This window comes from Clinocottus analis, unplaced genomic scaffold, assembly GCF_023055335.1.
Source record: "Clinocottus analis isolate CAN_PGR_092001 unplaced genomic scaffold, fCliAna1.0.p SCAF_4, whole genome shotgun sequence".
Lineage (NCBI taxonomy): Eukaryota > Metazoa > Chordata > Actinopteri > Perciformes > Cottidae > Clinocottus > Clinocottus analis.
The window spans coordinates 5475359-5534222 of record NW_027176153.1 but is presented as its reverse complement, the minus strand read 5'-3'; the positions used below and the strand labels follow the sequence as shown (position 1 = coordinate 5534222).

Below are 58864 nucleotides of genomic sequence, written 5' to 3'. Positions count from 1 at the left end.
TTTATAATTCATCCAGTTTATTGTGTAAACTGATCATGAATATTGTTGAGATTTGATTCAATTCAACTTCATGGGGTCTCGTTGAATTGGACAATTTGAGGCCCAATTAGATTGAAGGAAATTAAATGCTTAGTTTTTATAACTGCATATATTCTTTCCTATTTACTATGGCCTGAGTAGTAGAGTCAGATGCCTAGATGACAATAGATACATAGGGCTATTTTGAATGTGTGTCCTTGAATACAAATAGTAGTCCTCTACCAGTGGGGACGGTGAGACAGAGACTGTGGTAATAAATCTTTGTTGGAAGGCTAACACTATGCAGGATGACAGATAGCACCTGCCAATGTGCAGCAGCTGTAGAGTAAGCACAAAGGTCAAGTCTCTGATTTTGACTATGGTCTATATGGGAGGATTGTATTAATTTGACTAATCCATTGTCAAAAGGTTTTGACAAAAATCGCATCAAACTGCTTTACAGGTTATCACACTGATTTAGGTCAAGCATTGATACATAGAGAGATAACTTCAGTCAAAAGCTAAAGTCTTCTTTTATCAAAGACCAACACAGATTTATCTTACTGAGATATGCGTCTGTAAGACAAATTAAATGACGGTAGAGGCATCCTTCAAATTAAATTATAGCAGAGGCACAGACTGGGAAGAGAGGAACTAGCTCAGGGGTGGCCAATCAGTCAAAGACTAAGAGACACATTTTTTTACTGTGTTACCACAAAGAATCACATCATACACATGGGCAACATGAACATCACCCCATCCCTTCCACACACACACACACACACAGACCTCTGCTCAGCCAGATTTATTGGTTGGTCACGCACCAACATGATAATGACAGAAATTGACTCCTACAGTACTAAGACCACAGGCCAGTCATTTTCAACAATGAACATTGTGTGCACTGTCTCACACACATAAACTCTCAATTCACAAACAAAAATATAATAATTTACACTAGCGTTTTTCTTTTACTATGAATGTTGCTTAGTGGGACTTCTGGCATTCCTTTCCTTGAACAATCCTCTTCAAATCTGGCTTTTATTCCATGGTTGCCACTCGAAGCAATTCTTTCACATGGGTGTCGGTCAGAACAGATCGATGCTTTGATTTCACGTGTTTCAGGGTTGAAAACACAGACTCGCAGACGTATGTTGAGCCGCAATCAGAACTAAATGGTCCTTTACCTTAAAGCAGGTTTCAGTTGGTCTTCCTCACAAAGATGTCCACCTCCAACTCAGCCGCGGCCTCATCTGTGACTAGCGGGGCTTTCAACCAGTCCGTCTCCGCATTGGCCTTTTCAGTTGTTGATCGTGGAACCGGGTCACGAAGCTTTTGTGCAGGTTTTTAGTCAGTGTTGCATATCTGGCTCTTTGCTTTGCATATTTAGGGCGGCGCTGGTGACTTGCTCATTGGCTTTTAGCAGAGTTTGTTGACAAACGCAAACACACTTTGCACCAAGTCAGGCAGCATTTTTAACTTACACTGCAGGGTCAATTTCAGTCTGTCCAAGTGACACAGCATGTCAACCAAAAAGGTCAGATCCATAATCCACTTGAGGTTCAAGAGCTTGGGATAGTCCTTGTCCTTCCCTTCCATGAACAGTTTCACGGCATCTAAAAGCTCAAAGAAGCGAGAGAGTACCCGGCCTTTTGAAAACCGCCTCACAGTGCAGTGCAGCGGCATGTTACCTGGAAGCCTTTGGTCCAGCTCAGCGATGAGATTCTTGAATTGCCTGTGGTTAAGCGCATATAGTTGACAATTTCCATCACAGGCTTCATGACGTTTAAATTCAATGATTTAGACACAAGTTGCTCCCTGTGGATGATGCAGTGGAAATTCCAAAACTCTGGAAATGTTTGGTCAGCTTTGCACAGCCCCACAAGCCCGATCACAGATCCGATCATGGCTGGCCCTCCATCTCCATCATGGCTATTGCAGTTAATTTCGGTATGGGCAGAGCTCTTGTAAACAATGCAACTATAGGTCATAAGGTGAACTCCTTTATCATTTCATCCCGCTCCACAGTCGCACATCTACGCGATCTTTAGCTCATAAAAAAGAACGAGTTGTGCTAAGCTACCAAAAAAAAGTTTGGCGCTGAAATTCCAGTCGATTATTGATGCGGCAATGTTTTATGCCTAACTAGTTTCTTTAGCGCGCAACAGGATATTTGTCGCGAGTGGCGGTGAAAAGGTGCTCAGTGTTGCCAGGATGGAAATTGAAAAGTATCGTACCAAAGCCTTCAAATGGTCGTATTTGGAGGATAATTATTGTGCATCTGTCAACCCTAAGATTGGTCGACCAATGTCTTCTCTCTACAGTCAGAGCACGCGCAAAAGGTGGAACTAGTGATGGGTCGTTCGTGAACAATTCGTTCAAAATGAACGAATCCTTACAAGGACTCAAGAGTAATGATTTTTGTTCATGTTCTCGTGGCCGCGCATCGGGACTTGCATAATCCTTACAAGGACTCAAGAGTAATGATTTTTGTTCATGTTCTCGTGGCCGCGCATCGGGACTTGCATAGGCTCAGCCAAGGAAACAGGATGATTCGTTGAATGCAGGTCACGTGAAAAAGGATTCAAAGACTCACATAAAGAACGGGTCGGGAAATGAACAGATCCAAAGACCCGTATGTGGCAGATGAACGAAAGCGGAAGTGAACACGAAGACACGGTCAGGAGTCCTGACCGTGTCTTTGGATCAATGATTTGTTCCTCTGCCAACCGTGTCTTTGGATCAATGATTTGTTCTTCTGCCGGAGACTCATATCCGGCAGAAGAACGAATCATTGATCCAAAGACAGTCACGATTCGTTCATCTGATGAACAAATCAGCATAGGCTCAGCACTGGTAGCCAGTTAAACAGTAATGATTCGTTCATTACGACTGGGTCTTCGGTACAGATCATTTTTCACGTGACATACATAAGCTCAGAAGAGGAAACGTTCAGTTCAGCGTAATTGTTTGCTGTGATAATTACATGGAAGTGTGATAATAAATGACCCTTTTCAAATAATCCAAACTGTCACGATGCATTATTTTATTGCAGGAATGTTATGACTCCCCCCCCCCCCCCTTCCCTGGATTCATTTCTTAGGACTCGAAAAGAGGACATGTCCAGGAAAAAGAGGAGGTCTGGTCACCCTATGTTATCATAGAGTGAGCTGTAGTGGCGCTGCAGATTTGAAGCTTTGAAATGCGCTAATGACGCCTCACATATAATGCAGAATGGCTTGCCATAATGTTCAACAAAAAAATATAAACTGTCCCACTCTGTTAAAAACGTCCTGTGTTCATCTTCATATTTTCATTTTGCTGTGCATTTTTTCCCTGCCATTTTGAGAGCGAACTGGACACAAATTGTTTACTCAAATGATCTTGCCCCTACTTTGTCCCCTCTGAAATTGCAGGTTGTATCAGTATTAGTGACTCAGCGAGCTGCTATGCAGTGAGCTATGTTATGCTGGCCCGCTTGAAACCTCCCTTGGGGCCAGTATTTGGACGCACCCCAGGTCATGTTGACTCCTGCCAAGCACCTGAACTCTTCACCAGAGGAACTACGTAGTTTGTATTGCAGCTGCATCCGCTGTTCTTAGATAGGCCTGGATTCTGCCTAAAATCTGTACTGTTTACTGAGGAACATTAAGAAAGTGTGTGCTTATGTGTGTTTACATGAGACGTACAACTACTCATTGGATTTGATATTAACTCATGTGGATAAAACACTCATATATATATATATATATATATATATATATATATATATATATATATATATATATGAGCCCCGCTCATCACCAGACAACTTACCATCCTTGACCAGAGTCAAACGATACTTCTTCAGCTCTATCTTTGCAATCTCTGACTCTTGTTAAGTCTCTTCATATCTATCTGTGTTTTAACTTCCAGTTCATGTTTACTTTTATCATGCTCCATCTGCAACAGAAAAATCTTCTGCTGCTCAAACGACAGCTCATGAGTTTAAAAAGGGACAGCAGTAGGAATGGAAAAGAACTGTTGTTTATCCGCAGACATAATTCCTATATTGAACAATTTTGATTTTACAGCTTTTTGAATGTTCTCCTTTATGCGTCTATCCCCTTCAACCACCACTGAATAATGCTTTGCAATCTGGAGCAACTGCTCTTTTGTGCATGTGTCACCACTGTAAGATGTTGGTTTGTGTCAACAGTGTCTGCATTTATGACAAAAAGGACAACATGTAACCATCAACTTCTGTGGACAGCGCATGCTCTGCCTTTGCAAGAATCCTGCATTACTCTGAGGACTACTAAACTAATACAGTGAACAGTGATCGTATAGTGATTTTTAACATGTGAATGAAATAAATGAAAGAGAACAGAAAATCTCTCTCTCTCTCTTAAACACATGAGGTGAAATACAAAATAAAACATTCCCACAGCAATAGAACTTAATGTACAAACCTGTATTTATGACAAAAAGGACAACATGTAACGGTTAGCTTCTGTGGACAGTGCGTGCTCTGCCTGAACAGACGGTATCGCATTAGCTAGCTGCTAGCGACATTCATACTGGCAATAAAAAACAAGGCAAGTACAATAACTTTACAAACAAATGAAGCCAGTCCAACTCTCACATACTTTTACAACTAATTACAACAAACTTTTCCACGGACACGTTACCTTTGCAAAAATCCTGCATTACTCTGAGGATTTCCCACAGTCCTTTGCATTATATATTAAGCACAGGTACACATTTTGAACAGCATGTGGCATAGGTTTTCCATTTCAGCAGGCATTAACATGCACCTTATTCAACTATGTTACATACACCCCCCTTAAATCCTGCTAAATTGGGGCACAGAATGAAAAAAAACATAAAAGACACCAAAAAACATAAAAGCCCCCCACCACAAAAGTGGTGAGGGGCTTGGAGCTGTTCTGAAGCAGACCATCAAGGGAGACGAAAGAGTCATCGTCTTTGTGTCAAGGGTTCTCCAGGGGGCCGGATTGAGGTATTCTACCTCGGAGCAGGGGTGCCTGGCGGTTGTCTGGGCGGTGGAACATTTGATGTGTTAACCTGGCTTGGGCATTCAACTGTCCCAAGGCTACATCACGATTGACCAGATGGACTCTGCGCCTGCAGGTATTCTCATTCCAGGTTCACTATAAAAAGGGTTGCTGCAACATCGTTCCGGATGCGCTCCACAACTTCCAATGTCCTTCAATAACTGTTCTTCATTTATTCACGTTTCTATACATCCTTTGGTTCTGATGTTTTGTTTGATTAATCAGTGATCCTATCAAACCGCTTCAACGGTTTGATAGGATCTCCTTTCTGCTAATGTGACCAAGCTTATTGGTCGACTTCGTCCATGACAGACCAGGCAGAGTAGCTGGCATTTTTGACTCGGGGCTGTTAATGGGTCCTAAACCTAGATTGAATTAAAAAATAAAATAAAATTCATGTGGATGTTGGTAATGATAGCCTTAGTGTTGCATTTATCTCATTATTAGATTCAATTGGCTTTTGTCAGAGAGTACAGGAACCAACTCACTGTTTTAATCACACCCTCGACCTTGTTCTCACGTATGGTATTGATATAGAACACTTAATAGTGCCTCCACAAATTTCTTTTATCCGACCATTGCCTTCTAACTTTTAAGTTTATACTACAAGATTATACGGCGTTAGGCAAGAGTTTTTATACTAGATGTTTAACTGACAGTGCTGTTGTTAGATTTAAGGAAGTGATTCCTTCTGTGTTTGATTCATTACCATGTCTCAATATAACAGAGGACTCCTGTGTTAACTTTAGTCCGTCCCAGATTGATCATCCTGTTGATGATGCTATTGGCTCATTAAGAGTGACTCTGGACTCGGTAGCGGCTCTGAAAAAGAGGACTATTAAGCAAAGGAGACTAGCTACATGGTATAACCCTAAGACCCGCATATTTTCATTTAGCATCGCGGAAGCTCGAGCGCATATGGCGTTTTAACGGTCTGGTGGAGTACCAGTTAGTTTGGCGGGATAGTTTGAGAATATATAAGAAGGCCCTCCGTAATGCCAGAGGAGCCTATTACTCAAAACTAATAAAAATAAGAATAACCCTAGGTTTCTCTTTAGCACTGTGGCCAGGTTGGTTGAGAGTCATAGCTCTGTGGATCAATGTATTCCTACAGAGCTTAGTAGTAATGATTTTATGAATTTTTTCAATGATAAGATTCTGAATATTAGAGGCAGGATTGTGATGTGTGTTTGAATAGATTTTTTACCATTATCCTCCACCAATTGTCTTCAATGGTTTCTACCTCTAGATCTGTCTCCTGTCTCCTGGGCCCTGTTCCGACAAAACTGCTTAAAGAAGTTTTGTCTTTAAGTAGCACCTCCCTATTAGATATTATTAATGGGGGTTTACTAACGGGTTATGTACCAGTCTTTTAAAGTGGCTGTAATTAAACCTCTCCATAGGAAGCCCACCCTCGATTTAGAGGTGTTAGCTAACTATAGACCTATTTCTAACCTTCCCTTTCTCTCTAAGATACTGGAGAAGGTAGTCACAAATCTGTTGTGTGACTTTTTACATTCTAATAGTTTATTTGAGAAGTTTCAGTCGGGATTTAGAAGGCACCATAGCACAGAGACGGCACTAGTGACAATTACTAATGACCTTTTAGTTGCATCAGATAGGGGAGTCGTCTCTGTACTTGTCCTTTTAGACCAGGGGTCACCAACCTTTTTGGAACCGAGAGCTACTTCGAGGTACAAAATAATCCAAAGGGCTACTTGTTTGATACAAACTTCCTGAACAACAAAGTTGCACAGATCACCTTTTAATTATACTATATGTGAACTGTCTGATCACATATCTATGTTAATTATTCCTCACAATAATTATTAACAATTTCCACAACAGTGACGGGAGAAAAAAAAGTTTTAGCACTTTGTTAGAAAACTGAAAATAGAGTTGTATCCGAGCAAAAAATAACTAATATTTAGTTACTACCAAATAGCTTATTGTGGAAAACATTAAGCTATTTTTTTTGCAAAACAAAACAGAATAAGTGCAGATGTGTGAGCATCAGGTTGCATCAGTATCAGTGGCTCAGTGAGCTGCGTTCCTCTCCACATCTTTTTATAAACGGGGTTGTAGATTTGATACGTACTCTCAATTCATGCTTAATGAGCAGTGGTCTGTTTTCTGATGAAAGACGCAACAGCAGAAAAACCTCACGGAGATCTCATAAAGATCGGCTTTTGGCAAAATGCCAAGAATCGGCGAGTCGCGCATGCGCAGTAGTCTGATAATGGCGTACGGTGAACTTTTAAAATCAGCATGTCCTCTCGCGCCCAGAGACTCTCGATATAGTCAGAAACGTTGTTTATGGCGCTTCAGACTGCAGCCTGTTTGTCTTGACACGCACATACATGCACTGTTAGGCTTTAAAACTGATAGCTGTTAGCTTAAAATACTGTTAGCTGAAAGCAGCAAATCCCATTGAAAAGCATGCAACACATTTTTCGCCGCTCTCTCTCTGTCTGTCCACTGTGTGCGCGCCCGTGTGTGTGTGTGTATGTGTGTGTGTGTGTGTGTGTGTGCTCACCTGTGTGCGCGCCGTATCCGTGCTCTGTGCATTTTTTTTTTCACAACACGTCTCGCGGGCGACTCGCGTGGTCTCTGCGGGCGACAGGGTGCCCGCGGGCACCGTGTTGGCGACCTCTGTTTTAGACCTTAGTGCTGCATTTGACACCATTGACCATGACATTCTATTACAGAGATTAGACCAGTTGATTGGTATTAGAGGTATAACATTAAGTTGGTTCAAGTCAGATGAAACCCACCAAGTTGCTAAACTTCAGGCGTGTCTTAAAGACATAAAGATCTGGATGACCTGTAACTTTCTGCTGCTGAACTCTGATAAGACCGAAGTTATTTTACTCGGCCCAGAACACCTCAAAAATCAATTATCTAATGACATAGACACTGCATTTTTTGGTAGCAGAATTTCTGGCATGTTGATTTATTAATATGTAGATCAATTCTTATGATGATTTTATTTGTTTAATGACAGTTTCTCCTATTTTTTGACTTTAAGTTACTTTGAGTTTTATTTTGATTAAAAAGTTTACATATTTACAAATAGCTTCTGTGAACACCGTTTCCTGACTGTGTCTGCGTCCGGGTCCATTCATCTTCTCTTCACACCTATGACAACTGTAGCTTTATTGATTCTGCAATATGTTTGCTTTAATATGTAGCTTAAATTCGGCCTAGTATTGAATTATTAACCACCACATTAATTACACATAGCAAGTTTTAACAGCACTTTTCATTGAATGCAGAATAAAACAAGATCTAACTTAAGCATCATAGAACCTTACAAAAATGTTTTTCCAAATAAACTCTGCCATCTAGTGGCAGTCCTATGAAAGCTTGACACTTCTTTGATTACTCAATACAAATTCGTTATTATAGCCCAATTTCAGAGATCAGAGATTAGAAATTTACCTAAGAGGGCCTTACAATCTGTACACATACAACATCCTCTGACTTTTAACCCTCACATTGGTTCAGAAAAAACTCGTAAGAAACCTTTGGAAGAGCAACAGAGGAGGATCCATTCATCAGGGTGGACAGAAGTACAATAGATGTAATGTGTACAGAACTCGCCACACCACAAACTCGCCACGCCTGCGCAGAATCGCCGCAGACTCGCCACCTGGTGGCTGAAGCTGGCCACAAGGAGGAGCTCGGCCTTGCTGCCAGTTTGGTCAGTGCGAGCGTTAGATACGTCTCAGGAATAAGCAGCCCATTCACGTTTGGCGAGAGTGAATTGTTTGTTGACAAATATTGTTGGTGTAGAAGCATCGTGTTTATCTACAGTTGCTTGTCCGGTGAGTTTTTTTATATTGTTTACTAATCACACCTTGGTGGACGCACAGCTGGAAATTAACGGTGTTTCTGTGGAAAATAACACACATATTTGTGACGTTTATACCTTTTCAAAAATGTTTCCTCTCATAGGGCAGGTAGATTTCTTTCTTGAGATATTATGACTTTATTCTCATAATATTACGTTTTTTTTTTCCAAAAATATTTAAACTATTTCCGACTTGCATGAGCTGGTTTGTAATAGGTTTATAAATTAATTAAAATCCATTCAATGTATCATTGAGGTGAACAGGTGCCACATGAACAAAGAGGTTAAAGACTAAGAGGAGGGAAGAGTAGACCATGCCTAAAGATGTTATACATTAAATGAAATAATGTGATCTGAAAGGTGAATAAATATTTTAAAGCAATACAGAATGCATTACTAAATTCTTTTACATTATATTTTGAATTGTGTTTTCCTTTCCATAAATACTTTTTCATAATAAATTGATGTAGAAAAATTCTAATTCACAGGATCAACCAACATAGTTGGTAAGTTACCATATACCAGATTTTCGTTTGGCACAACACATTGCCGAGCCTTTTTTTGGTGAATTGGTGTTATGTGCTCATATTTACGGACTCTCGTCAGGACCCTGGCAGCGCTGTTTTGAATGAATTGCAGTTTTTGGATTTGCATTTTTTGGGAGCAGAATTCCTGGCATGTTCATTAATTAATTTCGAGATAAATTCTTATGTCTTTATTTGTATAATGAGAGTTTTTGGAGGCAGCGCAGCCGTTTTGACGCGGTGTTTCTCTGGTGGTGTATTCTTACTTTTCTTTAGCTAATTATTGTGTCCTAAAAACACCACATTACCTATTAAAATTGTTTTGAATGTTTGAACAATTCATGTCTTGAAACAGACATAAGTTTACATTTTCACAATTATTTTGTTGTAGAAATGTTGTGAAAATGTTCCCATAATACAACTAAATTGTTAAACAACACCACCGTGCAATCATGAGTCATTGCCATAGATTGTAATTCCTAATAATGATATTATTCATGTGAAACTATTTAAATTGATGTTTTTTACAGAGCACCTGCAGAAGACAAAAACTAATTGCTGGTTGGTGGTTAACTCTAAATTTTCCCTTGTGTAGGAAGGTTGTGAGGGTCCAAGGAGAGAGGATGTTGTGATTTGTCTAATAGGGCTGTATAAAGAAAATGTAATTTAAATTATCTCATTTTGATGTTGTTAACGGTAATGGGACACACAAAAGCCAATTCATTACGACAAATGTTTTTATTAAGAAGTTATAGGAAATTAAAAGAAAGATGTATTACAGAGTTGTTGTTTTTTGTTAACATACAATACATACTAAGAAAAAGAAAAAAAGAAAAAAAAAAGAAACCATAGAAGAAAAATCTCTTGCATTATTAAACATACCTTCCTGATTGTAATTATCAACATACACTTCCATGTCCATTTAAAAAAAGTGCAGAACTCAGCCTATTGCTTAATATTGAACAAACATAGTTATGTGTGACCGATGGCTTGCAACAAGCTGACATACCCTGTAGGCAAGGCTCTTATCACTATGTAGCCAAGGCACTTATCACTAGTCCACATAAACACTAAGAAGTGGACACATTTTAGCTACAGTTTATTGATTTTGGTGCCTGTTTAGACACTAAGTGGTGCTCTGTTGGCGTGTATTTTGTTTCATCAACAGGTGAGACAACTGTAATGATTCAGGAAGGTTGTCTGGAGTTACAAATCCATGAGTTTAAAGGTTTATTAAGCAGCAAAACACTGTGCATCAGTTTATTTTTTTAAAAAAAAGCTGTCCTCTGTGTCAGCACTGTGGGGGTTCCACAGAGTGGACATTAGGGTGAAAGTGTCCCGATGTTGGGGACAGAGTGGTGAGTAACAGACATTGAAAAAAAGTGAAATACTCATAAGTATTGAAAGACTGCGCTAATGGCAATCCGGTGAAAGTTGTTCCTGAAGTTATCTAGGATTTACTTATCTTGTATTGTTAATGTTTAAGACTGTTACTGAGCTACCAAGCTAAATGAATGGACATGTCTAGGCAGATGATTTCATATGCAGTGGTGATTTTTCATAATCTACCCAGATCATTGTACGTACTCGGAACTAACACTGTCTACCAGACATGAAACAATCAAACACACAGATTTACAAAATTACAGCATTGGTGGAGCACAGAGTGACAGGTCCTGGAAGTAGAGAGAAGTGATCACTTAAAGGCTGACTGCAGTTCTTTGAAAGCAGTGCGTCTCTGTTTCTGCTCCTCGACCTGCTTCTTCTTGGCTTCCTGCTCCTGACGGATCTCTGCCTCAAAACGGTTGGACTCATTGATGGCCTGGACCTGTCCAACAGTAAAACACAGTTTTAGTGGAAGGAATCCAAATGATAAACAGTTCATTACAATAAACATATATTAAAGAGATAACTGATACATTATGAAAAACAAAGAAATTATGACAATTTGTCTGTTATTAAAATGTCTCTATTTAAGGCATAAAGTTGTGCAAGGATGTGTAAATTGTTGTCCTGGAGATGTAAGAATCTGTTTTTGTAGCGTCCTGCAGTAGGAATGGAGGAACAATGTAATTCAATTTAATTCAGTTTATTTTGTATAGACCAAAATCACAAATACAAAATTTGCCTCTAAGGGCTTTACAATCTGTACACATAACATCCCTGTCCCGGGACATCACAGCGGATCAGGAAAAACTCCCCCAAATAAAGAGAGTAAAAACCCTTTCACAGGGAAAAAAGTGAAGAAACCTGAGGGAGAGCAACAGAGGGGATCCCTCTCCCCGGATGGACAAAAGCAATAGATCTCATGTGACCAGAATGAGCAATGTAACGGAGTTACAGCACATTACATGAATATGAAAATCATTCATATAATGAGCAGTAGGCATGGACCACAATCCAAATAGCCACAATCCATGTCAGCGGAAGAGGTAGACAGGAGGGGCATCAGTAGGGACTGCGCCACCGAGACGGGACTTGCTCCAGACACAGCTATGATCCATGGCAGGGGTTGGGGGGACGGGGCAGGGCCAGCTCCAGACAGCCATGGTCCATCGTCGCATACAGGACCGGTTCCAGACAGCCACGATCTATGGCAGGGGGTAGGACCAACTCCAGACAGTTTGACAAACTTGAGGCGAGGATGCACAGAGGTTCCCAGAAAGGAGTAGAGTTAGTAATGTGCATTGAAGAGACAGTAATTCATCCAGAAGGAGAGAAAAAAGAGGGGAAAGGAGAAGATAGATGACAGAAATAATATATGAGGAGAGAAGGTGCTCAGTGTATCCAGTGGCGGCTGGCCAATAAGCCACCACAAAAGAATATATATATATATATATATATATATATATATATATATATATATATATATATATATATATATATATATATATATGATTACTGTTATCTGCTTACCAGTATGACATCAAGTACAGAATAACAGAGCAGCACTGTAAAGCACTGTAGCTCTCAATGCTTCCCTTACCGGCCACACACTCCAAGGCTAAAATCTTCTACTTCAAGGAAGTGAGCGTTGCCCCAGTTACCTCAGCCCATGTGAAGAAGTTCACCCGCACTGACCCAGTGATGTCTGAGGTTCTGGACATTGTCACTCATGGGAAAGAATGAGAGCTGTCAGACAGCCTAAAGCAGTGACTGCCAACCTGTCGATCGCGATTGGTCGCTCTCCAAAATAAAATGAAAATAAATTCAAAAACACAATTGGCCTCATTCTTGAACATTTTCTGAAGTGTCTTCTGGAATGTTTTTTTACAGACTTCTAAAGACCAAAGACAGAAAAGATCGCCTGAGAAATGAACGCCTAAAAATGGGTTTTTACACAGCCGAAGCGTTCTCAACTGTGCTCCCCCGAATGAGAATTTCTCGTGCACCTGGATTTGCACAAAGAAACGCCCCGCTAGCTCCTTATAAGGGCTTGCATCTGATGAGGCGTGTGTACATTCAACCAACTCCACAACCAGCGCGAAAGCAACTTCAAACTGATTAAAATCATGTCAAAACGGAAAGCGAGCACCGGTTGAGACCTAACTTCATCGATGCAGATCCTTTTTCAGAACGCAGATGTGGCCAGTCTATTCGACCATGTTTTCTTTAAGTCAGTGTTTATCAAACTGGGACGGTATTTATTACAGGTGGGACGCAAGGGGAAATGCTGATTAGTTGCAATGCTGAAAGCATGCAGCATTGCAACTAATAAAGATTCGAAGAACAATAGTTACACACGCACAGGACTTCTCTCTCCCTCTCTCTGTCCCTCTCTCCCTCTCTCTCTCTCTCTCTCAGTCTGTTCATATATATATTCCACTATTTTCATATATATTCAGCTGTTTTCATATATATTCAGCTGTTTTGTTATTTTTCAATATATTCAGCCTTTTTGAGCTCTATTCAACTATATTTCAATATTTTCGTATATATTCAGCTGTTTTGATATATATATATTCAGCTGTTTAATATACATTCAGCTGTTTTGATATATATTCAGCTGTTTTGTTATTTTCAAATATATTTAGCTTTTTTAAGCTTTATTCAACTATATTTCACTATGTTCAGCTAAATTTAGCAATTTCTTTATACTTCAGCTTTTTGCATTCCAACGCATTTTACACAGGAAATGCAATTTCTAGTTAGTTGGAATGATGAAAGCATTCCAACTATTGTTCTTCGAATCTTTATTAAACTGTTTTTTCTATTTCTTCCGTACGTATTTTGGCCCGTTTCAACTGCTTCATATTTTCAGCCACAGAAACCGTTCAACTATTAAAATATTCACCTTGTTAAGGACACGTGTGCTATATCTTTTCATATCATTAACTATTTACCATTATGAATTATTAAGCTTTTTATGAAAATTAAAATGAATGGGATCCAACGGGGAAAATCTTCAAATCTTCTTCAACTTTAACAGCTTACAGCTTCTGCATACATTCAGCAAAAAACACCATTTAACTTTTCAAATGTTGACACAACTTTTAGCAATCTTTCTATAATTTCAGATTTTTGAAATATTTTAAACTGTTTAAACTGTCTGCGTTTTAGTTTTATGTTTTTTTCCGCCTTTTCTCTCTTTAACATTAGTGTGTATTGCGGAGCTCAGAGTGCGTGATGTCATACTCAGAGGGCAGAGCACGTCAGATCTTGTCGATTTAAAAAAAAAAAATTGACGTAAACTCCGTACCGTGTACTCTTTGGGCATAATTTATAGCTCAAAACGTTGGAAATCTTGTCTTCTGTCATAAACTGCGGTCGATAGGAATCCAACAGATTCAGACGTCTTGAAATCGGACTGAATGCGAGAGAAAGTCCACCTCGCTCTGCCATCCACCGCCATGTTAAATCTCCCTCCAAAGCCACGTCTCCCCTGAAGCTCGTACCTGATTTGTAAATCGCCCGTATAGACACATGTTTTATCGTACAGACTCACCAGTCACAGTATCTGTTAATCAAGTCTTCCTAATGCTCCATATGCGATATCTAAGCAATAGGAGCTTTTAAAGTATCTTTTTTGAGGGATTTTTTGGATAGGTGTTCCTCCATTTAACACTATGTAACTGAAAACCTTTGAAGTCATCACTATGGCAACCTTTGATCTAGCAACCCACAGGTGTTCTCATTAGGGCAGTTTAACAGACACACAGACACTTATACACGCACAGGACTTCTCTCTCTCTCTCTCCCTCCCTCTGTCTGTTCATATATATATATATTCCACTATTTTCATATATATTCAGCTGTTTTCATATATATTCAGCTGTTTTGTTATTTTTCAATATATTCAGCTTTTTTGTGCTCTATTCAACTATATTTCAATATTTTCGTATATATTCAGCTCTTTTGCTATATATTCAGCTGTTTTATATACATTCAGCTGTTTTCATATATATTTAGCTGTTTTGTTATTTTCAAATATATTTAGCTTTTTTAAGCTTTATTCAACTATATTTCACTATGTTCAGCTAAATTTAGCAATTTCGTTCAAATATTTCAGCTTTATGCTTCAGCTTTTTGCATTCCAACGCATTTTCCACAGGAAATGCAATTTCTAGTTAGTTGGAATGCTTCAAGCATTCCAACTATTGTTCTTCGAATCTTTAAAAAACTTATTATTAGTTGGAATGCTTCGAGCAACTTCCTTTTCAAATTTCAGACTTTTCAAATTTTTAAATTATTAAACTTTTGATGATTTTTTTAAAAATGGGACCGAATGGGGAAATCTTCAAATTATCTTCAACTTCAAACGTTTACAGGTTCTTCATACGTTCAGCTAGAGACACAATTTCAAATTTCAAATGTTGACAAAACGTTCAGCTATTATTCTACGCTTTTACATTTTTCATATTAACAAAGATTAAAAAAAAAATAATCTGGGGAGGGTTGCCCGTGGCATTCTGATTGATATTTTTTCAAATATTCAAATTATTAAACTTTTTATAAAAATAAAAATGAATGGTTTCCAATGAAAAACGTTTTAAAATCCGCTGAAACTTCTTCAACTCCAAAAGCCTAAGGCTCTGCCATGCTTTTAGCTAGAGACACCATTCCAAGTTTAAAATGTTGCCAAAACTTCCAGCTATTACCGATTGACTTTTCTTATTGATATATTTTATACTGTCATAATTGTCAGCGTTTTAGTTTTATGTTTTTTTGCCGCCTTTTCTCTCTTTTACATGAGTGTGTGTTGCGCAGCTCAGTGCACGTGATGTCATACTTAGAGGGCAGACCCACGTCAGATCTTGAAGATTTTTTTTTAAAAATTTGCCGTAAACTCCGTACCGTGTACTCTTTGGGCATAATTTATAGCTCAAAACGTTGGAAATCTTGTCTTCTGTCATAAACTGCGATGGATAGGAATCCAACAGATTCAGACGTCTCGTAATCGGACTGAATGTGAGAGCAAGTCCACCTCGCTCTGCCATCCGCTTCAATGTTAAATCTCCCTCCAAAGCCACGTCTCCCCTGAAGCTCGTACCTGATTTGTAAATCGCCCGTACAGACACATGTTTTATCGTACAGACTCACCAGTCACAGTATCTGTTCATCAAGTCTTCCTAATGCTCCATATGCGATATCGAAGCAATCGGGGCTTTTTAAGTATGTTTTTTGGGTGATTTTTGGATAGGTGTTTGCCAGCATTCACTCCATATAATCATCGGCAGTTAGTAATTGTAACTGCCGATGTTTGAATTCATCACCATGGCAACACTTGGAATGAGGGCAGTTTAACAGACACACAGACACTTACACACGCACACACACACACAGGACTTCTCTCTCTGTCTCTCTCGCTTTATCTGTTCATAGATATATTCCACTATTTTCATATATATATATTCAGCTGTTTTGTTATTTTCAAATATATTCAGCTTTTGTAAGCTTTATTCAACAATATTTCACTATGTTCAGTATTTAGATGATGCAGTTTTCCTTTCAACTTTTCTAATTATACATTTAAACAAGGATTTTCAACAGTTCAGTTTAATGCTTTTGGGCTTCAACACTTTTCATCAGGTAGTTTTCTTTACATGTTCATATATATTCCACTATTTTCATATATATTCAGTTGTTTTGTTATTTTCAAATATGTTCTGCTTTTTTAAGCTCTATTCAACAATATTTCACTATGTTCAGTATTTAGATGATGCAGTTTTCCTTTCAACTTTTCCAATTATACATTTAAACAAGAAGGATTTTCAACAGTTCAGTTTAATGCTTTTGGGCTTCAACACTTTTCATCAGGTAGTTTTCTTTACATGTTCATATATATTCCACTATTTTCATATATATTCAGTTGTTTTGTTATTTTCAAATATATTCAGCTTTTTTAAAGCTTTTTTAAGCTTTATTCAACAATATTTCACTATGTTCAGTATTTAGATGATGCAGTTTTCCTTTCAACTTTTCCAATTATACATTTAAACAAGAAGGATTTTCAACAGTTCAGTTTAATGCTTTTGGGCTTCAACACTTTTCATCAGGTAGTTTTCTTTACATGTTCATATATATTCCACTATTTTCATATATATTCAGTTGTTTTGTTATTTTCAAATATATTCAGCTTTTTTAAGCTTTATTCAACAATATTTCACTATGTTCAGTATTTAGATGATGCAGTTTTCCTTTCAACTTTTCCAATTATACATTTAAACAAGAAGGATTTTCATATACATTCAGCTGTTTTCATATATATTCAGCTTTAAGCTTTTTTAAAGCTTTATTCAACTATATTTCACTATTTTCAGCTACATTCAGCAATTTCTTTCAAATATTTCAGCTTTATGCTTCAGCTTTTTTGCATTCCAACGCATTTTCCACAGGAAATGCAATTTCTAGTTAGTTGGAATGCTGAAAGCATGGCATGCAAGCATGCTGAAAGCATTCCAACTATTGTTCTTCGAATCTTTATTAAAATGTTTTTTCTATTTCTTCCGTACGTATTTTGGCCCGTTTCAACTGCTTCATATTTTCAGCCACAGAAACCGTTCAACTATTAAAATATTCACCTTGTTAAGGACACGTGTGCTATATCTTTTCATATCTTTAACTATTTAACTTTATGAATTATTAAGCTTTTTATGAAAATTAAAATGAATGGGATCCAACGGGGAAAATCTTCAAATCTTCTTCAACTTCAACAAACTTTAACAGCTTACAGCTTCTGCATACATTCAGCAAAAAACACCATTTAACTTTTCAAATGTTGACACAACCTTCAGCAATCTTTCTATAATTTCAGGTTTTTAAAATATTTTAAACTGTTTAAACTGTCTGCGTTTTAGTTTTATGTTTTTTTTGCCGCCTTTTCTCTCTTTAACATTAGTGTGTATTGCGGAGCTCAGAGTAAGTGATGTCATACTCAGAGGGCAGAGCACGTCAGATCTTGACGATTTTTAAAAAAAAATTTGCCGTAAACTCCGTACTGTGTACTCTTTGGGCATAATTTATAGCTCAAAACGTTGGAAATCTTGTCTTCTGTCATAAACTGTGGTCGATAGGAATCCAAAAGATTCAGACGTCTTGAAATCGGACTGAGTGAGAGAGCAAGTCCACCTCGGTCTGCCATCCGCCGCCATGTTAAATCTCCCTCCAAAGCCACGTCTCCCCTGAAGCTCGTACCTGATTTGTAAATCGCCCGTACAGACACATGGCCCGTTTCAACTGCTTCATATTTTCAGCCACAGAAACAAGATTCGGTCTGCTGGGTGTGCTGTAGTGATAGGACGCTGCAACGCTGTGCGTCAGCACAGCGTTGCGCACACAAGAGTGAAACCCCGTATTGGTGCGTGTATCACAAAAAAATCACGTGACTGATACAGGAACGGTATCGCTTGGATGTGAAGGCGCCAAATTGTGTTTATAAGGAAGCAAACTGTGTCAACATGTTGTGGGTTTGTTGGATGGAGTTTTGTTGTTGGAGTTGGAGTTTGGATTTTTGCTTGATCGCACCTTGTTACACTGTCTTCATGGATCGTTCCAAGAAATTTTGCCCTGTCTGGAATAATTTTGATCTTGTGACACCTAATAAGGTAAGCTTTTTCTCTTCGACATTGTTTACTGTTATTTTCTTAATCAATATATATTTGTAGTCTTTTCTGGTTAGAGGTTTGAATGTTTAATGATGAATTAACTTTTTATTGTATTGTAGGTGAAGTGTCGGCTCTGCTCCACAGAGCTGTCTTACATCAACAAGAGCACCTCATCAATGCTGAGGCATTATAGAGCTCGGCATGGCAACGATGAATTGGCAGATACTCGTGTGAGTAACCCAGGTATGTTGAAATTCTCCCAGAAAGTGTGATTTCGAAAAAAAATAAGTTTATTACACACAAAATATTTTGAGTGACTGTCATATAGTTTGTAAAAACAAAACAAAACACAAAACAGTCCTTTAATAAGCTTTAAACAAAAATTTTCGTTTTGGCTTGCAGTTCCTGACAAGGAAGCATTGGATGTGGCTGTGGTCAACATGATCATTAAGGACTGTCAGCCACTCAGTCTTGTTGAAAATGAGGGCTTCAGGGAGCTAATGAAGCTTGTTGCACCCTCATATGTTCTACCAAGCAGGAAGGTATGCTTAAGAAATGTATGATTAAATTAACTATTGAGTGATATACAATTCATGATCATGATATACATTTGTGATATTTGTATTACAGTATTTTTATGGTTATTTGTAGGCCATGAATTACTTGGTGAGCAAGAAATATGAGGACAAGGAGAAAACAAAAAAGGACCTCCAGAGCGCCGTTGCTGTTAGTTTGACAGCTGATATGTGGACGTCCATCAACATGGAGGCATATGGCTGTTACTTGCCATTATGTGGACAAAGACAGCCATGAACTCTGTTCATCAGTCTTGGGAGTGCAGCATTTTCCTCAAAAACACACTGCAGAAAACATGGCCACTGTTAAAAGGACCCTCATGGAGGAGTGGGGCATTGCAGACAAGGTCAGGTGTCTTGTCACTGATGCGGCACCAAACATGATTTCATGTGCTCGAATGCTGCAAATACGGCAAACCATTTGTATTGCTCATTCCATGAATTTAATTGTGAGAAAGGCATATGATCAAATCCCAACATTCACAGAAATTTGCAGCAAAACACGACACATTGTGACATTTTCGATCAAGCACCACGGCGAAAGAGAAGCTCAGTCAAATGCAGCAACAGCTACCAATCCATAAATTAATAAATGAAGTGCCGACACGATGGAACAGCACCTACCAAATGCTTGAAAGAATGACTGAGCAGAAGGAGGCAGTCTGGGTGTCACTGGCCTCTTTAAAACCTGATATTACTCCACTGACTCCTGAAGAATTTGAAGTGATTGAAGAGTTGCTCAGGGTCCTTGTTCCTTTTTACCAGGCCACAAGAGAACTCTGAGGAAAAAAGAGTCTCAGGGTCAAAGGTCATTCCATTGATGAGAATGTTCCACATTGACCTCCAGCATCAAGCAACAACAGTTACAAAAACAGCTGCTCAACAGCTGGCTGAAAATTTAAGAAAGCGGCTACTTGAAGTGATCTGCAACATGGAATCGCTCAGTGTGATGACACTGGCAACGCTGTTGGATCCAAGGTTTAAAACAGTTGCCTTTGTTAGTCCACAAAAAGCAGGTGACGCTGTAAAAAGACTGAAGTTGGAGTGTGCTGCTGAAATGAGGATCCATGAGTCTGACCCAGCAGGAGAAGAGCCGAGCTCTTCACATGCATCAGAACCTAGTTCAGGTATGAAAACACGTTTCTTTGTGCTTTTTTGCATATTTGTGGCATTTTGTCATGTGGTAATAACCCAAAGACTTTTTTCTAAAATATTTTTTAGGGCACAATCTCTGGAAACCTCTCGATATGGAGGTTGAGGAGAGCAAGAGGACCTCTAATAGCACCGCTGACTATCATTGAAGTGCAACGCTACCTGGCTGAAAACATACCGAGAACAGAAGACCCATTACAATACTGGAAGAAGAACCAGAAAATATATCCAAACCTTCATCAACTTGCACTGACAATGTTGTGTTCACCCTCTTCATCTGTACTCTGTGAAAGAGTTTTTTTCAAGGCGGGGGAACTAGTGTGTAAGAGGAGAAATCGCCTTGGAGCAAACACCCTACAAAAACTGTTGTTCCTCAATAAAAATGCATAAATGAATCTATATGTAATTTTTTTTATTTTTTATGCTTTAACACTTAAGTTAACAAACTTCCACACGTAAGATAAAAAGTTGAACTCTGAATTTTAATACAAATTTGCTATATTTTACAAACCAACTCAGTTTAGCATTTACATCAACAAGGTTTGAAGCCTATTTTAAACTCTTCTCATGGACATCTCAACTTGACTTACAAATTGAGCGAATGAAGTTATACAATAATGAGATTATATCTTAAATAAAATAAAGGACTGGTGATTAAATGTTTCGCAGGCTCATGTTGGATTTGCAGCATTTTACCTTGTCCATCTTCTCATTTCATTTACCTGCAATGATTTCAGAACACCTGAAGGGGTCACTATTGAGTGACCAACACAGTTTCAATACAGTGCCGACACAGTTTGTGTAGTGTGTCAATACACTCCTTGAGGTAGCATCGTACCATCACTAGTGTGCTGCCACCGCGACCAGACCCCGGATAAGCGGCGGAAAATGGATGGATGGAAGGAACCTTTGTTTAGGTAAAGTGCTGTCCATAAGTTATCCATTGATACATTGAGTGGTTACTTCTGGAATTCTCATCTCTTGTTTTCTAAGTTCTGAGTGTGTACATCTGTGAGTGTCTCTGTTTGTCTGTGAGTGTGCATGTGTATCTGAGTGTGCATGTCTGTGAGTGTGTGTGTCTGTGAGTGTGCGTGTGTTTACATCTGTGAGTATGTTAGTGTGCATGTGTGTAGGGCTGCAACAACGAATGGATAAAATCGATGAAAATCGATTATCAAAAAAGTTGGCAACGAATTTCATTATCGATTCGTTGTGTCGCGCGATTATTACGCCACTCAATAAGTCGCGGAGATGTTTGAGTATTGAACAAAATAGTTGAGTGGAGCGCCGCAGACTGAAGGTCCAGGAGCTTCTGCAGTGCGCTGTACCTTTTCGTATGTCGCTGTATAGTCGCGTTGCGTGTACAATAACTTAGCAGCTAGGCTAACCGTTGTCGTTGGCTCGCTCGCTAGTCGTTCATTTCCCGTGTTTGAGCCGCGCTGTTGGGTTAGATAACGTCTTTGTTTTAAAATACCGCGGAGGCTTCAAGAGAAGCAACGCGTAAATATCTCCTCTGAGGTGCAGAACACAGACCTGCGTTCAACAGTCTGATATAATGTGGCTTCATGCAGAGGAAGTGTTGCTGGAATTTGTAGTTCCATATCTAATGAACAACCTTTGTTTAGGTAAAGTGCAGCACGTAAGTTATCCGTTGATACATTGAGTGGTTAATTCTGGAATTCTCATCTCTTTTTCTCTGAGTTCTGAGTGTGTACGTCTGTGAGTGTGCGTGTGTGTCTCTGGGTGTGCATGTCTGTGAGTGTATGTCTGTGCATGTGTGTAAGTGTGCATGTCTGTGAGTGTGTGTCTGCATGTGTGTGAGTCTGTATGTGTGTGAGTGTGCATGTCTGTGAGTGTGTGTGTGTCTGCATGTGCGTGAGTGTGCATGTCTGTGAGTGTATGTGTGAGTGTGTGTGTGCATGTGTGTGAGTGTGTGCGTCTGAGTGCGCATGTCTGTGAGTGTAGAGAACAACTTCTGACAAATCCTGTTAAGTTTTCTCATTTGTATTTCTTTATTTTTTATGAATTCTTTGTTAGTAATGAATTAATAATAATGAATTTGCACAGTTAGTTCTGTTTTTGTAATAAAAGGTTGCAAATTAATGCTTTAAAATCATTTATTTTTTATCCGATTAATCGGAAAAATAATCGACCGATTAATTGATTATTAAAATAATCGTTAGTTGCAGCCTTACATGTGTGTACGTCTGTGAGTGTTTGGGTCTGTGAGTGTGCATGTCTGTGAGTGTAAAGAACAAGTTCTGACATTTAAACAAATCCTGTTAAGTTTTCTGATTTGTATTTCTTTATTTTTTGAATTTTTTTTTCTTTTTTAAGATTTTTTGCACTGTGAATTTGCACTGTCAATTCTGTTTTGTAATAAAAGGTTGCAAATTAATGCTTTCAAATTATTATTTTTTTATCCAATTAATCGAAAAAATAATCGACCGATTAATCGATTATTAAAATAATCGTTAGTTGCATCCCTAATTGCTAGCTTGCAAAAGTCGGTAGCATACAGTAGCTAGCTCGCTATACAGCTTGGTTGTGCTAGCTAGCCTTGAAGTTACCACTGTTAGCTTAGCTAACCAACATCTTACTAATGTCTTTAGTACAGGAAGGTGGACTGACAGAAAATGTTATAGCAGGTTTTTTCTCAGTTTTTATTAGATATGTAACCTGTTAAGCTATTCTGAAATCAGATTTTAGATACCACTAACCGTTTTCTCACAAAAAGCCTTTTTCTGGCTGTTTTTAAAAAGGGACTCCGTCATGTAGCCTACAGCAAAATCAGTAACAGTAAAAAGTGCGCGTTCTTTCGTCCACCCTATCTTTCGCTAGCTAGTTAGTCGAGCTTTGGTATAAGTTATTCTGTATGTGATAACCTAATATATACAGAACAAGCCATTAGAAATTTAATTGGCCATTTAGAAAAGTATTTGTCATTATGAAGTGTAAAATAGATGTAGTTTTACCAGTTAGCAGTGCTTCATGTGAGCGGAGTTTCTCAACTCTAAAGCTTGTCAAGAATCACTTACGTTCTACCATGGCTGAGAATAGATTGTCAAGTCTAGCTATACTTAGTATAGAGTTAGCACATGCTAAGTGTCTTGATCTGGATGAGTTTGTGAGATGATTTGCTGTCGAACATGGCAATTGCCATATTGTTCTTTTTTAGCTACATGACCTGCTGTTTAGAATTAAATATACATTGTTTGTGAAAGTAAATAAAACTGAATTGTTTTGCTGCTGAATATGTAAATATATGTAATAAGTATTAAAAAAAGACAAACATTTGCTTTGGCTTTTTATAACAATGTTTAGACTCTTGGCAAGACATTGCTGATGTCTGTTTTCACTATCTGCATTGTAAAAATAAATACAAATAGACACCAGGCGTGTGTGTGTGTGTGTGTGTGTGTGTGTGTGTGTGTGTGTGTGTGTGTGTGTGTGTGTGTGTGTGTAATATGCCACCCTTAAATTTTAACTTGCCACCCCATATAAAATTTTCTAGAATTGCCACTGTTACCTTGGCTTCAAAGAAGGTCTTGGCTCCTTTAACCCCCTCTGTGGAGACATCAATTTCAGAGAGGCGAGCAAGAACACTAAGGCCACTGTCTTCTGCCAACTCTCCTGCTGCTGCCTTCCTAAAGATGAGTAGGAACTGTGAAGGACATGAAGAAAAAAAGATACATGGATGTAGACAGAAGGAATAACACATTCTCTTAATCTAATTTGGTTTTCTTGTTTCACCTCTCTGAAGCTCAACTTGTTGTCCAGGTCCTCATCCACTTCCTTGATCATGTTTTTCAAGCCAAGGTGTGTCTGTGGAGCTCCGAGCTTCTCCATCATCAGCTTTAGCTCCATCAGGTCAATATAATTGTCTTTCCCAGCATCAAACCTAGACAGAATATAGTTGAAAACTGGTTTGTTACAAGTCGACCATGGAGTTGAACGAAAATCCACACCTTTCATCATGCATGCATCATGCATGCTGTGCCACTTTCAAACCTTGCAGATAGTTTTGGTTGTATTGATCCAGATTTTAAGGTGTCTGACATATGCAGCATTTGTCTGCTGCCAAGTATCACGACTGCGAAATATCATTTCTTGCTTTCTCTCTCTGATTATTTAGATGATGCAGTGTTTCATCACGGAATGTGGCTCGTCCATCCCATCTCTCTCCTAAACAGCCATGTTAAAATCCTGGCCAAAGCTTGCCCGACGCTTAAAAATCACAATGAGTGATGTAATCTCTGCTGACGAAACCGGTTGCATTTTGCAACACTTATTTACCAATATCTGTCAGCTTTTAAACATTATACACTCCCATGTGTCCAGTAGGGTACCAGAAGTGGTAATCTAGCTGGATGCAGAGAAAGCTTTTAACAAGGTTGAATGGGAATACTTGGTTACATGTTTGGAGAAATTTGGCTATGGCCCTAATTTAATCTCATGGATCAAACTACTATACATTTCACCCAAAGCCTCTGTAGTTACAAATGGTAAGAAATCACAGCACTTCACACTGTCAAGAGCAACCAGTCTGATTATTTGTTGTCCCATCAGCCCGCTGCTATTTGCTTTGGCTATAGAGCCCTTATCTATCACACTCAAGTCGTTAAAAATAGGTGGAATTATTAGGGGAGAGGATGAGTCCAAACTGTCTTTATATGCTGATGATTTATTACTGTACGTATCAGACCCTGTTCTAAGTGTACCTCACATTACCCACACTTTGTTAAGATTTGTAAAATTTTCTGGCAATAAACTGAATTTTAGTAAAAGTGAATGCTACCCTGTTAATAACTTAGCGCTTCAAATTCAGGATAACGTATTGCTATTCAAAAAGTCAAGAAATGGTTTTAAATATCTGGGCATGAACATCACAAGAGATATGCAGAACCTTTACAAAGAAAACTTTTCTTCTCTAGTCGAATAAGTTAAATAGGATCTTAAAAATTGGAAAACAATTCACTTATCCTTAACAGGGAAAGTTAATTGCATAAAAATGAATATGCTCCCAAAACATCTTTACCCATTTCAATGCCTTCGAACTCTAACTTCCTAAATCCTATTTTAAATGTAATGACAAAGCTTTCACCTCATTTATCTGGAATAGCAAAATACGCATGGAGTTCCTACAAAGGCCTAAACTACAGGGAGGGCTTGCTCTTCATCTTGAGGTGCGGGGGCGTTAAGTGTATAGCATGCCGCATATGAATGTCTGAGAATGCATACAAATGTCACAAATGAAATGACAAATGACTATATGAACATCTGCTAATTGAACTTTAACAAAATTGCAAAGTGCAAATGTAAAACAAATCTTTGTTGTGGCATTTAGTCCAGTGCTTCTTTAACATGTTTTTTTTTCCATATGTTGAAGCAATAAGTGATAACAAATAAAAAAATTCTAAATAATAAAGATTTTATATTGCCACATATTAAAATTAGAAAAATGAAGACACTTTTCAGTCATGCACTCAACTTCGGAAGTATCACGGCCGAGGCGAAAACATTGGTATTCTTTTTTTTAGTTGGTCCTTGAACTTACATTGTTTCGCCATGGCTGCAGATGTCATGTGCTGTTGTAAACAATGCAACTGGTAGAGGTGGAAAGTTGCTCAGTGTTGCCAGATTGGAAATGGCGAAGTATCGTACCAAAGGCTCGAAATGGTCGTATTTGGAGGATAATTATCTTGCATCTGGCAACACTTAGATCGGTCGACCAATAGCACTTCTCTCTACAGTCAGCGCTTGCGCAAAAAGGTGGAACATAAGGGAGATACAATTTACAAAACTTGTAAGGGCGTCATAACTAGTTTGTGAAAGACCCAGAGAAACACAAATAATCAACAAGGCAAAATTCTGGCTGTTTTTGAAATCCCTGCCGGACACATTTTTTATGTCTCGAAAAGAGGACATGTCTGTGAAAAAGAGGACGTCTGGTCACCCTACTATATGCAATACCCACGTCTTCCACCCAGCTTGATTGGATGCTTCATTTTCTCTCTGGCGAAGAAAAGGCATCGTCAGATTTAAAGATATGTACATAAAACGGGATATTTGCCAGCTTTGAGGATTTATCACACATTTAATCTTCCTCGGTCCAGTTAAGATATTTCCAAGTCCGCCACTTCCTGAAGTGTCAAGACCCCAACTTTCCAAACATCTCTTCAGTGTCAGGATTAGATGTTATGCTCAAACTTCCATCCGACTCAAAGCGGCTAATTTCAAGAGTACATGACTGTATATCATCTTTTAAAAACATGGCCTTGGCGAAGATGAAGGCAGACTGGGAAGGTGAGCTAGGGGGAGACATAGAAGAAGACATGTGGAACTGTGCTCTACAAAGAGTGAGTGACAGCTCTTCTTGTGCAAAACCCGGCATCATCCAATATAAAGTTCTGCATCAAGCTCATTTTTCAAAAGCAAGATTAGCTAAAAATATACCCCAACTCGGATGTTAGTTGCAGCAGATGCCAGCACACCCCGGCCAACTAATATGTTCTGGTCATGCCCTGCTCTGACATCTTACTGGTCTACGATCTTTAAAACACTTTCTGAGGCTCTTAACATTGATCTCAAACCCAACGCAGCTTCAGCTAAATTTGATGTCACAGACAACACTGTACAATAACAAAAAAACATAACATCATGGTGTTTATGACACTTCTTGCTCGTAGAAGAATATTGTTGCACTGGAAATCAACAAACCCACCCAAGACATCTATTTGGTTTGGTGACCTGATGCAATTCATTCATCTTGAGAAAATAAAATATTTACTGAGAGAGTCAAGGAACAAATTATTTACCACCTGGAATCCGTTTGGACGTACCTGGGTAAACTCAAAACTATGCCTTATACCTCCTCGCAGTATCCCTTGGTATAGTCCCTAAATCCTTAGGCGCACAATAATTTGGGCACTCTGGTTTCTGCCTATTGGCCAAACCTATTATCAATTTGTTTGTTGATATGTTTGTGTGTGATGACTGTTTGCTGTGTAGAGTTTAGTGTACAGCTTCAGGGGGCGTGTAGTGGAGGGGGGGAGGGGAGGGACAACAACACCGACATTGACACAAGCACCAAAAAGCATTACCTTTTCTGTAAATAACCTCATTCTGTGACTGCATCTGTGCTTTTTTAAATAATAAACAGAATAAAGAACAATAACTTTAAATTTAACCAAATTGCCCTGTCAGACCACAAAAAAAGAAAACAAAATTGCAATCACTTAAAACAATACAAATAAAGTTCTATCTGTACAAAAAATAAATGATATGTAGTTACTACTAAATAGGTCATTTTGGAAAACTAAAAGCAAATTGCAGAACAAAACAAAACGATACTGCAGATGTGTAAGCATCAGGTTGTATCAGTGTTAGTGTTGCAGTGAGCTGCTTTCCTCTACACATATTTTTAAAAAGCGGTTGTTGACTCGATACGGCCGCTCTCAGATCACTCTCCATGTTGAAGTGAGATCTCTTTCCGGTTTAGAGAGACGGAACAGCAGAAAAGACGACTTCATAAAGACTGGCTTTTGGCAAAACGCCAAAAATCGCCGAGTCGCACATGCGCAACGTAATTTGTTAACCGTAAACATTTACCTGAAAGTAAAGGCATTCATCCATGTACTTATTAATTACTTAGTCCGTGTACTTTGTAATGTGTAAAGCCAGCAGCTCATTGTTGGAACAAGACACGAGCACTTTGGATCGTTTCGCTTGAAGCAGGAGAGCTGCTCATGTTCAGGGAGCTGCTCCGATGCTTCTTGCAGTAGGGCTACTCTTGCTATCTTCTACCTGGGAGCGTTTAAAACGCAGACATAGTTGTCTGCTTTCAAGCCACATATTTTCTATGCTCTCTGCCCGCTGCTGTGCGCTCAGCACTCACCTGTGTGCGCACACGTGTCTCTGCGCCTCGGTACGGAACAACGCCGTGCGCGATACAGAGAGCAGCACAGAGAAGAAGTGTTTACGCGCAACCACGAAGAGACGGAAATGACGAGCTGTCATGTAGATCCCGTCAATAAAATACGACCGTTTAGTTTGTTTAATAACAGAACAAGGTGTAGAGCTGTTCTATAGGAAGGAGAACCTTAAATGACGTATTGTGATCTGGCAATATAGAGAAAATTACAGGTGGGTGGGGGTTTATTTCAAGGGGGCGCCCCGCCTCCCTATAATAATGGTAGGGGAAACACTGGAGTTAAGCATGTGTGTCTACGTGCAGATGTACCGGAAATATGTGCGTTTAGGTGCGTGTATATATGTGTAGACGTCTGGCTCGGCGAAATGAGGTGACCTCTTTATTTATTGTTATGTATTTATTTTCCTGTATTCTAGGTGGGTGTACCAGTGGGTGGGGTGGGTATGTTGTATAAGTCGAGATAAAAATAGGAAACAATGGAAGTCCATCCATCCATTTTCTGCCGCTTATCCGGGGTCGGGTCGCAGTGGCAGCACACCCAGCAGACCGACCCAGGCTTCCCTCTCATCTGCAACATTTTCCAGCTCGTTCTGGGGGACCCCGAGACGTTCCCAGGCCAGCCGGGAGATATAATCCCTCCAGCGTGTCCTGGGTCTTCCCCGGGGCCTCTTCCCAGTTGGACGTGCCCGGAAAACCTCTAATGGGAGGTGTCCAGGAGGCATCCGGATTAGATGCCCGAACCACCTCAGCTGACTCCTTTCGATACGAAGGAGTAGCGGCTACCTGCGCCTCCGGGTTGTGGGGAGTAACGCTCTGACTGTTGTTTGTGCTTATGCACCGAACAGCAGCTCAGAGTATCCGGCCTTCTTGGAGTCGGTTGGAGGGGTCCTGGAGAGGGCGCCTCCTGCCGACTCTATAGTTCTCCTGGGAGACTTCAACGGTCACGTGGGTAATGACAGTGAAACTTGGCGGGGGGTGATTGGGAGGAACGGCTTGCCTGATCTGAACCAGAACGGTGTTCTGTTGTTGGACTTCTGTGCTAGCCACGGTTTGGCCATCACAAACACCATGTTCGAGCATAAGGTGGTTCATAAGTGTACTTGGTACCAGAACACCTTAGGCCAAAGATCAATGATCGACTTTGTAATCGTATCATCTGATCTGCGGCCGTATGTCTTGGACACTCGGGTTAAGAGAGGAGCAGAGCTGTCAACTGATCACCACCTGGTGGTGAGTTGGATCAGATTGCGGGGGAGACGGCAGGAAAGACCTGGCAAGCCCAAACGTGTTGTTAGGGTGAACTGGAAACGTCTGGCTGAGGATCCTGTCCGGAAGGTCTTCAACTCACACCTCCGGAAGAACTTTTCATGCATCCCGAGGGAGGTTGGGGACATGGAATCCGAGTGGACCTTGTTCAAAGCCTCTATTGTGGAAGCGGCCACCAGGAGTTGTGGTCGGAAGGTCGTCGGTGCCTGTCGCGCCGGTAACCCGAGAACCCGGTGGTGGACACCGGGGGTGAGGGATGCTGTCAAGCTGAAGAAGGAGGCCTTTCGGGCCTGGTTGGCCCTGGGGTCTCCTGAAGCAGCTGACGGGTACAGGTAGGCTAAGAGGGCTGCAGCTGCGGCAGTTGCGGATGCTAAAACTCGGGCATGGGAAGAGTTCGGGGAGGCCATGGAGAAGGACTTTCGGTTGGCCTGAAAGAGGTTCTGGCAAACCATCCGGTGGATCATAAAAGGGAAAGCAGGGCCTACCCCAGGCTGTTCTCAGCGAGGGAGGGGAACTGCTGACTCGGACTGGGGACATCATCGGACGGTGGAAAGAGTACTTTGAGGAACTCCTAAACCCGGCCAACATGTCCCCTGGGGAGGGGGCAGAGCCTGAAGACCTTGGGGTGGGTGCACCCATATCCCTGGCAGAGGTCACTAAGGTAGTAAAAGAGCTCCTTGGTGGCAAGGCGCCGGGGGTGGATGAAATCCGCCCTGAGATGCTGAAAGCGCTGGACATTGCTGGGCTGTCTTGGCTGACACGCCTTCTCAGTGTCGCATGAGGGTCGGGAACAGTGCCCATGGACTGGCAGACCGGGGTGGTGGTTCCCATCTTCAAGAAGGGGGACCGGAGAGTGTGCTCGAACTATCGTGGCATCACACTGCTCAGCCTCCCGGGAAAAGCTTATGACAGGGTGCTGGAAAGGAGGCTCCGACCGCTTGTCGAACCTTGGATTCAAGAGGACCAGTGCGGATTCCGTCCCAGTCATGGAACAGTGGACCAGCTCTTTACACTTGCGGGACTACTGGAGGGGTCTTGGGAGTTTGCCCAACCAGTCTACATGTGCTTTTTGGACTTGGAGAAAGCTTTCGACCGGGTCCCTCGGGTGGTTTTGTGGAGGGTGCTGCAGGAGTATGGGGTGGCGGATCCGTAGGCACGGGCTATCCGGTCTCTGTACGCCTGCAGTAGGAGTTGTGTCCGTATCCTCAGTATTAAGTCAGACACGTTCCCGGTGGGTGTTGGCCTCCGCCAGGGCTGCCCTTTACCACCGGTCCTGTTCGTGACTTTAATGGACAGGATTTCTAGGCGCAGCCGGGGGGCGGAGAAAATCCGGTTCGGGGGCCTCGGGATCACCTCTCTGCTGTTTGCAGATGATGTGGTCCTGTTTGCTTCCTCGGACAGTGACCTCCAGCATTCGCTGGGGCGTTTTGCAGCCGAGTGTGAAGCGGCAGGGATGAGAGTCAGCGTCTCCAAATCCGAGGCCATGGTTCTCTGCTGGAAACCGGTGGATTGCTCCCTCCAGGTGGGGACAACGTGCCTGCCCCAAGCGAAGGAGTTCAAGTACCTCAGGGTCTTGTTCACAAGTGAGGGTAAGGTGGAGCGAGAGATCGACAGGCGGATCGGTGCGGCTGCAGCAGTAAAACAGGCGCTGTACCGGTCTGTCTTAGTGAAGAGGGAGCTGAGTCGGAAGGCGAAGCTCTCCATTTACTGGTCGGTCTACGTTCCAACCCTCACCTATGGTCACGAACTCTGGGTCGTGACCGAAAGAACGAGGTCGCGGATACAAGCGGCCGAAATGAGCTTCCTCCGTAGGGTGGCCGGGCTCAGCCTTAGAGATAGGGTAAGGAGCTCGGACATCAGGAGGGAGCTTGGAGTCGAGCCGCTGCTCCTTCGTATCGAAAGAAGTCAGCTGAACAATGGAAGTGTCAGCTGTAATGCATGTTTGCTATGTGTCTATCAACATTTCCAAATTAAAATTAAAAAAGGATATAATTTTTAATTACTAAAAAATTATAAAATAGGTATAACTTTGTGATTCTGTTTAGGCCAGCAGAGAAGGCCTAGCGGTCCCTGACATCCTGCCACTGATGTTGATACAACATTTAAATAAACTAAGTACCTACTCCCCAGACTAAAAGCTTTCAAATATGTAGTATAAATGTATAATGTATGAAATTAAAACATACCTGAGTGAATGTACTTGATTGCAAGGTTTTTCTCAGTAAATAATAACTATTGACAACTATGGAATTGCAAACCTTATTCCAATTTCAGCAACTGCTGTTGTTCTGACTCACATACTGAATAGTGGAAACAGCCTGAACAAAAAAATGTATCTGTAAGACATGGCACTTTTTAAACTTTATTTTACCTTACTCATTGCTCTTCAACTGTAACTTGGTTGAAGTGTTCTGTCAGGAAATGCAACTGCATTTCCCGACATAACATCACCACAATTACATCAGACTGGATGCACATTTTTTTCAACCCAACATTGTAGAAACAGAGCAGCTAATATTGGAAAGGGACCACAGAGTGCCGTCTGAATATTTTGCACACACAGAGAGGAACGAAAGAGCAAAGACACACACTGAGCTGAAATTACTCATGTTAGGTCACTGCCTCCATGCAAAACAATACATTTAGTGTCTATATACTGTTTTCTCTAAAAGAGTCATGATTGAAGAAAAGAAAACACAACATACCAGATGTGTCTTATGTGGGACCCACATTAACATTGGACCCTATAAAAGGAAATGAACAGGGAAGCCCCCACATATTCTAAATTGTTTATTATTTTTATTGATTGTTAATTGTATTGTTTGTTCACCTGGCATGTTTTTTTGTATCTGCAGTGCATGTTTGAATGATTTGGTTAATGTTTTGGTTACGAAGATTAAGTTTAGTGGTCCTTTGAGGAAAAGCGAGGGAAAAAGGAACGCTCATGCTAGGCAGTAGTGGACTAGAATAACCTGCGGTATGCAGTGCGGGGCTGATCAGAGTGCCTTTTTGTGTTTTCGTGTGGGTGGAAGTAATTAAATGATATGAAAGTAGCGACACATGGACATAACTGTTAGTAAGGCAAATATGAATGTTTGTCGGTTTGTAAGTTGAATGTCAAGACGTGTCTAAAAAAGAATGAATCACTTAGCTTAGCAAGCTAACGACCGTAGTAACTACCGTAGTAACCATAGTAACCATCTGTAGAATGTGTGAATGTGTAGAATGGCGCCAATGTGAATAAAGTTGATGAAAAGTGATCGTATAAACTGATATGTAGATATGTATGTAAGAAGATACACTGGAAAAAATTATTTGGACCTCTTTTTGATAATACTTGATTTAATCAAGGTTATTTTACTGATTTGAATGTGTTATTGAATCCTTCTTGTTTGTTTTAATTAATCTTAACACATACTTCCATGGTTTAATAAAAGTTAATTTTATTAATTTAAAGGTAAAAAAATACGTACATTTTAATTTCCACATCTGCGCATGTGCGTCCACAAGCCCCCGTCCCTTTTTTTTTTCTTGGAGGCGCAAATTATTTTCCACTCGGAAAGATTTTCTACTGTCTCATGGCTGGATAGCCGAGGCTCTCCGTTTTCAGTTAGTACATATTTTAAATTAATTGCTGTATTGTATTTTTTAGTTTAACAGGATTTAGTTACCACCAAGAAAAGTAGTTAGCTAATGTTATGGCTGTCTGCTGTGTCTTAGCTAACGCTAGCTTAATTGTTGACCAAACCACTAGCTTTAAGTCTGACATTAGTAGAATCATTTAAGTGAAAATAATTATCTAACTGGATGCTGCCATCAAGATAAATGCATGATACATCAAATGCTTCTAGTTTGACTTTCTCATGAGTTTGTGGCCACTAAAAGATGAACCTAACCAATGTAAATTGACTGGCTAGCTGTAGGCTAACTAATGGTAATGTATTTAGCTAACGTTAATAGCTTGAAGTTTCACCTTCCTCAGCTTCTAGGAAGGCTTCACATTGCGGACCGACTTTTAGTATATTTTTTAACTTATCAGTGCGGTAATATTAGGGGCAACAAAAACTAAAGTGGTTGGTAAAGAAGCATTTGCCGCTTTCTGCGCTGGCAGCGTATGGGTTAATGTTACCGCAGCTATTACATTACCTCCCTCGGGTCAAACGTAAGACGAATGGCAGCCGTGACGTCATTACGTTTGACCCGCGGGAGATAACGTAACTGCTGGTAAAGCCGCACGGCTCTGCTCAATCTTTTCTGTGGGAGTAGCTTGACATGTTGTGTTGCTTGTTCTCAGTTATACACGAGAACAAGCGTTAGCTTGAACATGTAAAGGTAGCTCTGAAAGCACTGTGGAAATATGCCTCAACGCAGTTGCTCTGTAGACGTCAGAGAGGAGGACAAGTTAGATAGATAGAAAGATGAGATAGATAGATAATTACTTTATTGATCCCCAAAGGGAAATTTAAGTTAGACAGTACAGCAAAAAAAAATACTTGTTTTGGTTGATGGCAGCAAACAAAATGGATAAGATAATATTGGTTTGTCTATTGTACTAAAGTTGTTTAGCTCTGGGTAAGCTACCTTAGTTATAATGAAACTACAGTATTTCGTCTGTTAATAATGTCTGTTAAGAAGTTACACTAAGTCATAATATTAATTTCATTCCAAGACATCATGCAGGAGTTTATATTTCATGTATTGTGCAAATAATGATGGTTGATTTTAAGAAACCTTTATGACATCTGTTACTCATTTCTATAGTTCTAATGAGGCTCTAGTAAAATTAAAATAAAAAGAGTTTGTAGGGCTCTGATTTGAGTCAGTGGCTTAACCCAAGTTAGTAATGATTATTAAACAATTACCTCTTTTTTCTAAAACAAATGTACCATTTCCTGAATTTTATTTTTATTGCAGTTTTTTCTATCTGATGTTGTAATGAAGACCTAACTTTTTGGGGACCTCATTGTTTTTGTAAGTACATTTGACAAATATATCTGCCTAGAACACACTGTACACCAATCAATACACATGTCGAAGACAGTCTTTGTGAATGAGGAGTTCAAAGCTAGAATTTATTAGCAACAAAATATTGAACCAATGGCCTAACAGTACTATTTGTATTCTGTTTTTTTGTTTTTTGATAAGATACATGCGCAATTTCAACGCATTACAACCATCCCACTGGAATCTACCTTCATGGCACAGTTGGACAGCCATTTAGCCCAACTGACGTCCATCTTCCAGACGAAGTAACTAAACACTGGCCAGAAACTATCTAAACATCTGGAGATCTTGCAAGAGGTAAATATGTATACCAATTGTCTTACTGTTGTCATTACTTTATGAAATGTGCCCTGTCTACTACCATTTGAGCTCCATCTGCCTCACTACAGTCTGAAATATTTGTAAAATAAACATTTTCTAAGGAAATCTGATGATGCCATGGCAACAAGTTAGAGAAGTGGGAAAGCGAAAGAGCAGCACCTGCCTTGAGCAAGGCCAGCAGATGGCACTGTGGTTGTATCAGCTATTTGAGCTGTGAAGAAGAGAGCATCGCTTTTGAGTAAAACTTCCCTGAATGAGCGGAAGATCAAATAGTGTTATACCCTACACATTCAAATTTCTGACATTTTATGAAAATTACAATTCTCTAAATTTCTTTAGTTAAAGATGGCAGTTCATTTACACACAGTTGTGGCTGAGGGCTAGAGCAAATGTCTTTTTAATTTCAAAGAGCTTGCGGTTCGATCACCAGTTCCTCCTGTGCGTATTTCTTTGAGCGAGACACTAACCCAAAGTTGCTCCATGGCTGCTTTTCAGTCAAATTTAATGCATATTTATGATGATCACAAAATAAAGCGATATTGTACATTTAGGATATTCCATCTTAGAAATATTGTTCAATGTATTGAAATTGTTGTACTTATTTATGTTTTTTTAATTATTTAATAATTGCAATTATTTTACACAGAAGATGAGTCACGTCAACCCTAAAAGGGCAGCAATCCTAAAAGGTCTTTGCATCTACCTGGATGAGGATGATGGACAGCTCATTCGGGAGTATATGGTAAGTCATTTGAATTGATTTGCCAGTCACATGGTGTGTTTTAAGATCCTAATGTCACTCAGATGATCAATTTTCAGAAGTTCATGTTGTCATTGACAGTAGTTTGAGAATATTCATATAAAAATGAACAACTGGCTGTACAGTATTGTGAACAGGTACCCTTTTCTAAACACTCTCTGACACACAATACTTAGTAGACCGAAAAAACTGTATGGCTTTGACAAGCTTTGTGGTCTGGAAATTAATGTGTAAGTTCATCTATCAATCCTATCTTATCTATGGCATTCAGAACGAAGCTTAGTCCAATTTTTAATAACACCTCACAGATATATATAGTTTTGTCAAAAAATATATAAAATATGATCAGATTATTTTTCAGGGATTAATATGTAAGGTAGAAATGTTCATAGAGTAAAGTATAGGTAATTGAAATCAAATATTTTTCATGAATACGTGTTTTTTTTTCTCCTATTTTCTTTAAACGTACAGGATATCCAAGGAGATAACATCATGAGAGACCTGCAAAAAGGCATAGCATGGGCATATATGTCATCAACAAGGAGGTCGGAGAAATGGGACATTATGATGACATTGGAATTTCTCGACTGTGGATTTGTGGCCCAAGTGCTAAGATATTTCTATGAAGTGATTTAGAAAATTTTCTTTCGAATGGATGGGATAATCCTTGGACTAAAGAACAAAATATATTCTGGACTGTAGGAAATTTGAACTGGTTCCATCAAAGCATTGCAAAAGAAGAGACGAGTCAACATAATTAAAAGAGCACTAGTTAAACCTCAAACAGGGCAAACAATGTGGCACACTTGATGGAAATAGCATGTTTGTCATAATTTGTTATAATGTTTGCTTCATTTCTTGATGTGTCTCGTTCTGGCTGCACACAGATTTACTATTTTCATTTTTAGCTAGCATCTTTGAGCGTATGATTTATTCCCCAAGTCTGCTCCCAATGCACTTTTTTTTAATACACCAACTTTTGTAACTCAGTTATACATGTGAGATTCTTTTCTTTTTATATTAGTTTATATCCATTTGTGGAAAAGAATGTGGAAATCTTCATGAAACAAATGACACTTTTTGCTATGCTCGTTTTATGAGTGTAATGTAACGGTTTTTCCATTGCTCAACAGATCTGGGGTCTATTCTTTGTACCTGGCTTACTAAGTTAGCCAGCTGACTCGGTAAGCTTGCTTGCTTACTAACTCAGTAAGTCAGGTACGAAGAATAAAGCCTTTGATGTTTTATGTTTTTTATGTTGCATGCTTCAAACTTCCATTGGTATATTTTGTTGTTAAGAATGGCACTGTTTTTAATGCTACACTGTGTTTCAGTGGATGGTGCTATTACATTTTGTTTCAATAAGATTCAGTAAGAGTTGTATTGAAATATGCTGTTTGCTTTATTTTAATTAAAAAAATACTAATAATGGCTATTTGTATTTAATTTAATTAAACTTCATATTTGTATGTAAAATGTATACATTACATTGATTTGAATTAAAGCAAAACAAATTGTTAAAGTTAATTAATCCATTTTAGTAAACTGAACATGAGTTTAGTTGGAATTTCTGAATAAATTTGAGTTAACTAATCAAAATCGTTAAGCAGAAAATATAAATACAATTAGGCTGACATTAGTTGAAAAATAATTAGTACAATCAACTTAAAAAAATACATCTGGATTTAGATGAATTTATTTCGTGCAAACACTTACCTAAAAACAATTAAGTAAATTCAACATAACATTTTTTTCAGTGTATTTTAAAAGTCAGTAGTGGACTAGAATAACCTGCAGTATGCAGTGTGGGGCTTTTTAGAGTGTCTTTCTGTGTTTTCAGTGTAGTCAGTAAATTATTCTTAAAAACCTATGCAAGCCTGGATCTCCTGTGTCCAAGTGCGCAACACTAAACTTTTGAAGAGTAAGATATGTCATAGCAGCCATTTGCCTGAACTGGAGAATTAGGATGTCTACTTGAGTACTACACTTAAAACTTCAAATGATCATGACATGATCTGATGATTATTTCATCAGTAGAATAATATGCAGAATGTATTCATGCAACAGTGTTGGGCAAAGGAAATACTTCCACATAAAAAAAATTGACTGATAAAAAGAAAAGTAAACAGGACAGGGCTGCTGCCATCTTCACAACATGCTCCAGCATGATCCGGTTATGCAGAGCGGTTTTACTGATGCAAAGAGAGTTTGAACAGCACCACATTGTCCATAATTCAGAAAATTGGAGGCATATTTTTCTAACTGCAGGTTGTTCTTTGGGAAAAACCTGCTCTGATCAGGCAAAACTACTTCCTTCATGAACTGGCACACATTATATGCATCTGGTTGTTTTTTTTTTGTAATCGATGACATCATGATGGACAGAAGTGCAATAGATGTTATGTGTACAGAATTAACAACACAACAGAGTTACAACACATTCAATGCATATGACAAATTATTCATATGAGTAGTTACAACTACCAGAAAGAAGAAGAAAGTATCCTTTATTAACCTTTTGGAAACCACCCTATTTTTAGGCCCTTTCCTCAACAATTGCATACCCAAACTAAACAAAAAGGTGTATCTTTGCAACCACTCGGGCTATTTTAATAATTTGGGTGTCATAATAAAAGGTACACAAGTGAGATTGTTGTGTTCAGATGTGTAAATATCAGGCTACATGTTCCTGGTTACGAGTAAGTGAAGATGACACACAGAAAAAAAAGAAAAGGTTTCAGGTCCTCCTAGAAAAAAAGCACCTTCAGGAGGATTATTTCTGTGAAATTATGCTACTGTAAGGTCGAACTCTAACCCAAATCATTGCACAATATGTGAACATTCTCTCTGCAAAGGTTGACTTGTGAATCTGTGATTTTTTTCCAAACCATATGTTTTACTTGTATATTATTTATACTTACTGTTTTATACAACAATTGCTCAGTCCCCCCCCCCCCCCCCCCACCACCTCCAAGGGGGATATTGGTTTCTAAATTAATCCCCTTGGGCGAAATTAACCTATGCACTAACTGCTAAGTAATTAAGGAGCAGTGTGCTGTTGTGAGGCAAACGGGGAGCCACTGGGGGTTTAGTGTCTTGGTCAAGGACACTTCGATATACAAACTATCAGGGATCAAAGTGGCTACTTTGTGGTTTCAGGAAATAAAAAAAATAACAGCACCAGTGGATAAAGAAGAATCGGAACGACAATAAAAGCATTAATGGAATTGGCAACAGTAATTGCAATGCAACTACCAATAACAATGATAACACCTCAGGCCTGTTTTACGAAGCTGGATTTTCGCTTAGCGAGGTAACTTCATAGATTAACTCTGGGTTTTCCGTCTCACAAAGCTGGTTCACTTCTTAGCGGGGTCTGTTGCCCCGGTAACTTACGCTGAACGCCTAACCTGCTCCGGAACAGGTTAAATTCCTGAATAAGATCTCAGCGGGGATAAAAGACGCGTACTGGCCAATCATTGTCTTGGAAAAATGACCTGCCCATTTCTACAGAATCCCGTTGAGGAAGGCGCACAGATAGTAAGAGCAGGGCTCCACAGAGAGCACGTGTTTCGTGACCGGCAAAATCATCCATCATACATGAAGCCTGAAAGATATTATAATACTTACTGAATGCTTTGAACTATATTCTTGTATTTTGTTTTAACTTGCTCCCATGTTCTTTTAGCTCCACTGGGGTTGCAACTGAAATAAGGTTAAATTGTTAAAACGAAAAGGTAATAAAAAATAAGAACATACATTTGAGACAGTGATTTAATATTACAATGCCTGTAATTTACGCATTAATAGAATCGCTGTTTTTTTTTTTGCCACGATTCCTTGCGGCTTCTGGCTGCTGCTATTCTTTCTTTATTTTTCATACATTCTTAAGATCGTAATTTGCTCCTTCGTTGCTCTCGGCGGCTTCTCCATGGTGAACGATTGGCAAACAGAGTTAACTCCGCCCCTTTTATGTGCACGAGCACAGATCTAGATGAGACACTCCTGGGTTGACTTAACGAGTTGATAACCGGCTTCGTGAGACCAAAAAACGAGACTTCGGACATCTGGTTAAGTGCAGCTGGATAACTGAGGGAAACCCCGACTATGTTAACCCAGCTTCGTGAGACACTCCTCAGTTGGTGTCAGACAGGACCAGGGTCATTACACAATGGAGTTCAACAGTGACAGCTCACTTCTTGAATGGCTGTGCAAAATTTCCATTTATCATTTATTTTATTTTTTTGTTCGGCCTCTTGGACCTTGCTTCTTCCTTTCAAGTCTTAAATTTTCTCTTTGAAGATGGCTGTACAACAAGAATGTAGAAGTAGTGCATTTAAAAGTCCCTGACAGGCCTGGACATGACAGGAATCTGACAAAACAAAACCTCAATCAATCTGAGCAGCAGTTTCCTGTTGACTAATGCTCATCACCTCAAAACAACGATAAGGTCTTGGTCAGCAAAGCTAATAATAAACACTGACCGCTTACTTCTATGGAGGTGTCCTGCTAAATGCTTACTCACTCTAAATCCCTCCTATTTATACAGGGTCACTGTACTCATTTTTTTAAATATCCATAAGTTATTTCATCATCAAAAAAAAGCAAAGAAAGAATCCCTCTATACTAAATACAATATATTTATTACACTTAAATAGTCTTTTTTGTCTCTGTAGTTTCTTCTTCTATGCTAGTGAATATACAGTTATATTTCACATAGTTTAAAACTATCAGTTCTATATGGACAGTGCATCCGGAAAGTATTCACAGCGCTTCATTTTTTCCACATTTTGTTATGTTACAGCCTTATTCTAAAATGGAGTAAATCAATTTTTTGCTTATCCAATAAGAATAAAGAACAAAAACATAACATGTACATATGTATTCACATCCTTCGCTCAATACTTTGTTGAAGCACCTTTGGCAGCAATTACAGCCTCAAGTCTTCTTGGGCATGATGCTACAAGCTTAGCAAACCTATTTCTTGGTAGCTCCTTGGAACCTCTCAAGTTCCATCAAGTTGGATGGGGAGCGTCGGTGCACATCCATTTTCAGCTCTCGCCAGAGATATTCAATCAGGTTCAAGTCAGGGCTCTGGCTAGGCTACTCAAGGACATTCACAGAGTCGGCCCGAACCCACTCCTTTGTTGTCTTGGCTGTGTACTTCGGGTCGTTGTCCTGTTGGAAGATGAACCGTCGCCCCAGTCTGAGGTCCAGAGCGCTCTGGAGCAGGTTTTAATCGATAATGAATCTCAGTACATTGCTGCATTCATCTTTCCATCAAGCCTGACTAGTCTCCCATTTCCTCCTGCTGAAAAATATCCCCACAGCATTATGCTGCTCGCACCATGCTTTACCGTAGGGATGGTATTAGCCAGGTGATGAGCAGTAACTGGTTTCCTCCAGTCATGGCGCTTGGCATTCAGGCCGAAGAGTTCAATCCTTGTTTCATCAGACCAGAGACTTTTGTTTCTCACAGTCTGAGAGTCCTTCAAGTGCCTTTTGGCAAATTCCAGGCGGGCTCATGTCCTTTTGACCGGAGAGGCTTCCATCTGGCCACTCCACCAAACAGGCCTGCTTGGTGGATAGCTGTCCTTCTGGAAGGTTATCCTCTCTCATAAAAACAACTCTGTCGACACCTCCCTGACGAAGGCCCTTCTCCCCCGATCGCTCCATTTGGCTGGGCAGCCAACTTTAGGAAGAGCCCTCGTGGTTCCAAACTTCTTCCATTTCCGGATGATGGAGGCCACTGTGCTCATTGGGACCTTTAATGCTACAGACATTTTTCTGTCCTCTTCGCCAGATCTGTGCCTCGATAAAATTCAGTCTCGGAGGTCTACAGACAATTCCTTGGACTTCATGGCTTGGTTTGTGATCTGACATGCACTTTCAACTGTGGGGCCTTATATAGACAGCTGTGTGCTTTAATAAATCATGTCCAATCAACTCGATTTAGCACAAGTGGACTGCAATCAAGTTGTAGAAACACCTCAAGGATGAACAGTGGAAACAGGATGCACCTGAGCTCAATTTTGAGTGTATTGGCAAAGGCTGTGAATACTTATGTACATGTTATATTTCCGTTTTATATTCCCAAAACTTTTTTCACTTTATCATTATGGGGTATTTTGTGTAGGATGTTGAGGAAAAAAATGAATTTAATCCATTTTGGAATAAGGCTGTAAAATAACAAAATATGGAAAAAGTGAAGCACTGACGACTTTCCAAATGCACTGTAGGTATAACCACAGGGGTATTAACCATCTGCCATAATAAGTAAACAGACACTCAACGACTCAAAATGCTTTTACAGTATGTCATTCCCCCATTCATACACTAATGGCAGGGGCTACCATGCAACGTGCCATCTGCCCATAAGGACTATATGACATTAAAGCTGTGGGTTGCCGGCTCGCCTGGCGGGCGAAGGTTCTCGACCCAACGTGCTGGGCAAAGTTGAAAAAAATTAACTGCAATTTGCCGACTTAAGCCTGTCGTGAAAGCATGTATTGTTCTGTAGTTTCTGTTCTCAGCTGCCTCGAGTCGCTGAGTCGCTCGCCTCACAAAGCTTCACAGACGGTCAGTCTACCGGCAGGCTCGCGCTGCGAGCTCAGCATCCCCCCGGATTGAACATTAATCGCGCATGCGCAAAGCCGCTGATACCTGTCAGTTGTCCTTCACATCTCCACCTCATTCAACCTGACTTTAGTGCACTTGTCCAAGCCAACACAGAAGAGAAGGCCAGAGGAGGCCAGCTCGGCCTGCTCTGCCAGCTAGGCCTTCTCTGCTGGCCTAAACAGAATTCACAAAGTTATAAATATTTTATAATATAATAAAAACTAAAATGAGATTTTATTAATTAAAAGTTATATCTATTTTATAATGCAATTGTTTTTCATGAATACACTACATGTATTATAATTATTTTTCCCTATTAGCTTATGTTGTCATTGAGCAGCTCCTGTCTCCTGTCTGTGCTCCTGCTGCCTTGCTTTCTGTTTCTGTTGCCAGCTTGATGAGCACCCCTTAACGCTCTTTGACCAGTCATATCTCACCCCTGTCATTCTCCAAGTCTCTCTTTCTTCCTTCTGTCTTTTCTGTCACCGCTGGTTAAACACAGTGACGGCTGCTAGCTGGTTCTGTCCTACTCATGGGGAGGCGGTTGAGTGGGGGGCTGTCAAAACCTAGAAGCTAGAATCTCAGGACTTAAGGCTGATTTATACTCTGGTTTTACGCAGAGACGCAAGCACGCAAAACACGCATGGCTGCCCTTGCTTGGTCAAATCGGCCATTTTGCGTGCATCACCCAAAATTTCTGACTATCCGTCAAAGCAACGCAAGCCTGCAAGGCTATGATTGGTCTGCTAACCACATCCTTTCTGAGTTTCGCATTTCCGGTTTCATAGCATAATACCGCTGTTTTTAAAAGCCATAGCAGAAACACAAACAATGGATCCCGTTGAACGTTTGGCTGAAAAGGTCCGCAAATATGACCATTTATATAACCCGTCTGACGGAGTATAAGGACACGCAGATGGCGGTGAATTCCTGGAGGGAGATATCGGTGAACATTGGTGTGCAGGTCGACTCTACGGCCGTTGCGCTACCTACTGTTCTGGCGTATGAAAAACGCACGGGAACTATAAACCAAAATGAGTCCGTCGATCCAACCGCGTGGCCAGCCGGAGTTGTAGTTGCAAAAGTATAATTCGCCCTTTACTGACCCCTTTCCCACAGAGGTTTATGTGCATCTGGTGAGTGAAATGCTGATTATGTTACTGTTTTTTACATTTGCAGTCGTATTCAATCATAAACTAGCCACGGCGCTGTTGTTACTGCTGCACCTGGGGTTGCTGGTGCTTCTACCCGCGGCCTCTACTTGCTGCAGACGCAACTGTGCTGCAATGTCATGTCTGAACTGTGCGGGGTCAGTGTGGCGGTTTTGTTGATAGATTTGGACAACATGCATTTTTGTTGACCCGACGGGTTGTGCTCTCCCCTTGATGTGCTGCCCCTCGCCGGGCGCATTTCTTCCCCTGAAGTGTGCTCTAGGTGGCTTGGAAAGGCTTGGGCCAAAGGTGGCATGCCGGCTATGGTTGCGTGCTTTAGAGCGCCTGTGCCCGGAGCTCGCCGCTTCCCAGGGCCTTGGATTATGTGCTTGGTGTGACTTCTCTCCCGCCGGGGAGGGAAGCGGTCCCTCGCTCCCGGCCGGCACTGTTAACCGGGGCGCACTGTCCTTAGTGTTGTGTTTCGTCGCCAGGGCGGGGATCGGCCCACGTAAAGGGCATCAGGGGTCTGCGCCGATGTCGGCAACCCACCCGACCCATCTTAAAACATGGACCAAACGAGTCTAACGCACGCACGAGTCAGAGGGTCTCTGAAATCCCGTTGAGCAATAAAAGTAAGAGGTGGCGCACGTGACAGGCACCTCGCAGGTCCGTGGGTCAGTCACATCGCCCCCTATGCTCGTGGTGGAGCAGTGTGGCGGAGCAGACTGCATGAGTGTGTCGGTCTGTGACACTTTTTTTTTTGCTGCAATAACAGCTGGCCTGATGGCCAACACCACAAACCGACACTGGAGCGAATACATTTAAAATGTGTTTATCACACTTATTTTAGACTCAAGAAAGAGGGTTAATGATAAGCTGATAAATTTGGGTTCAATTCCCTGCTTATTTTGTCTATCAACATATAATAATTAACCACGCATTAAGTAGATGATTAAAACACTATGAAATATGCTGTATTTAATAAGCGCCTGTTTGATTTCCTTATTACTGATTTGCAGAATGTCCCCACCCTGCAATCACTCACGCTAGATGTAAGTTTGCCTTGACACAAATCTCCTTAAGTTTTAAACCTACTTGTTTATAAAAAGATCAATAAACCCCTTCTGGAAGTAGGCAAACTGCTCTTGTGTGCCAAAGCCCTTTTCACAGGGCAGATTACTTTAGTAATTCATATTTTTTGTTCACTTATTATTATTTTGTATACATGAAGGCTGGTTTTAAGCATTCATTTTATTTCACCAATAACAATACTTACTCTCCCTCACTAATCCTTACATTTAGATTTAAGTTTTGTGTTATAGTGAAATCGTCGTGTGACCTACATACACAACCCAACTCAACTTCCCTATATGAGCAATCTTAAAAGTTACTTCCTTGTTACATGAAATTAAAAAAGCAACGACTGGCTTGTAGGCACGTTTGTTACATTTGGTTCCAAACCTATTGGGGTATCAGTATTCATGTAGATTGTCACACACTCACGTTTTGAACATCTTTTCCATGTCCTTTATCTGGTTCCGGGAGAACTCTTTGAATTCGGTGTAGGGGTTTAAGACCTTCATGCTGGGCTGGCATTGCTCTCCTAGCCCCTCGTTTAGCTCTCCGCGCCGCATTAGTTTAGCACCCAGCTCCGAGTCTGCGTTGGCCGTTGTCGGTTTCTCTTCTGACCCATTCTGATGTCCGAGGATGTCCACAGCAACAGGATCCTCGGCTCCTTCTTCGATCTGGAGGCGACGGCTGAGTTTGGACGAGAGCTCCTCTGTTCCCATTTTCAAACTGGGTGCCTAATAGTTAAGACTAGAGATAAAGTTTCCGAGCAAACTGTAGTAATGTCAGAGGAGAGGGCGTCAGCGCCCAGATTTTAGACAGCCTTCTTTTTAAAGAGGCAGACAGGATAAACGTCTTTCACTGCAGTCAAGCCAGCCTTCACTTGAAAAAACACTGACGAGGCAGCCCGCATTTTTTGGAGATACGCCTATGTACCGGCATTACGGTAAAAGCGTGTAAGAACTGACTTCAAAATAAGAGCAACTTCCGGTGAACGTGAGCCGTACAATACTGACGGACGAATCGACTGGTTATCACGTTGACCGGAACTTTGCTCTTATTTTGAAGTCAGTTCCTACACGTTGTTACCGTAATGCCGTACTAGGGTACGTACGCGTACCGTTTCTCAATATGCGTACTTGTCTGTACTTGTGAACTCCTGAACATGTGAAATATACATATGTACATAATACATATATACACACACATATATACATATATATATACACACACATATATATACATATATATATACATATACACACACACATATATATATATATATATATATATATATATATATATATATATATATATATATATATATATATATATATATATATATATATATATATATACACACACACTGCCTGGCCAAAAGAAAAGTACCACCTGGATTTAATTACTACTGCCTACTGTACAAGCCTGTGGGGGCAGTGCTATGATCTTCTGCTGCAGTTGGTCAGGTCTAGGTCCAGCAACGACCAGGCTCAGCAATGACCAGGTTATTACATCAATGGACCTTTTCTTCCTTGATGGCACGATCATTTTCCAAGATAAAAAAAGCCAGGATTCATCGGGCTCAAATTGTGAAAAAGTGGTTCAGGGAGCATGAGACATAATTTTAACACATGGAGTCCAGACCTTAACCCCATTGAGAATCTTTGGGATGTGCTGGACACTCTACCATCATCGATACAAGATCTTGGTGAGAAAATAATGCAACACTGGATGGAAATAAATCTTGTGACATTGCAGAAGCTTATTGAAACAATGCCACATCGAATGTGTGCTGTAATCAAAGCTAAAGGCGGTCCAACAAAGAAAAATTTATGGACATGATCGTTCAGTTTAATGTAGTTTCTGCTGCTGTTGTAGGGTACTGGTTATACTAGAAGGTGTATCTAATATATATTCTCTTTCATATTGGATGAAGAAAATACCTAAAAAATTAGATTACATAGAAATTACCTTACATTAGAACACTGCTCTTGTTAACGTGTATTGTATGGCTGTTATATTAATATATAATCTATATGGCCTAATAAACTGGAAGGTACAGAGGAGGTTTGAAACAGTAACATTATAACAGTATTTAAATATGAAATCCTTTAGCTTATATTCCATTAACACACCTACCATTTGTTTTCTTGGTTGGCAAATATCAAGAGGTTAAACATCAGTGCAATTGTCCTTGTACAGTTAGGTACACAAACCCCACTACACATTAAACTAAGAACCTCATCTGTGTCTTGTACGTTAGTCATTAACCAGGACAGACACAAACAGGACATTTCATGTCTACAATAGAGAGATTATAGAGGCTACAGTGACTTCTGGACTCTGGTAAAATAAGCAGTGTAAAAACACACACCTATCGAGCAGTAAAATACATAGAAACCTTCTCTGATTTATAAAAGTGTCTGTAAATGCTCCTTTAATTACGTTGCTGACTACGTCACTACCTGGTTTACTCAGTTTAGGTTATTAGTCTGTGGAGCAACACAGTTTTTTGACCGTCGTTGCCAAGTAGAGCATTTTGAATGATTTTTGTAATTTTGTTTTTTGTCAAGTAAACGTTTTGAAAAGAAGTTTTTGTTTTCTGGAAAGTCATTACGCGTCAAGCTCATTGCCCATACACAGACTAAAACACTAGCGGTAATAAGAATCCCGAAGAAGACGAGATTGCCGCTACAATAAGCAAGCGCCTGACCCCAGGTCAGATATTAGAGGGACATATACTGATAGACTTCAACAATTGATATTTAGAAATCATTATGTATTATTATTAAATAGTCAAAATCCACATAAATATACTACATCAATGTTACAACAATTAATAAACAATGTTTCAAACAATATCCTGTTTTAGTTTTTTTAACAGGACCAAAGTCCTGTTCAGCGCTATGCACAATTGAAGGACCATGTCCTGATTATTTCTAAGTTCTGATCTGAAGCTGACCTGAGACCAGCCTTCAGGCTCTCCAGGAACAGCATCAACATGCTGGTCCAGAAAAAAAACAAAAAAAAAACATGGATGGAGCCATGAGGTTGAAGTGCTGGTGACGATGTACTGGTTTGCTTGTCGAGCCTTCTACAGGGTCACCTCAGACATCTTTGCCATGCCACAATCCTGCACACTGTCCACAGTGTCCACAATGTGGTGGAGTAAATGATGACTATCCTCCATAGAGTGGTGCATTTCCCCCAAGCGGAAAAGATGGAGGAGGTGGGTCGCGGCTTTGCTCGCCTTCCTGCCAATGAGGCATTCCGCTGTGCTGCTGATGCCATCGATGAATGTCACGTATGGATTCTTCTTCCTGCAAGAGCGCATATATAAATAGAAAACGGTTGCCCAAATTTCTGCTCCCGAAGGACTGCCTGCATGTCTGGGTCAACATGACTACTTGTAGATACTAAACTTCCCTAGATGAAGTTATATGTCCACTGGAAGAAAATAGTTAATTAAGTTTGTGTATATATCACGTGGGCGATAACATACCTTTACACTACAACATTAAGGATTAAAGATGGAACATAACATGAAATCAGAAGAATGCAAGCAGAAATTATATATATATATATATATATATATATATATATATATATATATATATATATATATATGTATATATATACATATATGTATATATATGTATATATATATGTATATATATATATATATATATATATATATATATTTACACACACACACACATATTCAAACATTTCGTTTTGACAAAATGAATGATTTGAAACGATCATTTTAAAAGACTTCTTATCTCGTGACGAAGACAATCAAATCAGTGAATACAAAATAGAAAATAAATACAATTTTCGAATTGTACACAATATTTTTTTAATGTACTCAACCACTTAGCAGCTGACATCAGTAAGTCCCTGAGGGTTCAGGGCTTGAGGGTTTAAAATGGAGAATGGGATTGAGCCTGCCTCTCGCGCACTGCCCCGCATTTCCGCTTTTTGTCTGGTGCACAGCGCGGATTGGTTTCCGAACGGGGGTGCGTCTGTGACGGGGGTGCGGCTGTGACAGTGACCCTAGTAGTGATACCAGATCGCTACAGCAAAAATAATCAAAGACTGTACCATATATTTTGCATAATTGACCAATAATGTCTTAAATATTATATTTAAAATTGCAACTGGTATTCAGTATTGTAGTACGTATTACCTGTTGAAGAGTGTGTCCCTGTAGACTGTGAAAAGAGGGGCTGGACAGTAACTTGAACAGTATCCAAGGCTCTCAAGTAACACTGCGCTCAATAGTAAAACTATCTGTGAGCTCCACACGATGGCTAATGTACTCAGACAGCAGCCTCTTATGAAGGACCAGTACAGCACAGGTAGGGCTGAAACCTGTATATATTTTTTCTTTAGATTCTACTGTATTATATTAAGCATATAGAATTTAAAAGGAGCTAGTACTTTTTCAAACGGTCACCTTTTTAAATTTTAACAAGCTCTTAAACCTTTTAAACCAGTTTTTTTTTTTTTTGCAAAAATGGCAAAGGTTTGCATACCCATACTATATAACGAGTGTATCTCCTGAACCACAAGGGCTATGTGAATAATTCCGGTGCTATAATAAAGAAAAAGCTTGTGAGATTAGTTAAAATGGGTATATAGCAGTGTATGTATTACTGGTTCAACGTGAATGAAGACAGAACACAAAACAAAAAACACTTCCAGGAGGAATGTCTCTTTTAAAATGACGCAGCTGAACACTTAACTTCTACCATATCATAGCACAATATGTTAATAGTCTCTCTACAAAAAGTATTTTTTAGAAAGCTTTTAGTACAGACAGTTTTCTCATGTAACAGGCTATTTATTTCACTTTATATCACTAGTGGTGTGCAGCATCCACACACAGCATTAACATATACTAAATAAACCAAAAATATTGCTCTGTGCCCCCAAATCATCATGCAATATTTGCGCATGTATCATAATTTCCCATAACTTCACTCATATCTCTGACTAAGAACTCTCCTTTTATCACAAGAGACCTTTTATCACAAGAGAGGGTGCTGTCTGTAGCAATTCAAATGAGATTGAGAGCACTTCAAGCCAAACAAAATCATCAAGTCTCCACATTTTGTGACACATAGGATTAGATTTGGTGTGACTCAAGCCAATCTAACTTGCTGACTGTAAATCAAATCGCCTCTAGGAGAGTTCACCTAGCTCCACAGGAAGCTGGGGTGTCACTTAAATTCCAAAATGGCGTGTGTGGATTTACCAGAGCCCCCATTTTTCATCTAAAGGTAAGTCATATTTCTGTACAGTCGCTGGGCTTTTTATTGGGGCTGGATGCAGGTGTGGTTAAAATTTTTGCAGATGAGTCTGAGAATAAATCGGAAGGTAGCGTCTGAATCCGTAGGTTGTGAGCTTTACGGAGACGTTCGTGTATAGCATATTACTAGCGGGCCCAACAACTTTCAGTTCTATGATTTCAATTGTTTAAGTCATTCCGAGTCAATTGGTTATGGTTATGTTTAAAAGGGAGCGGAGCGTGAGAAGTTGACTTCATGTGACTTAACAGGGTCATGGAGATCAAAAACACTGCTCAAGGATGTATTATAGTGCTCCACTAATTCATCCATTGATGCAGAGGCTGGGCAGGTGATGAGCTGGAGATCCATGGTCATAGTGTCTGAGCCAATGCTTTTTCAGTTTCGGAAAGACATTTGACACTTTGGACTAATAGTAGGAAGGATGAAAGTCAAGGCCATTGAGACACACCAAGGTCATAAACCTGTAGGTTACTGATGATAGCAGAGTCAGTGATAACCAGATCCAGAGTGTGCCCGTTGGTGTGAGTAGGAACCTTAACATGCTGCTGCAGGCCAAGACCCTCAAGCACAAAAGGATATATTTTTTTAGTATGTTTTCTTAAGCTTAGTCTCGTAGTGGCGCTTCACATTGTCTCTTTTAACCAGTGGCAGGCTGACAGGGCCAACTAGGCCTTCTCTGCTGGCCTAAACAGAATCACACAGTTATACCTATTTTATAATATAATTAAAAAAATAATGATTAATAATTAAAAGTTATATTTATTTTAGAATGTCTTTCACAAATACACTACATGTATTGTAATTATTTTGAGCCCTTTATGAACCCGCTCCGTAAGTCAACATTAGATGCTGACTTTGCCTAAGGGAATTACCCACCATGCATTGCAACGTGAGGTTAAACACGCAGTTCCCAATGGAAAAATGGAGACGTAAAAAAAAGGTAAACAAAGAGGAACGTGGGCATTTAGCCCGTTAAAATACCTTTACACTACAACATTATGGATTAAAAATGGAACATAAAAAAACACATGAATTTAAGCAGAAAATATATATATTTTTTTTTACATTCAAATATTTTGTCTTGACAAAAATGAGTAAATAAATAATTTAAAATTACTTCTCATCTTGTGAGGAAGACGTTTAAATCAGTGAACAAAAAGAATAAAATAAAAACACAATTGTACACAATATTTCTTTATGTAAGTCACGTGATGTTGCAGCAAAGTGCCATCCCATTCATGTTTACGCCAGTTCAAGCCCTCACAGACTCTCACACTCAACCGCTTGGCAAGGAGATCAGCTGTTAAACTCTACAGCTGGCGTAATGACAGTTTTCACGGCCCGTGCTTTTAACTCTCTGGAGTCAGGGGCAATTTTCCTGATTTTACATTCACCTTACATTCTGAAATTCACCTTTTAAAGGCCTTGAATATGAGATACATGTGTTACATCAAAAATTAAAGAACTATATGAAGCACCATTGTCCTAAGGCACAATTGTAAAGTGATAATATGGCCCTAAAGCTGAAAAATTGAAGCTTTATTTTTGAAATTTTTCATATCTCTTGTCAAAACATACCTTTACTCATGTGGACGAACTGTTTTGGTGATGGAAATTGGTTTACCAAAGGTCTAAGGTTTACAAAAGCAATGGAATATATGAATGAAATGGGAGATACATGTAAATATAAGTAGGGGTCCATTTAAATAAAGGTTGTATTATCGTTTGTCACTACTTTCATCAAAATGAGAGAGTGACTGATATAAAATGGGACTGAGGAATGACTTCATATTACAGACCAGGCTTCATGGGGTGTGTGCAGTTAAAAAATTAATAGTTTTTGTTTTCAAACAAAATATGTATTTGAGTCAAAATATCTACTACAGAAAAATAAACTGTTTACAATGTTTACACAGTGTACATGTTTCAGTTCTTCTTTTTTTAAGAACTTAAGCTGTTTCCACACTATTGGGTTGGTTTCTGCTTGGCTTTCTGATTTCAATCACCCTTATCATGCAGAATCTTGTCATTACCCTCTATTCCCAGTCTCTTGAGCAGCTACCCTTCAATGCAGGAAGAGGAAGGGCTGTTAGGATTTGGACTAATCTTGACTAACCATGCCCATATTTAAACTCCACAATTGAGATTGTGACTGGCAGTCTTATCTCACAGGGTTTTAGGCCTCATTGGGGCATGTCTTGTGTTTTTCCTGTGTAGTTGTTTTTGTGTTTGTCGGTTTTCTAGTTATTACTGTCCTTACCGGCCATGACACAGTCAAACTCAAAACCTGGATGACCCTACAAATTAAACATCTACTGCCAACATATTAGGTACAAACCCATTAAGGCGTATTTTCTGGATGGAATGTAGCTCTAACCATGGTGAAAATGAAATGTTTCAAGAAACTGGTCCAAAACAGCAGCCGTTTATTTTATTAGTCTTAGATCCCCTTAAATTTGGAGAGGCACAGATGATGCAGCGTCCTCTTTCCTGCACTGTCTGGTACAACACTTTCTCTACTTTAATGTCTTCAAAACTAAAGAACTTCTGTTCTCCCAAAAAACTGGTCCATTCCTACAATCACAACATCAAAGGACAAAAGGTAGAGGTAATGGAATATTTCCGACACCTTGTCATTACACTGGATAATAATCACAGCTTCAATCAGCATACCATGGTAATTTACAAGGCATTCATAAACAAAATCAAATGTCTGTCCAACCTTGTGTTCTACTGATTGCCCTTATGGTCCTTATTCTAGCATTAACCATTATTTTTCCCCAATATGCTATTTATTCAGTGAGTATAGTAATACACTTACTTATGACTAATTTTATTACATCATTGGTCACTTTATTAACAATATAGCAGTCTTTAAAATTCAATGGTATCTGTTTACAATGTGTGTGACAGTGAATCTTTCATATTCTCAAGCAGCTTGACAAAGACACCTAATTTCTTCATGCTGCATTGTTGAGTGAAATTGATCTTCAGCCAAGACAATCTGGCTTCATCTTATTTTCCATGTGCTATTGCTAAGCCAGCATCTGTCCATAAAGTCTAGCGATATCAGTTAATAGAAAACCATTAAGATTGTTGATTGAACAATTGGAGCTTAATCCTCTCTCTGTTTCTCAAACATACATTTGTGCTTCTCATTTATAATTTCCAATGAAAGACTAATTGTAAAGCATTTTACTGCAATCAGCAGAATTTATATTCTAAAACATTGACACAAGAAGCTGATGTTTTGTAGATGAGATATATGCCAATAGATATTTTAACTGTTAAATGTTCGCACACGTGGAGTGCGGAAAGGCTCGTTAAAGCTATATACATTTCTTAAAATATTTAGCCTCTCATGGGATCTTATGTATAATATGTACTGTATGTTGTGTATACTATTTTGTTATGTTAAAAAAAAATGTCTTTGTGCTGCTGAAACACATAGATTTCAACTTTGGGTGTGGAAGTCAATCTATCTTAAAATACACCTACTTAGCTCTGTATTTTTTATTGTGTTATTAGAAGGGCAAACTGCCTGTTTCTGTATTACGCAAAGGTATTTGTTCAGTAAATTCATCCATCCAGTTTAATAAAGTCGAAAAAACAGCTATAAATACTTAGCCATCGAACTTCAGAAGCTAATGTTAGCCACTATTGGCATACATTACTTTCAAACAACAAAGTAATTAACCCGCTTGTGTAACGTTCTGTTATTTAACTTAAGCAATTTATATTTACACATATTAACAGCAGTATTTTCATGGTAAATATAAACCAGACTTATGATTTAGACTCTTTTGGATCATGCAAATCAGTTACCTATTGGTAAGGCAGACCACTCTCTGATTCAGTGCTGTTTCAATGCATTTGACATGCTTTTTGATATGATTTCTCTGCCAGATAACAAACTTAATGCTGAAGCCTCTTCTGATCAGTCAAACAGCGTTAAGGCTTCCAGGACTCACAACGAGCTTCACAAGGAACTACTATTGGCTCATAAGAGGTAGGTACCATACAGGAACAATAAAAGGTCTAAATCTGGTCAAATATTTGCCGAAATATAACTCTGTGATTTCTTTGTAAACACAATCGTTACCAGCATTGTTCTATCGTAATTTGATCATATTAACAAAGGACTATTAAACTGTCGACTCAGCGTTTTTGTATGAATGTATGTGCTTTTGTGTCCATTGTCAAAATGCCTTTCATGCATCTCTCCTCAGTCAGGTGTCTTTAAGAATACATGAGTCTCTTTCTTTCTCTCACAACTGTGCAACCATACACCTTATTTCCATGCTGCTGCAGTTCTCTAAGCCACTGGTAGCATGGATCAGTGTCAAGTGATATCCTAAAAAGAGGACTGACCTGGCATCGACCTGTCCTGCTAGTGCCTACATCATTTCAAGTGTTGATTGTAAAAAAAAAAAGAAGTAGTTATTTCTCCACAATTATCTTTATCATCATTGTCAAAGTAAACACAGCATATCAGTGAAAGCAATAGATATGTGTTACCGCCTTTAATTAATTAAAATTTGTAAAGCCCAAAATCAAAAATTTACCTTGGAGGGCTTTACAATCTGTACACATGGAACATCCTCTGTCCCATGACAGAACAGGAAAAATAGGAAGCAACCTTAGGGAAAGCAACAAAAGAGGGATCCCACTGCCTTGATGGACAGAAGTGTAATAGATGTCATTGTACAAAAATGAATATCATAACAGAGTAACAACCCATCCAATGCATATGAAAAAAATATTTAAATCATAAGAATAGTAAGCAGACTAATGATGAAAAATTAATGACTTCTAATAATAAAAGTACCAGTGGATTTAATAGAATATTTATCAAAAGATCAAGATGGCTGCCTGTATGTGTTGTTGCACATTGTTTCATGTTGTTTTTATTTTAAATTTAGTTTTCTGATACCCTGGTCTAAGGTGCGCACACCTTTAGTCATGCAGTGAAACATTGTAGGATAGAGAAACATGGCGGTGGGCTTGTGCTTCTCCGCCAACATGGATTTTGCACACCCTTACTGGGCATAATGCTTTCCAACATGCACTTACTGTGCTGAGACTGTATTTTCCTTCTCTGTTTTGTGTTCACTGAGACCTGACTCTGTGGAATGAATGATACAGGATCCAGGATGATACAGTTGTTCGGAGTAAATTGTGACACAGAGCTCTTCGGAAAATCGAAAGATGGAGGAATCTGTTTTTACTCCAGCACAGGCTGCTGTAATGATGTGACAGTGATTCTCCAGCAATCTTCTCCTGATCTGGAATCCTTTATTATAAACTCATTCCCTTTCATTCCCTTCACCTGCTCTTAGCCACGCCCATATTTATTCCCTGATTGTTTATGCCCTACACCTGTGTTTCCCCTCTTACATACACTGCTCAAAAAATTAAAGGAACACTTTGAAAACACATCAAATCTGTTTGTGAAAATAAATGATGTTGGATATCTATACTAATATAAATAGTTTAATGTCTTAGGAATGAAAGGATGCCACATCTTTTGGTGGAAATACAAGTTTCAGCCAACAGAGGGCTTGATTTGTTCGACACCCCAAAAATCAAAGTGAAAAAAGTATGTGTCAGGTTAGTCCATTTTGCCAAAATTCGATTTCTCAAAATTCTTCTCAATATCTTGTGTGGGCCCCACATGCTTGTATGCATGCTTGACAACTTTGCGGCATGCTCCTAACGGATGACCTCCTAAGACAACGGATGGTCTCTTGTGGGATGTCCTCCCATATATATCTAAGGGCATGAGTGAGCTCCTGTAAAGTCTGAGGAGCAACCTGGCAGCGTCTGATGGACCGCAACATAATGTCCCAGAGGTGTTCTATCGGATTTAGGTCAGGTGATTGTGAGAGCCATTCAATTGTATCAATTCCTTCATTGTCCCTTGCCGGATTGTCATTGTATACCTTTGTGCGTTATAGCCGAGTGCTACAGCTTTGTTCCGGTCCTTTATCTGTCTTTTCTGAGCCTGCCTGTCTCTGACCCCGGATTCCCTGCCTGCCCTTTTTGTGTCTGTAACGAAGGTGAAATATTTGACAGATTTATGTGACCATTTTTGATTGGTCCTTATTCTTGTAAATGGAGGAAATGAGCCCTTAGTACCAGATACAATACGATATTGAACAACTTTAACAGTGCATCCTGCATCTCTGGGGTGCTGCATTTGAGCATTTTTGGTTTTATGGTTGTCTGGGCCACTAGCTTTTTTTGGTCGGTGAGGTCAATTCTTCTCAGGTAATTGGGAAATCAAGCGATTTGTTTGGAGTTTTTCTTCAGTAAACACATTGATTGAGTTAATTACATTATTGGTATGTCTTTGTACAGATTGTCAAAATCTGCTCTCCAGACATTTTGGATTAGTATAGCTTGTGGCTGTTTTCACTCATTTTCAATATCTTGTATTTAATTGTACTTTTATAGTTGTTTCATTAAACCCATTACATAGGGCTAGTTTACTTAGTTGTAGACATTTTAAATTTGATTTTTTTTGAAGGCTTGCATTCTTGATCAAACTATTTGTCAGCAATTGCCTTTTAATAAGCTTTCATTTTAATTAAAACTTTTATAGCGCTTTTCTAAGTACACAAAGACGCTTTATATTGGGGACAAGAGACAAAGCAGCAGGTGAGAAGGCCCTGTCACCACAGGTCCAACACTTGGTCCTGATGATCTTCAGAGTGTTTGTACCAGCAGGACTGAGGCAGCAGATTGGAGCGGGAAGGGGGAGGAGGTCTGAAAGGTAGGGTAAGCCAGATTGTTTAGGGCTTTGTAAGTGATAAGTAATAATTTGAAGTCCACCCCATATTTGAACTGGAGCCAGTGGGCGTTGTGTAGGACCGGGGTGATATATTCGTAGTAGCAGGTGGAGGTCAGCAGTCGGGCGGCAGAGTTTTGGACATATTGAAGTTTATTGAGGATTTTGTTGAGCCATGGAGGAGGCTGGTTTTGATTTCAGAGGTGGCAGAGGACAGGTAGGACCGGAAGTGTGCAATGTTCCTGAGGTGAAAAAAGGCAGTTTTAGTGATGTGTTTGGCGTGGGGCCGGACGGATGATTTGTCCAAAGGGAAGGATGGATGGATGGATGTATGTATTAATAAATACTATTAATTATAAGTTATAGTAAAGACCGCTGTAGCGCTTCTTCGTTCCTGACTTGAGTCTCCCAAAGCACAATGTGAAGTTCTACCTAATGTTTGCCAGCTCTTGCCCAACGACTAGTGCTCTTAGTCGAAAGGACGCACGGGACAACTCTTTACAACACAGCCTTGATTTTATTGTTTCTCTTATTATTTAAGTGCTGGTTGGTCCTTTATAGGTTGAAAACCAGTGGCTTCTTTGGTTGCACCACAAGCTGACTCCTATTCTGCCTCTGTCTCAGGTGAAATGTTTGCGGTGCTCTTTCCCTCACAGGTACTTCAGTTTAAACAATCAGCAGCCTCCACTGGCCTACTGGCGGTGCATTGTGGGACTTGTAGTTTTTTTCTTCTCTTTTCTCTTTTTTATTCCTCTCCTTTTTCTTTTTGACAAAGTGACACAATTTGGACTCAACACACAATGACAACAAACAGACCAGCATCAATGTTTTTTAATGCTTATTTATTGCTTAGTGCTCTTTTAGGCTGTTTGTGTGTGGTGCACTCCTGCAGCAGCAGGCGTTACAGCGGTCTTTACGTGCCGTGTAGCCGTGTGTGTCCTCCGACCGCTGCCTGCCGTGTTCTGCTGCTGTCTGTTAGCGTCATTGTGCTTTGGGAAACTCAAGTTGGGAACGGAAAAGTGCGGTCTTTATGTGCCGTGCGGTGACCTCCGACCGCTGTGTGCTCTGCTTCCTGCTGGTGTATTAGGCTGCAATCCGGCCTGCTGCTTTCTGCACCGCTCAAGCTTGCCACATTTTTTTACTGTATCGCATGCCACTGGAAACGCTTTGCTTCTAATTGTGTGTTCACTACCGAAGCGCCTTGCATTCACTGGATAAAAAAAAAATACCCCTTTTCTCGTAATTACGACATCCGGATCTTATAATTACGAGATCTTTTCTCGTAATTACGAGATCTTGATGTTTATTTTACGACTGTGGCTTTGTTACGTTTTGCCATGTGACGTTGTAACCGTGGCAACAGAAAAGCTGACATGGCTGACATGCATGATTAAGTGGTTGTTATGCTGATTAAGTGGTTGTTATGTACAGGTAGCGTAGCTAACAAGGAGACTGACGATTGTTGATGAAGCAGCAAAACATATGTTTTTCCAGAAAACTGAGGAAATGGCCGAGCAAACCTTGCATGACAATGGTTTATGGGATTTTCTTTGAAAGCGTGGTGTTGCAGAGGAAAACATTGACAGAATGCAACAAGACAGACGTATTCTTAGACCGTGTCGTTGCCTCAGCTGTACTCCTTGAGGATCTAGGATTTTTAACAGGTGCCGCACAGTTCTTTGAGTCACTACCAAACCAGATTGGATGCATTTCATATACATGAATTTGTATCAATGAAGCATCCCGTGTTGGTTCAATTACTCCTGCAGAAACAGAGCAACATCCAGCACGTCAGATTGTTCAGGCTTTCCGCCTGAACAATCCTAACGCCTTGAGATGCCTGCGCAGTGTTGACATACTAAATGTAATACCATAGTCATTTTTCAGAAACATCAGTATTTTCTAGTGTCTCAAACCGAGAAGGTATTAATAGCAGATAACTGCGATAGCGCCATCATTGCCACTGAGAGAGGATTTGCTGATGTTTCCGTTTTTCTTTTCTTGTAATCACGAGAAAATATCTCGTAGTTACGAGATCAGGATCTCGTAATTACGAGCTCGGGATGTCGTAATTACGAGAAAAAGGATCTTCTTTTTTTTATCCAGTGAATGCAAAGTGTTTCCGTAGTTCAAACCAAACGCATCAATATTTTTCTTGACACGTCACACAACAGCGTCTGAATGACGGCTGCTACCAGCGCTACTTCGGTCAGACCAGAAGCAGTTTGATTTAGCAACGACAGGATGGCGGTGAAGATGGGCGAAGCTTCTCAACGCTGATTGGCCTACGCTACTTGTCAAATGCGATTTTTACGTTCCCCGGCCGAAGATTTGCTTTTTCGCAATCATTCGCATCTATGCATTGATTTTGCATGTAATCAACTTGGGGGTCAAATTCACAACAGTTTGGTGGGA

At 39.7% G+C, this 58864-nt stretch overlaps 1 protein-coding gene across 1 annotated transcript; it reads right to left on the bottom strand.

Annotated features, from left to right (window-relative positions):
- Window positions 1-10184: 10184 nt before the first annotated feature.
- On the bottom strand, window positions 10185-45231 carry efhd2 (EF-hand domain family, member D2). The gene is made up of 4 exons (XM_068597801.1): window positions 44780-45231; window positions 23977-24124; window positions 23753-23887; window positions 10185-11280 (listed from the first exon to the last, which is right to left on the bottom strand). The coding sequence occupies exons 1-4, from the start codon at window positions 45064-45066 to the stop codon at window positions 11149-11151; spliced, it is 702 nt and encodes a 233-aa protein (XP_068453902.1). The 5' UTR covers window positions 45067-45231; the 3' UTR covers window positions 10185-11148.
- Between the last annotated feature and the right edge of the window lie 13633 nt (window positions 45232-58864).

Coding starts and splice junctions, on each gene's coding strand:
- efhd2 (XM_068597801.1), bottom strand. CDS start 45,066: ATGGGAACAGAGGAGCTCTCGTCCAAACTCAGCCGTCGCCTCCAGATC. Junction 24,125..44,779: donor ATGGAAAAGATGTTCAAAAC/GTGAGTGTGTGA, acceptor TATTCTGTCTAG/GTTTGATGCTGGGAAAGACA. Junction 23,888..23,976: donor ACAAGTTGAGCTTCAGAGAG/GTGAAACAAGAA, acceptor TGTCCTTCACAG/TTCCTACTCATCTTTAGGAA.